Here is a 72089-nt window from a genome sequence, read left to right as displayed (position 1 = left end):
AGGCCTGGGAAGGGGACCTCCAGCTCCCTCTGATCACCGGCTCAGCCCCTGCCCAGTCCTGCCCAGACCGAAAGCCTCAATCAATCGCAGGGGGTCCGCTCCTGCCCAGGCTGAAAGCAGACCCCCAGCTCCCTGCTCAGGTGATCAATCGCAGGGGTTCCGCTGGTGTACCAGGCCAAAGCAATGTCCAGCTCCCTTGGATCGATTGCAGGGGGTCCGCTCATGCACCAGGCCGAAGAAAACCCCCAGCTCGCCGCCTCCAATGGCAGGGGGTCCGCTCGTGCACCAGGCCAAAACCCACCGCAGGCAGCTTTTGGCCTGGAGCTGGAGTGGACACCCAGCTCCCCGCCTCCGATGGCAGCGGTCAGCTCTGGGAGCCTATGTATGCAAATTAGCCGCCATCTTGGTCAGGTTTATTTGCATAGTCGCTCTGATTGGATGGTGGGTGTGGCTTGGATGGTGGGCAGGGCTGGTGGGCGGGGCTTAGGCGTAGCGAAGGTCCGGTCAATTTGCATATTACTGTGTGGTTTTTTTTAGGTAGGATTACTCCAGTGGGCTCAGAGAAAAAGTCTTTCAAATTCTAAGCAGAGCAACAAGCAGAATTTTTCTTTTTATTAAAGAGCCAGCCCTATGTGTGCTTAGTAGTTATCTCGCTGGAAGCTTGTGGCCTTGAAAACAACACAGTTCTATCCAATTAAAAATACATCTGGCATGAGAGCATGGGATTATCTAGTCTCTGGCCTACAAGGTCAGACAGCTAAGTTTATCTTCCTTATTATTCAAGCAGGCTAGAAAGCAGTTATTTTTTCAGAATAAGGGGCTGTCTAAAAATTGTAGAGTTGACTTTACAGAATAAGGGACTATCTAAATAGCAGAGAATTTCAAACAGTAGTTTTACAAAATAGGGGTTAGCCTTCTCAGGGCATGGGACTGTGGAACCTGAGACAAGAAGCTTTACCAGCAACCGACTTTGGGTCCCCTCCCTGCCTGCTGCAAGGAGTCCATCCATCTCTCAATGAACTTTGTTTCTGCTTATCGTCTTTATCATTGAACTCATTCTCCAAATTTTGGGAGACAACAAATTCGAACCGAACATAGCACTTTGGTTTCATAAGGATCAGTCAACAAATTTGTCCATAAGACTTGATAGTGGTCATTAAAGTGATTAACTACATTTTAAAAGCCTATTTTAGAATAACCCCTTTGAAAATAGGGGTTGCTGGCTTTGGAAAGACCTCCTCAGTTTCTTTATCTGCAATTGATGGGGAAGATCAACACCAAAATGAAGACTGAAAGACCAGGAGCACGTTCATGGTTATATAACTGCCTCCCGGCCTGGGGAGCAGATGTTCTGCACATTCCAGATAAATTGTAAAATTGTGGAAGGTTGTAGCTGGGGAGATCTTCAGTCTGAGTAATACCTGTCGTTTTGGTCAAGAATTTATAAATGTCTTCCACCCCCAGGCAAACTGTGTGTCTGTTGAAGGGAGGACCAACGTGGTGAATTTTGGGTCAGTGCCCCACCCCATAGCGAACGGGGTTGGAGAAGAGAAAAATGCCCTGGAAGCTGTGCTAGAACCAGTCTCTCATGAATCCTTCGGGATTAATCACTGACACATTCCATTTTCTGGATCTGCAAAGCTGAGGAGCAGATGCTGGGATGCTGTGACCCTGGAAATGACTGCTCCCTGCCAGGCCTGGCAGCTGCCTGATCAGATGACACACTTACCCATTCTCTGACTCCAAGAGTGTTGGCATACAACCACATCAGCACTGTGAGCAGATGTAAGAGCTGGAGTTTCCGATTCAGAAACATCCCTGAATCACTGTGGAGAAGAGCAACACAAGAGAGCCACTGGACCCACATCTGACTGTGCTGGGGTTGGCAACCCTGGGTTGTGAGTTGTTATAAACCTCTTCACAGAAAATTGTCCTAAGAATTGGGAGGCTTTTCTCAGAATTCCTTCCTTGGAAGAGCTTGGTTTCATAATTGTCGGTTCTGGTATAAAGCATGGAGAAGATGGATAACTCTGGTCCAAGTTGTCAATTACCCACGGTTTCTGCTGATCCTACTTCTCTGCCTGCCACTGATGAAGCTAAGCTTCCAGATGCCACAGTGCTGAGTGGAAATTCCCAGGGTCACACGTGGCTTTTGTACATTGTGGATTGTTTGGACCATTGCCTTTCCTCAGCAGTCACCGTCTCATGTTTAAGACAGCAGAGCTCAAAGATTTTGGCTTCCAGGATTTCAAATGTACCAGGTCCCAAACTGCCATTATATCCCAACTTAATGTCTTCTCTAATTAAAAGGTGTCATTGATGTATTTTTAAAAATAAAAAATAAAAGTCTATTTTAAATGTAAAAAATGTAAAATATTATGAATATTTGCCTAAATAAAAGAATATAATGCTCAAAATTAAAATGTTTATTCTTACATTATAATCTTCTATTTCAATTATAGTGTGTCCATTATTTGTGTGTGGAATTTCCATTTGATTAATCTTACACAATTTTCTCTTATTTTCAAATCAATATTTTCTTTCATGTGTAGTCACATTATCAAAGTGTTACATTTTCCTCTAAAGATTTTTTAACTTTGCATCTTGAATTTGTAAACATTTTTTATACACTACTAAGGTTTTTCTTATATTTATGGTATTATCCAATTTTTATATATTTTACCTTAAAATAATTCAGTAAATTCATGCTTAGACTTGCATACATATTTAAACAATACTCAGATTCTTCCTGTCACCTTTCAGTGTCAACACTTGAATATTTAATAGGTGGTTTTGAAATAATTATCAGATATGAGCATGTTCTATTTTATGGACAGGCATGTGGATATCTTAACCAGGAAAATGTACTATAATGTACTCTAACAATTAAATTAACACTACCAATAAAAATTAAAATTGCAAGCAATATTTTTCTCTTTAGTATGTATCTAATTTTTTGCATATTTTTCTTTACATTTATTTAGCATATTCATGTGCATTTCTACATATGAAAATTAATTTTAAGAGTCAACTTCATGAATTTGGGGGCAATGCCATATTTTTCATTTAAATTAATCTCTCCATTTATAAAAGCCAGAAATGCTTACAAATACATTATACGTGTTATATTCTAGATATAACTACAAATCATGTTTTAAATAAAGTATAACAAAATAAAAATTATTATTTAATTATAGTCTATAAATATAAAATTTACAAAAAGGTTTTTAAATTAGTAATTTACAAAATAAAAAAATCTTTGAGAATTGATGTCCTAAATGTTCTATATTAGAATTTCAGTGAAATAATGAGGGATAAACAATTAACATTTTATAAACCTTAGTTTATGGGTTTGTATTTTTGTTTCAGAAAAACACACTATTAATGTTGATAAATGCTGTTTGTTCAAAAATTAGCACATATTGTTTAAGAAATCATAAGAAAAATAATTTTATATGCTCTTTCAACATACAGAAACAATTTTGTAACCTCCCAAAGTTTTATTCAGAGAATAAATATGTTAAAAAGGATACATTGGATTAAAAATTTTACTCATTGATATTTTTGTGAATATATATATGTGTGTGTGTGTGTGTGTGTGTGTGTATATATATATATTTATATATATACATATATATAAAATCTATATAATAAAAGTCTAGGTGGCATCTAGACTTTTATTATATAGGATACATGAAATCACCACAAGATGGCTGCCACATGATGACCACGCCCACAGCAGAGGTGGGGCCCAGTGGCCGCTCCACGTGGTGAGGCCTGGGGGTCCCCCCGGCTCTGTGCAGTATGGAGGAGGCCAGTCTTGGTGTCTCCACTGCCTCCATAGAGGAGGCAGGTCCCAGTGGAAGGGGCAGGTTTTGGCAGGGGAGGGCAGTGGTGGGTGATCATGCCAGCAGGGGAGGGCAGTTGGGGATGATCAGGCCAACAGGGGAGGGCAGTTATTTCAGTTTATATTGAACCATCTGAAATTGCAAAGATTTTCCCTTTTAGATCCACAAAAATAGTGATTCATTGTAATTCAACCTAACACATAAAATATATATTATAAATATATATTCATTTAGAATAAATTATATCTAAAAAATATAGACTGTTCCCATCCAGTAATATAACATTTATTTTTTTCATTTATAAATTTTGGTTTCATTTTCACATAGGCTTTTAACCATTTTTCCTTAGGTACATTAATAAGGTTTCTGAAGTTTAATTTGTTGTTAATGAATGAGAATTATTTTGCATCACATTTTATATTTTTAGTAGAGGCCCAGTGCATGAAATTCATGCATGGATGAGGTCCCTAGGTCTGTCGGGCAATCAGGGCTGATCAGGGCCAGGCCGATCGGGGTCCAAAAGCCCCAGCAGGGTCAGGAGAGGAGGTGACGGTCACAGGAACAGGTGCAGAAGGAACAGATGCCAGATGCTGACGCTGCCCTCGGTGCCCCGCCACCCCACAGTTCCCCTCCCCCCATCCTCCTTCCCTCAGTGCTGTGCCACCACTGGAGGCCTGCGGGATGGGGGTAGGGGCCAGGAGAGGTTTCAATCCCCAGTTTGGAACGTGCAGGAGGCAGCCAATCAATGATTCTCTATCATTATTAATGTTTCTATCTCTATTTCCCTCTCCGAAATCAATCAAATATATATTTTTAAAATGCAAGCTTTTTAGAGGAAGAAAGGTAGGGCAAGAGAGCTATTGACAGGGGGGCATTAGAGATCGTGCTCACATTTCAGATAGGATAACATAAGGTGGTCCTCAGGGGGTGACCTGTGAGGAGTGGCAGTGGGTGGAGCAGGGCACTGCGGGCTGAGGAACGGGCTGTAATGACTGGGAAAGTCTGTGACAGTGACCCTGAGCGTGTGTTGGGGCCATCGCTGGGATCATTTATCCCCATGAGGTTTTGATTCCAGAGAGGAGGAGAAACATGGAGATCAGCGGGCCTTTCTTAGCCTAGAAGGTGACGTGGGCAGCAGGACAGGCTGCCCTGCTCTCTACAAAGGTAAACACACAGCATAACTGCACATGGACGTCAGTCAGAGGCCAAATCAACGCCCAGCCAGCCCTGGTGGCTGTGTCCTGCCACTCTCTGGCTGTGCTGTGGTGTTATTGGCCAGGGCGGCCAAAGCCATGCCCCCAAGCTCACTTAGTATACAAAAAGGTGGGCAGGAAGCCAGAAGTTGGAAGTCGGAGCTAAGACGGCCGGCAGCGCTGCGTCCGCCATGGAGCTGGACGGGGAGCAGCTGTTGGTGCAACCAGCTTTGGAGTTGGAGAGGCTGCACTTCCTGCACGTCACCGGTGAGGCCCTGTGAGCCCGTGGTGCGCCAGCCAGGCCGGTTGAGGCCTGGGGAGCCTTTCCCTCCTGGAGCCTTTCTTCCCAGGTGGCAGCATCGGCTGTTTTTTTTTCCCCCCAGTTTATTTTTTTAATTGAAAAGCAAGCTCTGGGCTTGTGGTTCCTGGGATCCCTGGGATCCCTGGGCAGTAGCGTGCACCTCCAGGTCTCACTGTGCCCCCCTCTCCCTCCTCCTGTGTTGAACATCTGGCCCCTGGTGGTCAGTGCACTTCAAAGTGACTGGCCAACCGGTCATTCTGCCAGTATGGATGCTGGGCTTTTATTACATAGGATTGCTGATTTATAGGAAAGATACTGCTTTTTCCAAGTTGATATTGAAAGGAGTTAAGCATAGTGGTTAATATCAAATCCTCTGAAGCCAGACTACTCTGATTCAAATACCAACTCCACCACTCATTTGATGAATGATTAGGGAGTTAGTAGTCCTCTTGGGCTGTGTCTTTCTTTACAAAAATAAAAATAACATCTGCCGTGAAGTTCAGTTTCCCAAATTTCCGTCTTTTGTTTTATTTTCCTCTTTAAAGATCATGTCCTCATATCAGCAGCATGTATATGTGTGTGTGTGTATGTGTGTATATGTGTGTCTATATGTATATGTGTGTATGTCTAAGGGGAGATTTCACATTGGAAAGGATGTGGGGAGCAAGCCTGCAAATGCAAACTTTAATTCTGTCTGTGAGATAATTTCATTTTCCTTGTTTCAGTAGGCCCCATTCTGCTAAATTATTGAGCAAAAGTCACTTAGCAGTATATGAAAGCCCCCTAAGGGTTACAATAGCATACAATCTTTATTTAAGGGAAAATGCACAAAGACAAAAATGTCAACCTATCATCCATCACCCACTTTATAAATGTGAGGTTCAAATATTATATTAACCAAGACAGTAAAGAATAAAGAGAATTAGTGAGCAAGAGTAACCTAAGTTAAATGGGTAGAATAAGGCAATGTTAATTGAGAAAATGTGGAGAAACTCAGAGAAAAAAAGACAGATAAATAGATAAGGTTGAACCTTACAAGTACACCTTTCTTGGGAAAATAGAAAAAACTAATGTCAGTATATATTTGTAAAGTAACTTTCTTATTATTATGTTTTAAAATGTATAATTTAATAGTTAATATTATACCCACAGTGTCAACTTCAATAAAAAGGAAAACTAAGGCAAGCTCAAATTACCAAAAATTGTGTTTATTTGGGAACAGCAGAGAAACTGTTATTTGAGGTAGGCAGATTGTAGCAAGCTAAAGGCTAGTCCATTGAGATCTTGGGGCAGGCATTATTTATGGGCAGGAAGTACAAAGAGGGGGTAGGGAGTTCAGCTTGAATCCAAGCAGTAAGATCATTGGCTGCAGAATGGGGAGAAATTCTTGGTAGATTTTTATTAGTTTTGTGGTAATTTTCGGTTTTCTGTCAATAAGGCATTTACCAGAAATCAGTCTTTCAGTTCTTAAGTTTCATTTTACTAAGGAATCATGCATGAGATTCTCCATTTTATATCCTCTTTCTTAGGTTCCATTTTAGGTTGAAATCTTGTTATAAAATATTAGAGGCCTGGTGCACGAATTCGTGCATGGGTGGGGTCCCTCGGCCTGGCTGGTGATTGGGGCCAATGGAGGGATGGGGGGAGGCCGGCTGGCCAGGGGGAGGGACTGCAGGAGGTTGGCTGTGGGAGTGCACTGACCACCAGGGGGCAGCTCCTGCATTGAGCGTCTGCCCCCTGGTGGTCAGTGCATGTCATAGCAACTGGTTGTTCATTCATTCGGTCCTTCGGTTGCTTAGGATTTTATATATATAGATAAGTGGCATCTTCACCACAGTCAATTTTATAATATTTATATAACTTCAAAAAGAAGTATCACATGTACCCTTTTGCTCTCACCCCACCATACTCCACTCCCTATGGACAAAGAAATCACTAACTTATTTTCTGACTTTACAGATTGATTGATTCTAGACATTGCATTTAATGGTTTAATGTAACATGTATCTTTCATAACTGGCTTCTTTCACTTAACATCATGTTTGTGTTTTTTTTTCATATATACTATGGTATGTATTAGTACTTCAGAATAATATTTCATTTTATGTATCTACCAGTTATTTTATCCATTCAGAGTTGATGGAGATTTGTGTTGTTTCCACTTTTTATTATAATGAATAATGCTGCTATAAATATTCATGTACAAATTTTTGTTAAGACATATGTTTTTATTTGTCTTGGTATACACTTAGGAGTGGAATTACAGGGTTACAGTAACTCTATATGTAATCATTTGAGGAGCTGCCACACTGTTTGCCAAAGTGGCTGCTCCATTTTCTATTCCCATCAGCAGTGCAAGAGTATTCTGATTTCTCCACATCCTCACCTGGTTATTATCGGTTTGTTTGTTTTTTGTTTTGTTTTTATTATAGTGGATGCAAAGTAGTATCTCATTGGTTTTATTTGCATTTTTCTTCAAGACAATTATATTGAGTATTTTTATGTGATTACTGGTCATTTGTATATTTTCATTGGAGAAAATTCTACCCAGATCCATTTCCCATTATTAAGTGGAGTTGTCTTTTATTTATTGACCTCCAATGATCTTTTATATATTCTAGATGAAAGTTATTTATCTGATGTATGCAAATATGTTCTTCCATTCTCTGGTTTGTCTTTTCATTTTCTTGATAGTGAGTGTTGAAGCACAAAACTGTTAAAGCAATCTTTCCTTTTCTTGGCGGTTATTCTCTTTATTGTCTATAAGTAACTTGTTTCATATAAGATGCTGCATTAGATTGCCAGGGCTGCCATAATAAAGTACTGAAAACTGGGTGTCTTTAAAAACAGAAAATTATTGTTTCATAGTTCTAGAGGCTAGAAGTTCAAAATGAACCTGCCGGAAGAATCTGTTTCATGCCTTTTGAGGCTTCTGGTGGGTGTGGGCTATATTTAGCATTTCTTGCCTTGGAAAAGCATCAGTCTGATCTCTGCCATTGTCTTCACATTGGCATTCACCCTGAGTGTCTGTGTCCAAATTTCCCCTTTTCATAAGGATACCAGTTATATTGAATTAGAGCCCACCCTACTCTAGTATGACCTCATCAGAACTTAACTAATTGCAAATGTAACAACTCTAATTCCAAGTAAGAATACATTCTGAAATACCTTGGGTTAGGACTTCACCATATAAATATTTCAGAGATACAATTCAACCCATCATAGCTGTATTGTCAAATAAATAAATGGTTATCCAAGACCTACTTAGACATTACTTAGTAAAAATTATTTTAAATTTATGTAACATAACCATTTGCAAGGTCTTTCCCATACCTTGTCACATTTGTTTTTCTCATAATCATCTGGTGCAATAATCAGTACTTATATTTTATCTCCGTTTCATAAATGAAGCAACAGCTGTTTAGAAAGATTATTGATTTGCCTCAGTTTATTGTTTCTATGTGACAAAAACACAGGGGTATGTTGTCTGACTCTACATCATCTCTGAGAATTTTACATTCCTAAAATAATGCTTATGACTGTATCTATCAATTGGAAGGAAAGGTGACACCAATAAAAGTCACAATGTTTTATACTTCCGTAAATTTATGAGAAACAAATGCTCCAGGAAAATGGCACAAAAGTTTATCAATAATCCTGTGGATTTTATCAGCTGGATAATCTAGGGAATGCCAAATTAATAAAAAGCATTATCCTTGCTTTTAATAATTATTAGAAAAGTTAAGAATAATATAGAAAGTACTGAATGAGAAAACAAGATCAGAGAAACTATTGTGTATTGTTCAATTGTATGCTTCAGACAGTGGTCAAAGGACAGTTAAATTTTGGTGGATTAGAATATTCTGGAATGCCTTTATTATGAAAACTAAACTTGAATTAGAGACTAATGTAAGGGGATGGACTTGGAGGTACAGAAAGGAGAGTACATTCCAGAGGAGGGCAAAAACATAAACCAAGGTAACAAATTGACATTGTGAATCCTCTCTCTCAGGGACAATTCAGATTACAGTAGCTGGACAAGAAAATAATTATGGACTTAATAAGAATTAAAAAATAAAATGTGCTGTTTGTCTTATTTCATTACTTATGTTTATTGATTAATGAGTGACTAACAGCTATAAAACGTTATGTTTATTTCAGAGCATTCATTGAGCAAGGAAAAAATCACTATCAAAAATCAGATCAAGTTTTTACTTCATGATATTAAGGAAAACCAGAGCATATTTAAAGTGGAGGTTTAAACTCCTTAGTAACTTTAGTCTATCTGTTCTATAGGTATGGAGTGTGGGCCAAGAAAGAGCAAAGTTCCTTTCCAAGGAAAGCCAACCCTAACCTGGTGGGTCAGTACTTTAACCTCACAGCCTACTCAATCCACCTGTATTTTTCTGGAACTACCAACAAGGTTGCCAAATGTGATCCATGCACTTGCCCACCCGAAACTGAATGGGAGCCTCAGCTCATTTCACATAGGTCAGCAAACAGTAATCAAAGGCTAACGGCTTTCTGTCACCACTAACCGAGGGTAGGTGCAAAGGCTGACCTGAAGGTTAGAGGCTCTACCTCCCATTACCTATCCCAGGAGCTATCTGGGCCCCTCTAAAAAATAATTTACTCAGTGAAAAACTGAAAGTACTGTCTGATTTGCTGTCTTCCCAGTACTGTTTTAGATTGTTAAAAGTTTCTGAAGTGGCAGAACTGATGGGCGGACCTCTTAGTTAAGTATTTGTCAAGTAGGAGGCAGCAGTGGTTAGGACTAATAAAGAGAAAAGTCAGGTTATGTTACACCAAGAGGTGAATCTGCATTCAACACATGATGAAGACTCTTGGGCTAAAAATCCTCATGCAACTGTTAAATGCAAAATATAGCCACATAAAAATGTTTTTAAGGAAAGCTTTTCTTTCACAAAGTAGACACCAATTAATATTAACTGTTAGAGATAAATTAGTTGAAAATAATTAATTTTCTGGCTATTTAATTTGAAAACTGGAATTATATGAAGAGTAGCCAACAACACATTTAGTATTAGTGTGCTATAATTCTAGAAATATTTATTTTCAGCAATAGTTTGCCCCAAACAATTCAGAAAACAAGTTCCATGTGTTTTGTCTTACATTTCAGGATAGCTTTGCCTTAAAAATAATTTTTAAAAGCTTTCAAAAATAAAAAATTGTGGGTAAATATACTCTGAAATTAATAAAGATTATGTTTCAGGCACCTTCAAATGCATAGGTCACATCCAAATCTCTAATAACTTTTGGTTGATTCATTCTATTATTTTTTTTTCAAGAAAGCTCTTCGCATCATATAATATTTAGTTCTAGAAAACATGGATGCACTCCTATCAAATTACTAATCATATTAAGGCTCTATAAAAGCCTATAAACACTATGTTTATCTGTGCTTCTCAGTCTACACAAAAATCACAGGAAATAATGTTTGAAAAGACTGTGCTCTATGGGCCTCTGGGGGGAGACACAGCCCCAAAAGTGGTTACAGTGTTTTCTCATGCTAGCTCACAGCATAACTACACACAGAGATGCACACTTTGAAAAAATACAAATGCAAATGCAAAGATGAGGTTGAAGTGAAGCAGATACTAAGATCTGAAAAATGCTCAGCAATTCTACTTAGGATGAACCTAAAATATCACATTCATTTAGATATCTAATTGCATTTTGCAAGACATGAAATTACATTTAGTGAACACAAACATTACATGACTTTCAATAAAAAAGTCCCAGCTTTTCAGTCATGCTTTGTAGGGTGAAATAATTCTCAGAATTCCCAAAGACCTTACAGACCTTATATTATTTTATTTTATACTTTAGTTCAAATAATAACATAATAACTTAACATTACCATTATATTCCCCATAAACTGTACATATATTTTTTTTCCAAAGTTAATTATGTACCACCAGGAACACAATAGTCATTTTTTTCAACATATCATAGAAATCTGTTCTTATAATTAACTTTAAAATACTGTTACATGAAAAATATCTTAGAGTCAAATCAAAATTTAGGACTTTCCTGATATGTTGTGTTAGCAAAGAGATACACTTTAAATTTTAAAATAACTTGCCTTGATGCCTGGCTAATGTAGCTCAGTGGTTGAGCACTGACCAATGGACCAAGAGGTCACCAGTTTGATTCCCAATCAGGATACATGCCCAGGTTGCATGCTCAATTCTCAGCAGGGGGAGTGCAAGAGGCAGCCAATCGATGAAGTTTCTCATTCATCAATTTTTTATCTCTCTATCCCTCTCCCTTCCTCTCTCTCTAAAAATCAATAAAACATATTGGAAAAATAACTTGTCTTGAAAGCTATGTTTTTTGCTAAAACCTGAAAAAATATTTTCTTTAGACTTAGAGAAAAGTTGAAAAAAAGTACAGAAGGTCCTTGCATACCCTTTACTTAGCTCCCATAAATGTTAACATCTTATATAATCACTAGAGGCCCCATGCACAAAATTCGTGCAAGGGGCTCAGCCCACGCAGCCCTGGCTTTGTCTGGAAGGACGTCTGGAAGGTCATTCGGCTGTCTGGTCTACTTAGCATATTATGCTTTTATTATTATAGATTATTATAGACTAGAGGCCCAGTGCACGAAATTCATGCACGGGGTGGGGGGTTGTCCCTCAGCCCAGCCTGTACCCTCTCCAATCTGGGACTCCTGGAGGGATGTCCGACTGCCCGTTTAGGCCCGATCCCACCAGCCTAAACGGGCAGTCGGACATCCCTCTCACAATCCAGGACTGCTGGCTCCCAACTGCTTGCCTGCCTGCCTTCCTGATTGCCCCTAACCGCTTCTGCCTGCCAGCCTGATCACCCCCTAACCACTCCGCTGCCAGCCTGTTTGCCCCCAACTTCCTTCCTCTGCCAGCCTGGTCACCCCTAACTGCCCTCTCCTGCAGGGTTGATCACCTCCAACTGCCCTCCCTTGCAAGCCTGGTCCCTCTCAACTGCCCTCCCTTGCAGGCCGGGTGCCTCCCAACTGCCCTCTCCTGCTGGCCATCTTGTAGTGGCCATCTTGTGTCCACATGGGGGCAGGATCTTTAACCACATGGGGGCAGCTATATTGTGTGTTGCAGTGATGATCGATCTGCATATTACTCTTTTCTTAGATAGGATAGAGGCCTGGTGCACGGGTGGGGACCAGCTGGTTTGCCCTGAAGGGTGTCCCGGATCAGGGTGGGGTTCCCTTGGGGTGTGGAGCGGCCTGAGAGAGGGGCCTGTGGTGGTTTGCAGGCTGGCCATGCCCCCTGGCAACCCAAGGGGAGGCCCTGGTATCTGGGATTTATTTTCCTTCTACAATTGAAACTTTGTAGCCTGAGCGGAGCCAAGCCTGCTGCTCCCTCTGGGGCGGCAGCCATCTCTGTGGCAGTTAATTCACCTTCTACAATTGAAACTTTGTAGCCTTAAGCGGGTGAGCCCGGCCAGGGTGTGCAGAAAGCTTTGCTTCCCCTGTTGCCCAACCCTGGCCTGCTCTCTCAAGCTCCATTCTGCCGCCATTTGTTTGAATTTGTTTACCTTCTATAATTGAAACTTTGTAGCTTGAGTGGAGGCTTAGGCCTGCAACGGCTATGGAAAGCTTGGCTTGCTCTGTAACCTGGGAAACCTTGCTCACTGTGGCTGTAGCCATCTTGGATTGGGGTTAATTTGCATACTCGCCCTGATTGGCTGGTGGGCGTGGCTTGGCTGGTGGGCGTGGCTTATGTAGCGGAGTGATGGTTAATTTGCATATTACCATTTTATTAGAGAGGATGTATATGTATATGTATATATATATTCATGCATGGGTGGGATTCAGCCAGCCTGGCCAGGGGAAGGGGACATGGGCAGTTGGTTGGCCTGCCTTCTGGTCGAACTCCTGGTCGAGGGGGCAATTTGCATATTAGCCTTTTATTATATAGGATAGTACATTTATCAAAATCAGGAAACTCACAGGGTCCAATACTATTAACTAAGCTACAGACCTCATTTGAACTTTCTCATTTTCCCATAGTGTCCTTTCAAGGATCCAATCCAGGACCCTTCATTGTATTTAGTTTTTATCTCTTTATTCTCCTCCAATATGAGACAGACTTTTCATTTGCTGCTTCTCTTTCAATAGAAAGTTCATTTGTTTTCTGAAGGAAAAAGATGGACATTTAATCCCCTGATTATCTGTTATCATAATGATTTTATTATCATGTCAACCACTAAGCAAAGATGAAATTATCAACAGTGCTACTAAAATACTTAAAACCACACATTTAGGGTCATCTACGGAAGAATAATTTAGACATGTATATTGTTCACATAAAATCATATGACATATTTTTGTTATCACAATATCTGTTAGAAATAATTGTTCAATACCATTTTCTATGTGATGAAATTGAAGCTCAGAAAAGCACTTGACCAAAATCACTTAACTGATTAGTAGCAGACCAGAATTTAAAAAAAAATATTAATTACAATTCATACATTTTACACAATCTCCAGTGCATGAGTTGTACTAACAGCTATAATGTGATTAGATTGTGATAGAATATAAAAAATAACTCTACACACTTACTCAAAGCCATAAAGTTTGACATATACAATAGCACTCCATCCTCAAATAGAAGTGGCATATACTTGACTGAGTGGTATATACAGGCCTGAGCAGGTCTTGAAAACACAAATAAGTTACATGAAGAAGTAGCCAAAATGTCCATGACACTCATTCCTGTCATACAACCTCTTCCTCTCAGCCTGCACCTAAGGTTTCATGATAAGTTCCCTGCCATCAATTGACAGGAAAAAAAAATAAAGAAAGAAATTACAAGAAAAAAGAAACAGGCCTGGTTTAGAAATCGTTCTACATGATATGTAGGCACTACCCCAAAGTGGACAGCAGGAACATCACAGCCCATTTCTGGGACATCCTCCTGGTGGGCAGAACATCAAGCAATGCACCTAGTTTGTCCCTTTTCTTGGAAGAAGAAATAGTCAGATGTGCAACTGTATACTAAGTTAAGGACCATGTTAAATTATTTTGCTGGGTGGTCATGGGTTTAGAAGGAACATAATTGAAAAATTGTTGACAAGGAAATTTGGAGAAGTGCGTGGATAGACCTCTCTGAATAGATGGACAATGTAAAGATATTTGTGTCCCATGGAATGCTTCCCAAAGGTAACTCAGCGGAGAATTTTTATTTATTTATTTTAATTAAATATGTTTTTATTGATTTCAGCGAGGAAGGGAAAGGGAGAAAGAGATAGCAACATCAATAATGGGAGAGAATCATTGATCGGCTGCCTCCTGCCTGCCCCATACTGGAGATCTAGCCTGCAACCTGGATATGTGCTCTGACTGGGAATCGAACCATGACCTCCTGGTTCATAGGTCAACGCTCAACCACTGATCCATGCCAGCGGGCAGAAGAGAAGTCTTTAAGTAATCAAGTGGATTGGACCTTTTCTGTAGATTCCAGGCAGCCTCAACCCTGTTGCCACCCAATAGTTTCATAACAAGGTGGCCATGATGGCAGGGATGGAGGTTATACAAAGGCTCAGCAAAATGGACTTACACTCATCAAGGTAGTTGTAGTCATGGTTACTGCTGAGTATACAATCTGCCAGCAACAGAGATAACACTGAGTCTAAGATACATCACTATTTCCTGGGGTGATCAGCCAGGTTGTTTACACTGGACAACTTCCATCATGGAAGGGGCACTTGGCCTTATAGGGATAGAGATTCTGGACGTGGGTCTGCCTTTCCTGCATGTGATGTTTCCACCAAAACTACCTTTCATGGACTTGAGAATGCCTTACCCACAATCATGCTTTTTCACAAAGCATTGCTTCTAATCAAGGAACTCACTTCACAGAAAATTTTCCAATATCCTGAAGCAGCTGGCTTGAAAGAACAGTGGAATGGCCTTTTGAAGATTAGCTACAGCTCCAACTAGGTGGAATACCTGTGCTGTGGCAAGGTGATCCAGAAAATTGTATATGCTCTGAATCAGTTCAATATATGGTGCTGTTTCTTTCTCCCATAGGCAGGATACATAGGTCAAGGAATCAAGGAGTGAGAATGAGAATGGTACCATTCACTATTATTCCCTAGTGATCCACTAGTAAAATTCTTTCTTTTTAATTTCTTTATTGATTAAGGTATTACATATGTGTCCTCATCCCCCGATAGCCCCCCAAGCCTCCCCCGCCCACTCATGCCCTCACCCCCCCGTTGTCTGTGTCCATTGGTTAGGCTTACATGCATGCATACAAGTCCTTTGGTTGATCTCTCCCCCTTACCTCCACCCTCCCCTACCTTCCCTCTGAGGTTTCATAGTCTGATTGATGCTTGCTTTCTATTTCCATGACCTGATACTCTGCTGGCCTAGAAGTGTTTGCTTCAAAGGGAAGAATTCTTCAATCAGGAGTTGTTGCAATAATTCTATTGAACTGTACGTTAAGGCTGCCACCTGGCTACTTTGGACTTCTCGTGTCTCTGAAACAATAGGTGAGGAAGGAAGATGTGTTTGGTGAGGTGACTGATCCTGGCTACCAAGGGGGAATTAGACTGTTATTCTATAGTGAAGGTAAGAAAGACTATGTTTAGAATACAGAAGAATTTAGGGTGTCTTTTAATATTACCATGTCCTGTGAGTAAGTTCAGGAAAACTACAACAACTGAATCCAAGCAAGACTATGATTGGCTCATACTCTTCAGAAATGAAGGTTTGGGTCACTAAACCAGGTAAAGAACTATGATCAGCTGGAATGCTTGCTGAAGGCAAACAGAATACAGAGTGGGTAGTACTGGAAGGTAGTTATACATACCAGCTATTTGTGTTAAAGCAGAATTTCTGTTAAAGCAGCTGTAGTAAACTAATACAGGTGTTCATAGTCATAGAAATATCAAATATCAATCAGGATTGAACACAAAATATTTGAAAGAATGCAGAGTGAATATTAAGTTATTACCCCAGTGCATGGTAGGTACCATATTCTCTTTTAGCTTTCTAATTAGTTATTCAGGCATTGTTGGACAGCTACTTAAATAAAGTGGACCCAGCATGCATTGACACATGAGACCTTATTTTCCCAAATTGACTAAATATATGTCCAGCACACCACAGTGAAGAGTATAAATGGCACAGTTCCAAATGCAGCTATTCCTGATTGCGCCATAAATCACACTTTCATCTCATGTTTGTTTTTATTGCCACGTAACAAATTGCTATGAACTTAATGGTATAAAACAATATGCATTTGTGATCTCAAAGTTTCTGCAGGTCAGAAGCCCAGGCACTGGTTACCTGTGTCCTTAGCTAAGGGTCTACCAATGCTGAAATAATGATACTGCTGAGGTTGCATTCTCATCTGGAGTGTTGAGTCTTCTTTCAGTCCAATCAGATTATTGGCAAAGTTCAGCTACTTGCAGTTGTAGGATTAAAGTCCTGTTTTGGTTTTGTTTTCTGGATGGCTAATGGCCAACGATCGCTTGAAGCAACTAGAGACTTTTCTCAGGAGCTGGCTTTAAGATTGACCCTTCCATCTTCAAAGCCAGCAATGGAGAATGTACCTCCTATAGAATCTGACTTTATAGGCAAAACTCATTCTTTCTTAAATGGTCACCTGTTTAAGTTAGTAACACAGCCAAAAAAAAAAAAAAAAAACCCTCTCTTTTGATGACTCAAAGTCAACTGATTAATAGTCTAATTAGAAGAGTGGTATTTCATCATATTTAAAAGGGAAGAGGATTTTACAAGTCATATACACCAGAGGGTGGAAATCTTTGGGGGCCATATTAGACTTCTCTCTACCATATATATAAAGTTGAGAGAAAATGTATCCTAGTGGATAAGAAAACAAATCTTCAAGTTAGACTTTCTGAATTCAAAATCCACATTTGTTACTTATTAGCTGTACAAACTTGTGCAAGCTGCTTAAATTTAATGTAATTTTATGCTCCTTGTATGTAATATACAAATTATAATAATATTTTGTGAGGATTAATATTTATATATAGAGAAAATGAGAAGAGAGCTTAGAAAATTGTGTGGTATACAGAAAGCACCATATGCACTTTAGCAATTTATTATTATTCAAAATATAAATATGTTAACACAAAATAAGATATAATGTTTTTTAAGCTTCCCTGTCCTTCTCTGGACCCCTGAATGCTTCCATAATTCCCTGTGACTGCTTTATCTAATTACAATTAATGTTTTTTAACATTTTCTAGTTAAATAATTATTTGTTTAGTTACATCAAGACCTATTTATATGTTTCTAGAGCAGATGGTGGCATTTAAAGACCAACAAAACTGCAATGATCTAAAAGAATAACTCTCTCATGTTCTAATCTGATGTCTCATAATTTATCTGGACAATATTTTGAAGAGTTTCTCACTTAAATATATAATATTGATTGAGTTCATATTATTCACATAAAAATTGGAATGCAATAATTACCTTTAATAGGCTATGGTTGCTTAATGTAATTTAGTATGTACTGTGAAAATATAACATTAGGAGTGGCAAACATGTTGTAGAAAAATAGAGAATTTGGAAATCAAAGCACCTAATTTCTAAAGTCAGTTCCCCATGTAACTTTCCCAGTGACTTGTGAAAATCTCTAAACCATTGTGGGATTCTTCACACTAACTCCACAACAACAACAAAACAACAATAAAATGGTGAACAAGGGTTGAAGACTCTTTGAGGTATAAATTATTTACTTTGTGAATAAAACCTAATATCAATGTTAGTTTCACCCGTTAAAATTTAAGAGACCAGTGTTTGTTTTCCAATTTGATCCATGAACCCAGATCATCCAGGGTGAATTCTTTTTAAATAGCTAATATTTTCTTTTGAGTCTATTACTTAAAATAGTTTTCATATTCATCATCTTATTTAAACTTTATACATATGCAGGCACAGAATGTAGATAGAGAGTAGGTTATTATTAGTCTTACTTTGTAAATGGAATAGGGTAATTCAGAAAGGTGAAGTAACTTGCAAAAAGGCACACACTTTATGAGTGCTAGAGCCAGGACTTAACTTTAGGTTTCTGTCTGCTTTTCATTTTTAGCACATCATGCTACCTTTTTCATGTAATTTGCACTGTAAAATAACATAGTCTAACACATATATTTTTAATCTTTAGGGCAAATAAGAAAAGAATCTTAAATAATTTGTTATCAGGTTTGAGAGGCACAATATTGTCCACTGTCCTGTCCACTTGAATGGTCTTTAGAATCACACATTTGGCAGCCAATATACAGACTTTTATTGAGTCTACTAGAGGCCCAGTGCACAAAATTTGTGCACTGGGGGGTGGTCCCTCAGCCCAGCCTGTCCCCTCTAACAGTCCAGGAGCCCTCAGGGGATGTCCTACTAATAGCTTAGGCCACTCCTCTGCGGGAGGTGACTGGGATGATCTGGAGAAGGTGTCACCCCTATTACCCTGCTGCTGCTGCCACTGCCAGCTGCCACAGCTGCCAAGGTGTTTTCATCAACATGGACTCCAGTCCCTTCACCAAGAAAAAATGAGAACTTTTTTTAGGCATTTTCAAGATGTCTCTTTCTTTCTTTTTTTTTATGCTCACTTGAGGATATTTTTCCATTGATTTTTAGAGAGTGTGGAAGAGAGAGGGAAAGACAGAGAGAAACATCAATGTGAGAGGGACACTTTGATTGGTTGCCTCCTGCATGAGCCCTGACCTGTGCCCCAGCCAGGGAAGAGCCTGCAACCTAGGTACATGCCCTTGATTAGAATCAAACCCAGACCCTGTGTTCCACAGGTAGAGGCTCTATCCACTGAGCCAAACTGGCTAGGGAAGGATATGACATTTCTTAGCCCCTCCAGCAGTGGACCTTCATTTTGCCCTCCAGGAGTGAGGTGGAAAAACCTTAGATCACCTTCATGGATTCTTATTACCCAAGTTACTAAGAACACTGCGAGTGGCATCCCAGGAGCTTAGCCAATGAGCAGTCAGAAAAGGTGTTTGCTCTGCAGCTCACGTGCAGAGGCGGGACTGCTGGGATGCCACGGCTGGCAGGCCTCCTGTCTCCAGGCCTGCACCATCTGTGGCTTGCCTCACCTTGCATGCAGCCTCCTCCTGAGCTGTTGTGATGTTATGGCATCCTGGACAATTTGCATATTACCTCTTTATATATATATACTAGCATTCCCATTGCAGGAAAAATCCTGCAATAGGGTTTCCTGCTGCACTCTACCCCACCCCGCCTGCTCTCCTCCCTTGTCCCCTGCCCCGCCTTCTCCGCCAGCCCCCCTGCTTTTCTCCCTTCCCTTCTCCCCCGCCCCGCCTTCTCTGCCAGCCTGCCCGCTCTCCTTCCTTCGCCCCCGGCCCCGCCTCCACTCCTCTCTTCTCCCCCGGCCCCGCCTGCTCTCCTTCCTTCTCCCCCAGCCCCGCCTCCACTCCTCCCTTCTCCTCCCCCCCGGCTTGCTTGCTTCTCCGCAGCTTTGCTCCTTTCTGCAGCTCTTGGCTTCTTTCTACGCTGTCTTGATATGCAAATTAGCCGCCATATTTGTTGGGGTAATTTGCATACTTGTCCTGATTGGTTGATGGGCATGGCTTGGCTGGTGGGCGTGGCTTGGTGTAGCAAAGGTGCGGTCAATTTGCATATTTGTCTATTATTATTAGGTAGGATAGATTGTTTCCTAGTCACTTGGCTAAACAATATAGAATTCTGAGATATCTAAAGCAAGGCAACATTGCTGCATTCCTATGTCAAATGTACCTAGAAGGGGATATCAGTGAGAAAGGGTATTGTTAATATTATTAAATTCATTTTTTCTAAATATTGTTTTATGTCTTGTGTTGTCACCTTATATAGGAGATCTCTTTTGAAAATTGGTGTGTAAAATCAAAAGATGTGTACAAAAGGATAATCTTCTTAGAAGTTAAATAAAGAATGACAGAGTGACCGGGTTCAACATTAGAACACAATGTGAAACGTTTTATAAAGTAGACAACCTAGAGTTCTTTACTCCAACTATTTTCTTATGTCTTCCTTGATGGAAGTTAATTTGGTTTGGGTTTCAGGGAAATTGATTGAATATATTTCAATCTTATACTTCTAAAAATGTATCACAAATAGAGATGATTTCAGAGAATATCTTTAAAGGATGGAATATATGATCTTCAGAGAAGAATTATGTTTATATTTCCACACAGACATGGTACATTTTTTTAATCTTTCTAGCCAATTCTAGTAAATATATCACCAAATATAAATTGGGTTTTCTTTTGGTATAAATGTTAGGTTTTCTATTATCAAAGATGAAGATAAAACAATAAAAATTTGGAACATAAAGAGTTACTGCCTAAAATTTTCAAGGCCTAAGTTAATATAGTTATTTGCTAAACACAAGAGATAAATCTTAGAGAGTGGTTTTGGAGCTATTAATGAGAATTCAATGGTTTCTTGACAATTTTGGTTTCACAACAACTTGCATTAACTCTAAGGATTCCAGCCCCATATTTTATTATTATTATTATTTTGGTTAATCCTCACCTGAAGATATTTTTTTCTGTTGCTTTTTCATAGAGCATGGAAGGGAGGGAAGGAGAGGAACATCGCGATGTGAGAGAGCCACATCAACTGATTGCCTCCCACATGGCACCAACTGGGGGTAGGAGTGAACCTGCAACCCAGATACTTGCCCTTGCCCTTTGGTGTGTGGGCCAACATTCCAACCACTAGGGCCCAGGCCCATATTTTAACTATCTTTATTTTTTCTTTGAGAAATACAAAATAGCCAGGTATAGGAGGTATCTCCATATTACCTTGAGACTAAAATAAATGCAATCTATAATAATAAAAATGTAATATGCTAATTAGACTGACTGTCCTTCAGGGCGTCCTTCTGTGCATCATTCTGGACATCCATCTGGACGAAGCCAGGGCCAGAGAGAAGCCTAGGTCCCAGGTGCCTGCCAGCAGCAGCCAGAGCAAAGCCCAGATCCCAGGTGCCAGAGGGAAGCTGGTGCCGGCAGCTGGGGAAGAAAGGCCTACTCTTACACGAATTTTCGTGCATCTGGCCTCTAGCAGCTTTATAAAAATGATTAGGTAATCAGTAAGGTACATAAGTAGTATATTTCTTCTTGTATCATCCTTAATTATCTCATAATTTATTTCTGAGTTATAATTTGCCACACTAGTGTGAGCTAAGGTTTACCATGATGATTGAACCTGAGCTATTTTCTTATTTTCCCACGACAAATATTGTTTTGCTTTCAGTGGGACATCATGTCTAAAATCTTATGATTCTATTGATGAGTTAAAAAACAGACAAATAAAAGATTTTGTAAAAATTACCACACTATAACTTTAGCCTTAACTATATGAATTAAGAGGAACATTTTTAAATACAAAAGGAAAAACAAACTGAGCATTAATCAAGCTTTTCCACTGATTACTTACGTGATTTGGGACAAATAATTTAACCTCTCTCTTATTTCTGCCCCATTTGTTAATTTGTATTCCATGAAACATTTTTGTGTTTTAGCATATTTGCAAGGTAAATTAATGTTAAAAAGAAAGAAAGTATCATTTAGAAAATGAGGATAATGATATAGTAATTGTCAGTTAAACAGTTTGATTTTTAAAAAAAGAAAAACATGAAGCAATTTGAAGCATTATTACTTAATGAAAACAGATATATCCATAACTCAGTTCATATGAGCATAACTGCATATATTATAAATGAATCATTTTGTTTTGGATAGAAAATGGGAGGTAAAAAATTGTCGTTCAACAACAACATGATGTGTGAAAAGTAAAGAAACTAGATTTATCTATTGATTTAATAAGTGAATGAACCTAAAGGTGAAATTTCTTTCAATAATAAGAAAAAGTTTTATTATACTGATAGTTTTTGCCTATATCTGTCTTTTCATTGTTAATGTAAATGTTAATGGAAAATACTTTATTCATATTTTGGTTGCTTCATGTCTTAAAATATCATTTTTTATACACTCAAACTGAAATACGCATTAAAATATCATTTTTTTACACACTCAAACTTAAATAGGGATTGTTTTTATCATAGATGTGAAAGCATTGTGTATTGAAAATCCTATTGGATATTTCCACTGATTGTATCCATTTTTCAATAGATAATAATTGGTCACTTATTAAATGCTTTGTACTAGGAGTTGTGAGGTTTTACAAAATTGGATTAAAGTTTGCTAACTATGATACAGGATAAAGGATTGCCTCTGATATTTAATGAAACAGCAGCAGGTGTAAGCTAACTCAATTGCAGGGGGTGGGGAGGGGAAAAGAAGGCTGCTCAATAAGGACAACAGGTATATGTCTCCAGCCCGTCTTCATCTACATGTTACAAACAGAATCCACAATTTCCTCTTTTCTCAACTGTCCTTTCTACCGTAACCATTTCTGTTAAGTCTGGATAGTCAAGAAGCATCACCCTTGTTTAAAGAGTCAATACTTCTCTCTGTCACCCTAGTAAGAAAACACATAAAGATTTGTTCTGCCACTTTAAGAAGGTGCATTCTTTCTCAGTTTACATTTTTGTAGACTCCTTTAGAGGTTGATAAAAATAAAACTCAATTTTGAATTTTTAGTTAATGAATAATTCACTCAAATTCTGACTCAATATCTTAGCATATTTTGTGGGGAAATGACTTAATATTTACTTACTTTTAAATAATTGACTTGAATAAGAATGATGTGAATTGGTTTTATTAAAACGGCTTAATTAATAACTTGGGAAGCCTTTTAATAACTATTTTGATAATGTCATTGTATATGCAGAGCTCTCTGTGAATATTACCATGGATTACCAAAAATAATGCGATTGGCTTGTACCCTCAAAAAGCTAATAGTCAACTGAGAGAATCTGACATGCACAGTGTGTTTCAATGATGCAAGGAAGTATATTTTAAATGCTTTTTACCTCTTCAAAATATAATGCCAGCACTCAGAGAGAAAATAACAATACTAATTCTACCTGAGGATCAGGAAAAACTTAATGAAGGAAAAGACATTGTATATGGGTAAGGTTTCTATTGGTGGATAAGTATTGGAATATATCTCTACAGTAAGAATACCACAAAAAGAATGATTGCAAGGGAGCAAAGTATGCTTGTTCAGACAGCAATTTGATATTTATCATTCGTACAACATGAGGATCAGAAGAGGGAAAATGCCTAAAATGTGGCCAAATCAAGACTAACCTTAAATAGATTCTAAAAAATGCAGAGCTAAAATAAAACATACGAAACCTATTAATGTTGATTCTTTAACAAATCATCGATACTAATAAAAGCCTAGGTGGCCCTTGTGCCCTCACGCCCTCACGTCATCACAAGATGGCTGCCCCACATCATCACAAGATGGCCACCCCCACGTAGTCACAAGATGGACGCCCCCATGTCGTCACAAGATGGCCACCACAAGATGGCTGACAGGGGAGGGCAGTTGGGGGCAAACAGGCCAGCAGGGGAGGGCAGTTGGGGGTGATTGGGCCAGCAGGGGAGGACAGTTGGGGGGGACCAGGCCTGCAGGGGAGGGCAGTTGTGGGTGATTGGGCCGGCAGGGGAGGGCAGTTGTGGGGGACCAGGCCTGCAGGGAGGGCAGTTGGGGGGGACCAGGCCAGCAGGGGAGGGCAGTTATGGTGACCAGGCCTGCAGGGGAGGGCAGTTAGGGGCAACCAGACTGGCAGGGGACACTCTCTATCCCCCACCAGCCTCTTCGAGGCCTTTACCACACTGTTGTCTGTGTCCATGGGTTATGCATATGTGCGCATAAGTTCCCAGGTTAATCACTCCCCCCCAATTCCTCCACCTTCCCTCTGAAATTCATCAGTCTATTCCATGCTTCTATGTCTCTGGATCTATTTTAGCTCATCAGTTTATTTTGTTCATTAGATTCCACAAATGAATGAGATCATGTGATAATTATCTTACTCTGACTGGCTTATTTCACTGAGCATAATACTCTCCAGATCCATCCATACAGTTGCATATGGTAAGAATTCTTCCTTTTATACAGTTGCATAGTATCCCATTGTATAAATGTACCACAGCTTTTTTATCCACTGATCTGCTGATGGGGAATTGTACTGTTTCTAATTCTTAGCTATTGTAAATTGTGGTCCTATGTACATAGGGGTACATATATTCTTTCTGATTGGTGTTTTGGGTGTCTTAGTTTATATTCCTAGAAGTGGGATCGCTGAATCAAATTGGAGTTCCATTTTTAATTTTTTGAGGAAACTCCATACTATTTTCCATAATGGCTGCACCAGTCTGCATTCCCACCAGAAGTGTACTAGGGTTCCCTTTTCTCCATATCCTTGCGAACATTTGTCTTTTGTTGATTTGTTGATGACAGCCATTCTGACAGGTATGAGGTAATACCTTATTGTCATTTTACTTTACACCTCTTGGCTGATTAGAGACTGAGCATTTTTTCACATGTCTCTTCTTCTGTATGTCCACTTTGGAGAAGTATCTATTTAGGACCTTTGCCCATTTTTTAATTGGATTGTTTGTCTTCCTTCTGTTAAGTTTTATGAGTTCCTTATATATTTTGGAAACTGACCCTATATTGGATGTATCATTGGCAAATATGTTCTCCCATGTAGTGGGCTCTCTTCTCATTTTGTTGAAAGAGATAGAGTAAGATATAAACAAGTGGAAGAATGTACCGTGTTCATGAATTGGTAGAATCAACATCATTAAAATGTCCATACTACTCAAAGCAATCTATAGATTCAATGCAATTCCTATTAAAATACCAATGGCATATTTCACAGATGTAGACATCTCTCATAGCAATATGCTTACAGAATACATCTCCTAGGACAAAGGAAACTAAGGATAAAATAAACAAACTGGACTTACTCTAATTTAATATAATATTGGAAAAGTAAATGTTAACAAGAAAGTGCCATAAAATATGACATCACTTTGTTTTTCATAGTGTATACTGATTCCTAATTATAAAATAATACAAGCACTTTGTAGAATAGTTAGGAAATAGAGTGAATGTATAAAAAATTTATACCTCATTTTAAAATTTATCAATAAAATAATAAAACTAATTAGTCATCTTTCCATTTTCTCTCTCTTGCCTATCCTAATATATAAAAACCTAACTTCCAGTAATGACCGAGGATTGACCAACCAGAAGTCAGTCCTGCAGTCAGCGCTGGGTTGCCAGGCTGCAGCAGTGCTGAAACATTCAAAGGGGACATCTATGGACAGAACTCAGTATGTGAAACTTTCCCTAGCAGAAAGAGAAAACTTGGTCTACTTGCTCCTCTCTTCATTGAATCCTGTCAACAGCCCTCCTCCTCTTGCCCAGAAGTCAAGCAAGGCATTTCGATTTCACCAGTAGAAAGGCCAGACCGGAAATACAACTAAATTGGAGAATATTCATCTGGAATTACCAATGTGGACGAAAGGGACCACATGCTGACCTGACAAGCTCAGGGGAGGCCTGCATGGCAGTCTTGCAAACTCAGAGACCTAAAGTAACCACAAAGGATGGTCTGAAATTAAACTTTAACTAAAGGCAGTTATGGTGGGCAGTTACATCCTAGGCCAGTATCTTCACTGACAAGGTCAACCTTTACCTTAACTGAGCCTATCTGTCTTGTAACTTCCTTTTTCTGGAGCCCCTGGGGCACAACCAAATGTGGTGGGCGCCAGGACAGAGACCACAGATTCCTTCATTATCATGTTAATTGTTCCTGCACCCACCTAAGTATGTGTCCATCATTTCACTTTTTATCCAATCCCAGGGGTTTTCCCAGCTTTGCTTTATCCCACCTCCTTAATCTATCACAAATAAATTTCATATAACCCACCTATGTCCCTCCTTTGATGGCAATGTATAAATACAAATATAACCCACCATTCTCCGGAGCATTATCTCAATTCCTTGAGGTTCTGCTTCCCGGCATATGTCGACAGTTTGGCTCAAATAAACTCACAAAAATTCTTTACAGGTTTCAATGGTTTTTTTACATTAACACCAACTAAGGTTCAGTTGAGGAGGAGACTTATATCAAGGAAGAAGAGAAAACACCTGGAAACCGATAGGAGGGGTGAGGTCGCAATAGCTGACCCAGCTCCCCGGGGCAACAGGCCTGCTGGCTGAGAGTGAGGAGGGAACTCCCGGATACAAGATGGTCTGTTTCCTCAGAAGATAGAGGCTGGAAACTCCACAGCCCACAGCACCAGAGCTGAGATCCGCAGCCCAAGTAACATCCAGCTGTGAAAGGCAGCAGGGCTGCTGGCTGCGGTGGGGTCTGGAGCCTGTAGACCAGAGCTGGTTGGAGAGAAAACTGCAGTTACATGTTCTTTTTTTTCTTTTTTTAACCCAGAGCACAGTTCCCATTTGCAGCTACTCACCTGAGGCTTTGGAGGGAGATTCAGACTGAAGGTGCCTAAGGAGAGGCTGGGGTGAGGAGCATTGCAGGGAGACGTGGAAAAGCCGCAGCCAGGACTATTTTTTCTAGAGAGGAGCTAGCCACTCCCAGTAGCCAATGGTCAGGAAAAGTAAAAACCCTGCCCTAGATGATAGAGCCTGTCCCTGCATGCCACACCCTGCATTTTGAGCTTTTTAGAGGAAACAAAAGCAGAGGCCAAGCCTAAGGGTTGGAACAGTCTCAGGGAGCATCATTGCGTGGATAGGGAGAGGGCTGTCTGCCCCACTCTCCTGGGAACATGTCTAGTTCTTTCCCCCCATGGGAGAGTTGAAAGAAACTCCAGGTTTTCAGCCAACCCCACTGTTCTCTGTACAAGGTTCTCAGTCCAGATGAAGGCAGAATAATATTTTGGGCCATTCGCAGAGGAGTAGCTCTGGGACAGGAAGCACACCCACCATGTTCCCCGAAAGTGAAACCGCACCTCTCCCCGCTGAGCCCTTTCAGAAACAGACTTTTCAGCGGTTACGATTGACAACTGGCTACCAGGCAGAGGCAGGCAGAGGCAGAGCTCAAGGAATGAGGGGAGGTTTGCTGGACCAGGACCCATGCGGATAACAAACCAACTAGTACTTTAGAGGGCAGATTGGCCCCTCCTGCTTACAGCCAAGGCCTGTGGAGACTGACAGACAGGCAGATAGGTGGATTGCTTGGAGCTTCAAGCAGGCTGCTGAAAAACAAAGGAGGACAGTTCTTGACAGTGGTCAACACCTAAGTACCTCACAGGAAGCCCAAAATCCGCAGTCAGAACATAAGAGTATGATCCAAAGGGAGCCCCATGGGGCATTAAACTCTGCTGAAATGAACACCACGTAACTTTAGTTTCTTTTCTTTTTTTTCTCTCTTTCCTTTTTCCCTTTTAAAATTTAACTTCTTTATCTGCTTTATTTATTTGTTATTTTTCTATTCTCTGTTGTTTTTTTCATATATCTATTTTTTTTCTATTTCCTATTCCTACTCAATTATTTTCTTTTTTTCACTAATCAATTTTTTTCTCTTTTCTTTTTCGTCAGCTATCTCATCTTTTTTTTTTCCTTTTCTTATTTTATATCTATCTGCTTTGTCCTCTATTTCCCTTTTCAACATTTTTTCTTCTCTACTCTTTTCTTTCCTTCCTCCTTTAAACTGTTTTCTTTACCCTACTCCCCTAATTCTTTATTCTGATTTTCTTATTTTTTAAATATTTTTTTATTGATTTCAGAGAGGAAGGGAGAGGGAGAGAGAGTTAGAAACATCAATGATGAGAAAGAATCATTGGTCGGCTGCCTCCTGAACGCTCCCTACTGGGGATCTAGCCCACAACTCAGGCATGTACCTTGACTGGGAATTGAACTGTGACCTCCTGGTTCATAGTTTGATCTCAAACACTGAGCCACACCAGCTGGGCTACTCTTATTTTATTTATTTCAGCTCTGTATCTACATATTCCTTCTCCACCTTTTTGTTGTTGTTGTTTTGTTTGTGTTTTTGTTTGTTTGTTTGCTTTGTTTTGTTTTCTCCTCCTATTTTTTCTTTCTACCTTTCTAACTATCATTCTTGCTGTTTTTTTCTCTTTCCTAATTCTCTCTTCTCTGGTGGTTGATTTTGTTGCTGCTGTAGGGGTCTTGTTTATGTTTTTTGTTTTGTTTCTTTTGTTTCATGTTTTGTTGTGTTGCATTTTATTCTGTTCAGTCAGCACCTCCACATAGCTTTCATGACATGGTTGGGGGTGAAGTCAGCCAGCATGAGAGGAGACTCCATCCATGAATGGGACAATAACGTTCAAGACCCTACTACTATAGGAGAGCCCAAATAACTCAAGTAAGGGGCTTCTCTAGAGCAGCGGTTGCCAACTGGTGGTCTGCAAGGACCAATGATGACCCGTGAGGTCCAAAAGGTTGGCAATTGCTGCCCTAGAGCACCCAGCTCAAGAGATCTAAGAGGCTGCACCACTAGGTCCCATAAAACACCTACTACATAAGAAAACCCCACAAAGCCTGGGAAGCATAGCAGTTCTATCTAATACATAGAAACAAAACTGAAGTGACAGCAAAAATGGGGAGACAAAGAAAACAACTCCCAATGAAAGAAAAAGAGGAATTGCCAGAAAAGGAACTAAATGAAATAGAGGCAAGCAATTTGTCAGATACAGAATTCAGAGTAATGATAATAAGGGTCCTCTAGAAATTTAAGAAAAATTACAAGGGACTTCATGAGAGCTACATCACCATGAAAAGAGAGATTGAAACAATAAATAAAAATCAATTGGAAATGAGGAATGACATAGCTGAAATAAATAACACCCTGGAAGGATTCAACAGTAGACTAGTAGAAGTTGAGGACCAAATCAACAAATTAGAAGATAGGATAGAGAAAAACATCCATCCAGAATATCAAATGGAAAAAAAAAAAAAGTAGGAAGGGAGTCTAAGGGAACTTTGGGACAACATGAAATGTAACATTTGCATATAGGGGTTCCAGAAGAAGCAGAATCAGAGAAAGGAATAGAGAACCTTTATGAAGAAAAAATTTCCCTAACCTGGCGAAGGAAAACATCATTGAAGTTCGGGAAACAGAGAGTCCAATCAAGATGAACCCCAAAAGCCCCATACCTAGCCACATATTAATTAAAATGGCAAACATTAAAGATAAAGAAAGAATCTTAAAGGTTGCAACAGAAGGACAGAAAGTTACAAGGGAGCTCCCAATAAACTGTCAGCTGACTTCTCAGTAGAAAAAATTCAACTCAGAAGAGAAAGGCATGAAGTATATAAAGTAATAGAAACTAAGGGACAGAACCCAAGACTACTCTATTCAGCATGACTATCATTCAAAATTGAAGGTGAAATAAAGAGTTTTGTGTACAAAAAAAAAAAAAGCTAACAGTATTCGTTATCACGAAGCCAGCACTGCAAGAAATGCTAAGGGGACTGCTACAGTGAGAAGAAGAAATAGAAAGAGAAGAACACAGGCATAAAGAATAAGGATGCCCATAAATAAGTACCTATCCTATCTAATAAAGAGGTAATAAGCAAATTGACCATCACTACAATACACAAGATGGCTGCCCCCATGTGGACACAAGATAGCTGCCACAAGATGGCCGGCAGGGGAAGGCACTTGTGGGTGATCAGGCCTGCAGGGGGGGTCAGTTGAGAGGGACCAGGCCTGAAAGGGAGGGCAGTTGGGGGCAATCAAGCCTACAGGGGAGGACAGTTGGGGGGAACCAAGCCTGCAGGGGAGGGCAGTTAGGGGTGATCAGGCCGGCAGGGGAGGGCAGTTAGGGGCAACCAGGATGGCAGGGGAGGGCAGTTAGGGGTGACCAGGCTGGCAAGGGAGGGCAGTTAGGTGTCGATCAGTCTGGCAGGGGAGTGGTTAGGGGGTGATCAGGCTGGCAGGCAGAAGCGGTTAGGGGCAATCAGACAGGCAGGCAGGGGAGGTTGGGGGCCAGCAGTCCTGGATTGTGAGAGGGATGTCCAACTGTCCATTTAGGCTCGATTCCTGGGATTGGGCCTAAACGGGCAGTTGGACATCCCTCAAAGGGTCCCAGATTGGAGAGGGTGCAGGCTGGGCTGAGGGACACCCCCCATGCACGAATTTTGTGCACCGGGCCTCTAGTCAATAATAATTTTAAATATAAATAGCTTAAATGCTCCAATAAAAAGACATGTAGCTGAATGGATCAGAAAACATGACCCATACATATGCTGTCTTCAGGAGACCCATCTCAGAACAAGGAACTCACACAGAATTAAAGTGAAGGGATGGAACAAAAATTCTTAAGGCAAATGGAAATGAAAAGAAAGCTGATGTAGCAATATTCATATCTGACAAAATAGACTTCAAAGTGAAGGTCATAAGAAGAGATAATGAAGAACACTTCATAATACTGAAAGGATCAATACAGCAAGAGAATATAACTCTGGTCAACATATATGCACCCAATACAGGAGTATCCAAATACATAAAAAATACTTCTGGAGAATTTTAAGGGAGAGATGGACAGCAATATAATCAGAGTAGGGAACTTTAATATCCCACTGACATCAATGGATAGATCTTCTAGACAAAAAATCAACAAATAAATAGCTATCTTAAATGACATACTAGATCAGATGGAATTAATGGACATTTTCAGAACATTTAATCCCACAGCTACAGAATATACATTCTTCTCAAGTGTACATGGGACATTTTCAAAGACAGACCACATGTTAGCACACAAACTAAGTCTCTACAAGCTCAAAAAATCTGAAATCATAACAAGCATCATCTCAGATCACAATGGCATGAAATTAGAAATAAACTACAATAAAAACATTCAAAAACATTGGAACACATGGAGGCTAAATAGCATGTTATTAAACAGTGAATGGGTTACCAAAGAGATCAAGAAAAAAAAAAACTCACTGGAAACATATAAAAATGAACACACAACAACTCAAAATCTATGGGACACAGTGAAAGCGAACGGCTATTATCAACATATCAACAAATGACAAGTGTTGGCAAGGATGTGGAGAAAAGGCAACCCTCGTTCACTGCTGGAGGGAATTCAGACTGGTGCAGCAATTGTGGAAAACAGTATGGAGTTTTTCCTCAAAAAATTAAAAATGGAACTCCCATTTGACCCAGTGATTCCACTTTTTGGAATATATTCTATGAAACAAACAAACAAACAAAAATCAGAAAGAATATATGCACCCCTCTGGTCATAGGAGCACAATTTATAATAGCTAAGCTTTGGAAATAGCCCAAGTGCCCATCAGCTGATGAGTGGATAAAAAGGATGTGGTACATTTACATAATGGAATATTATGCTGTTGTAAAAAAGAAAGAACTGCATTATGCATCAGCATGGATGGACCTGGAGAGTATTATGCTAAGCGAAATAAGCCATCAGAAAAAGATAAGTATCATATGATTTCACTCATTGGTGGCATCTAACGAACAAAATAGATCCAGAGGCATAGAAGCATGGAATAGACTGATGAATTTCAGAGGGAAGGTGGGGGTGGGTCTGGGTGGGCAGTGATTAAATGGGGAAGCTTATATGCACATATGCATAGCCCATGGACACAGATAATGGGGAAGGCCTGGGAAGGGCGGCTGTGGTGGGGAGGGGTCAATGGGAACAAACAAAGGTCACATCTGTAATATTTTCAACAATAAAGATACTTCTTTTAAATGTAGAAACATTGAAAAAAAGAAAAAAATTCGGCTAAATTTTATGAAGTTGCTATAGTTTAAGATAGTGTAATCTGAGACTACAGAAAACCTTAGAAGCCACAGACTTAAGGGAAGGTCATAGTACCCTTATGCTTTCCTCTACCAAACTCACTTGCTGTTCATGAGAAAAAAATGGAAACATGGTAAGCAATAAGAGAAAGACATTGGTGATGAAGAAGACTTAGAGAAAGTCTATGTACACACCATGGGAAATAAGAAAATAATAAAAAGTTAAAAAAAAATCTCCTAGACAATTCTACCATAAGCAGGTGGCAAAAGGGCATAGAAATGCACCGTGGCTTAGGAAAGGGCACAAGTCTATCCTGTGTCCAGGTCATAAAAGGGCTTCTGCTGGTGGGAGAGGACTAGGAAACTATTTCCCTAATAAGATCTACCCAAAATTCAAATCCCAGTTTAACCATGGATAGAATCACTGAAAAAATGATCTTAAGATGCAGAGTGAGCTAGACAGTCTAATACTGAAGGTGGATCAGTACAACAGAGAATATGCCCCCACTCCCAGTGTGCACACACACACTAATTAAGCAATAGCTTCAACTACTGAGGGAGGGGCAAGAATATTGGAGAGAGCACATCTGACTTGTAATCATACAGATAAAGTGGAAAGTTGAATCCCCCCGAGAGGGACTATTTGGCACACTAGCCCCACCATAAACATAACTGATTTTTATCAAAGCTGGAAGAGGAAGTTCATTAGGGAAAAAACAGGTTTTTTTAAACAAATGATGCTAGGACAATTAGATATCTGTATGTGAAAGAAGAAGAGAGAGAGAGAGAGAGAGAGAGAGAGAGAGAGAGAGAGAGAGAGAGAAAGAAAGAGAAAGAAAGAAGAAAGAAAGAAAGAAGAAAGAAAGAAAGAAAGAAAGAAAGAAAGAAAGAAAGAAAGAAAGAAAGAAAGAAAGAAAGAAAGAAAGAAAGAAAGAAAGGTAGTTTAGCTTTCAAAGACACATGTTAAAAAATTAAAAGACTAGCCATTGACCGGGAAAAAAAAACAAAAACATTTTCAAACATATATTGGATGAAGGAATTGTATATAGAATATGTGAATACCACTAAAAATCAATAAGAACACAATCTAATTAAAATGGGCAAAGTGATTCGAGACACTTTATCAGAGGTCTAAAGACAAAAGAGGCATCAATAAGGATGCTGTGCTCAATTAGTCATTAGGAAAGTACAAATGGAAACCAAAACAAAATGTCACTATACCTTTAAAGATGGTTAAACAAGAAAACAAACAAACAAAACCATAAAATTCTGAATGCAGGTAATAATGGGTAGTAACTAGAACTCTCATCAAATACCCGTAAAAATACAAATGAGTACACCCACTTCGGGCAACAGTTCATTACTAAAGTTAAATATCAATTTACCATAAGATCAAACAATTTGCACTTCGATATTTACCCAACAGAAATAAAAACTTATGTTCACACAAAAACATATAAATGTATATAACAGTTGTATTCATAATTGTCAAAATTACACAAGTGTCTTTCAACTGTATTTCATTATTCAACAATAATGAGGAATAAATTATTGATACAGGAATAATATGGATAATTCTCTAATGAATTATGATAAGTGAAAGAAGTTGAGTTTAAAGGCTATATTTAGAATGATTTGCTTTTTTATGCCATTCTAGTACATGCAAACAGATATATAGTAGGCCAAGGATTGGGGGTACAGGGAATGGTTGATATAAAGGGATGATATGGAATGTTATTCCAATAATAAAAGTGTTCTATGTAACTTGATCTCATAAATGTATATATTTGTCAAAAGTCATAGAATTGCATATTAAAAACAAAAATTTGGGTTGTTGCTGATACCTTAATAATCTAAATAAAAAACAAGTGTTAAAGGTAAGCACAATTGAATCTATGCAAGGGTTAAATGAAGGACAATATTTCAGGCATTCCTGTTAATACTAAGTGCAAACTATAGTTATAAAATATGATAAATTTCACAGTAATGGAATTTTAAATATGCCTTGTTGGAATGATCATCCTATAAAAAAATTTTTTTATGGTAGAAATCTAAGGTTTTTACATTCCACAGTAAAATCATACAGTTCTCATACTTGTAGAATGCAGGTCATAATCTATATATATAAAAGCCTAAGCGACCGATGACCAAATGACCAAATGACCGGTTGACTGGTCGCTATGACGTGCACTGACCACCAGGGGGCAGACGATCAACAAAGGAGCTGCCCCCTGGTGGTCAGTGCACTCCCACAGCCAACCTCCCTTGGTCCCTCCCCCCTTCCGGCCCCGATCGGCTCCGATCGGGTCTGGGCCAGATGGCCCTGATTGGCCCCAATCGCAGGCCAGGCTGAGGGACCTCGCCATGCACAAATTTGTGCACCGGGCCTCTAGTAACAAATAATGGTGTATTTAATAGATATGAACCATTCATAGTCTATTAATATTCAATGAAAAAAACATATATTCTAACTCTTCTATAATAAACTTTAACAATTACTCTTTCCAAAAATGACACTGATGATATAAAACATAAAACATTGGTTTAGACCCTTGGTTGGCAAATTGCGGCTTGCGAGCCACATGCGGCTCTTTGGCCCCTTGAGTGTGGCTTTTCCACAAAATACCACGGCCTAGGCGAGTATATTTTTGAAGAAGTGGCGTTAGAAGTTTAAGTTTAAAAAATTTGGCTCTCAAAAGAAATTTCAATCATTGTACTGTTGATATTTGGCGCTGTTGACTAATGAGTTTGCCGACTACTGGTTTAGACCATACCAGTTTCACTCTGAAATAAAGTACCATGATATAGATCATATTATATAATGATCAATGACTAAATACAAATCCCATGCAGAGCAAATGTACTGTCTTTTATTTGTAAATCATCTGTTAAAAGTTAACTTTAGTGAGACAATGAATGTTAAACATAAATGCAAATATGTTAACAAATGGACCTAGACCAAATACCTAACCTCAGCAATTTACTTGCTGCTTTTATTTAAATAGTCATTAAATGTATTTGTTAAATGTGAGTTAATTTTGTCATGAACTACACTAAGCTCCTAATAGCTCTACCAACATTAAGCATCTATCAAGAAGGCTGAATGCTTTGATATATGTCATATCTTTGGGCAAGAATCTAGGCTACCTTTGCATAGTAATAATAGTGTTTTTAAAAATCCTGTAGAATAATCATGCCATGAATCCCATTTTATTTTTCAATCATATTCAGTGAAAAATAATAAAACAAAACAAGATGCAAACCCAGTCATCTAGGCAATTGTTTCTTTGGAATATTTTGTTGTCTTATTTTACTTTTTCCTGAGGAAAGGAATAGTTTAAATACAGCTAAAAAATCTCCTAATTATATTCAAATTTCTTCATAGTATAGCAAAATAAAGCAGCTAAGGATAAAACAACTTTTCTAGGAGATAGTAGTTTATTGTGCTATTTCTTTAGACCACTATTTTCAGTGTTAAAAAGGAAGTTATATAAAAAAAAAAGGAAGCTATTTTTTTTCTAGTTTGACATATCCTATATAATAAAAGCCTAATATGCAAATTGTCCCCTTGAATGGGATTCAACTAGGAGTTCGACCAGGGGGCGGGGCCAGTGGTGGTGGTGGTGGCAGGCGGCCGGGAGAAGGGAGGCCCCCTGGCCAAAAGCAGCCCCCCACCCCCCAGCCAGCGGCAGCAGCAGGCAGCCAGGGGAAGGGAGGCGCCCCAGCCGGCAGCAGGCAGCCAGCAGCCGGCAGCTGCTAGGGACCCACCCTACCGGTGCACGAATTTCATGCACTGGGCCTCTAGTAATATATTAATACTTAATGTAAACCAATAGCATCTATTTATGTTTGTCTTAAACAATCAGTTTTGTATATTAACAGAACTTCTAACAAGGTGTTTAACGATATGACATGTGAGTTCAGTTTGCTTCACTACTATCTCTGCAACTTTAAATTTAACAAACCCACTCTAATGACTTTATATCATCACTGTGAAGTGAAGTTAACAGATTTGAAAATGTTAGCAGTCACGAATAATTTTAATAAATTTTTGATTCATCAAATATTATAAACCATTTTCTTGCAGCTTGACAAGAAACATTTTTATTTTTTCTATGCATTGAATTTAAATATAAAATATAAATGCATTATATGTTTTAAATATTACACACTATAAACAAGATCCCAGAAATGTCATTTTCTCACAATATTCTAGAAAACAGCTAATGCTATGGAACCTCCTAAATTATGCTTTCCTAGATGTATAGAGTTTTTGTTTAGTTCTTTTAAGCTTGTATTTTCTAACTGTGAGGTTCACCAATAACTATTTATTTTTCAAACAAGTGATTCTGATTATGTCATTTCAGTTCAATAGTCTGCATTTATGGTTCCAAGATTAACAACAAAGCTGTGATAGAATGTGGTTTTCCAATGCAGCACTTAGGTTTTAATTGATTTAAAAATTATCAAGTATTAATTATTGCTTTTTAAAAAACATTATCTGTAGATTTTCCAGGAATTTCTCCAAAGTGATTTGACATATCTTAGTTACATATGCTATTACAGTTCTGAGTTAAAATAATCATTAGAGAGTACATTTGAGGAAAGAAAATTACTTTGGAGAAAGCATGGGAATATCATCAAGGAGTAAAATTGAAGCTCCGTTTTTCCTTTCTGCCTGCTTTCATCTGAAAATCTAATACCTAATTCACTTCACTTGATATTCTAAGTGCAGAGTGGTATGATCAGTGAACCTTCTGCTAACATTGACCACTCTGGCATAAACTTATGGGTTTTAGATTTCATAAGGTAGGTAAAGCCTCATCAGTAATCAGTGAGGGTATATGTTATCATACATTTACAGAGCAGTGTGAAATTAAGTGTAAATTTAACTTTGCTGGGAGTGTTTGCATTTTGTGTCTTATGACTTTTTGAGGAATAAAAAGATTGGTGCTCAATTAAAACTACTGGACATGAGTGCTCAGAATGGGAAGGATTTAGTCAGATAAGAAAACATCTCAGAGACCCTAAATTCATATATGCAATCTGTTTGTGCTCTACCTATGCCAATCATATTCATTCAGCATTCATTGAACACAGGTAAAAACATTTTCTACAACTGCTTAAAACAACATTAGTCAGAATTTCATAGAAATCAGTCATCAATCACCTTTCTCCACCCGTCATCTAAGAAACACCCCTTTCTGAGTTTTGTGTAACATCTTTCAGTTGAAAGGACATTTACAGAAAAATATGTACTTTCCATAAATTTCAGTAAACATCAAGAAACAATCTGCCTTCATAATTTAGTGTACAAGCTAAGCAAAAGCAGAACCTGTGGTGAATTATTGTTCCCTGTAGTCATAATGTGCCTTGTTTCACTGCCCATAAAACAATAGGAAAAGTGGCACTGTGATAGATTCAGTAGTTATACCATATGCCAGAATATTTTCCTGACAACATCTTCCCTTAAATATCTAACAAAACAGGTAGCTTCTCATGAGCTGATGCATATGTTAGTCTAAGACATGTCCTGCCTACTTGAAAAGGACCTAAAAGAAAGTAAAAGGAGAATAAGTTGTTAGCATTATTTCAATAATTAAATGCTGAGGAAGTTAGAAGGTGGCATTGGTAGGTTCTTAGTGCCTGATGCACAGTCACAAAATCATATCCATTTGACATGTACCCACAACTTAATATCAGGAAGCTAACATGCAGTCTGTGCTAACAATTATAGTCTCAACTGCTTAGCATTTAGAAGATGCTCCTCCAAAATGACAATAATGTTTTCTAATCTAATACAATGTTTGAGAAAGACACCCTGATCCCACAACATCCTATATATTAAAATATGTGATTATAGGTCTTAATTATATGGCAGTTATTATAGTAACATTAGAAGCCCAGTGCATGAAATTCATGCACGGGTAGGGTCCCTAGGCCTGGCCAGCAATCAGGGCTGATCAAGGCCTTCTGGCTGCCGGCTGCTGGCCGGGGCCTTTCTTCATTCCGAGCCACCCACTGGTGGTCAGCACACATCATAGCAAGCGATCGAACTCCCAGTATACCAGTCGAACTCCCAAGGGGACACTTTACATATTAGCCTTTTATATACATAGATGATTTTTAGATCTTATGAAAGCCAACTGCTTCTCTTCAGAATCTACACTAATAAAAGAGAAAGATTGAAATCAACCATACCTCCGTGACACCCACCAGCCAATCAGGAGTGAGTATTCAAATTAACCCAACAAAGATGGTGGGTTAATTTGCATACACAGGCATGGAGTGAAGACTGAAGGTTCTGGCCCAAGCAAAGACTGAAGACTAAAGATTGAAGACTGAAGACTGAAGACTGAAGAGGCTTGGCTTCTCCACTGCGGCCGGAGAGAAGGCCTGGATCCCGGGTGCCAGAGGAAAACCAGTGTCAGCAGCCAGGGGAAGGAAGACCTATTGTACGAATCTTCGTGCAACGGGCCTCTAGTCTATATAATAAAAGCCTAAGCGACTGTTACGGCAGAATGATCAGAACAACCGGTCGCTATAATGTGAACTGACCACCAGGGGGCAGATGTTCAACACAAGAGCTGTCCACTGGTGGTCAGTGTGCTTCCACAGTGGGAGCGCCGCTCAGCCAGAAGCCAGGCTCACAGCTGGCGAGCACAGTGGCGGTAGCGGGAGCCTCTCCTGCCTCCGTGGCAGCACCAAGGAGCAGCGAGCAGGCGGGCAGTAAGGAGCGAGGACTTCTGGACTGCAAGAGGGCTCAGGCCATTCTGAGGGACGCCCCCCCCCCGCCCTCAGTGCATGAACTACTTGTACTGGGCCTCTAGTATTCATATAAGTTTATTGCTCAATTGAGATTGATCATAATAATAAGATTTAGGGTTATCAATAGCTGCAAATAATGTATCTGTTACTCATAAAAAGTCACTTTACTGTAAACTAATGGTCAATTAGTATAATAACTGAAATATTAGAAGGTAAATGCTTTACTGATACTGAAAAAGCCAAGCTGCTAATATGAGTAAGATGAATGAGATTTGTAACATTCATACTTTATTAAAGAATACATATAATATACCATCACAATGTATGTACTGATTGCTAATTAAAATAAATGTTTATGATAATTATTTCTGATGTTCTTTTGCATTTGGGTACTTTAGAGGTTGATTTGGAATGCTATGAAACAATTGTTTAATTTTACCTTCCCTTTTTCTTTACTTTGTTAACTTGTTGACATCAATAGTACTAATTCAGAAAGAAAATAACTAATTTAAAAATTATTTTTCCAAAATATATTGTTTATTACATAAAATTCTATTATTATTTAAGTTCTTAACATTCTGAGGTTTTATTTTGTTTATAGAATAAAAAAGCTTTCAAGAAATTTGTCCATAAATGCATTTAATTTAAACCAAATTATATTTAAAGCTGTATCATCAGAAGAGAATGATGGTTTACTTTTGTTTGATTCCTGGAAACTCCATTAATAGTTCAAAGAATTGTGAGTTAATAAAATAAGTACTGGATTGGTTTCTTATCTCTTTTGCTAGTAACATTTTGGGCATTTAGCAAGTCACCAATGATCTCTTAGGTATTTTTATTTATATGTGGACTGAAATAAATTTAAGTGTTCTAATTTTTATTGAGAAAACTGTATATTTTTTTTCCCCTCAGAGTTTTCCTATGTTGTTGGTAGGAACAAAAGGAGCATAAGAGATTGCTAGATTTTAAAATGTATGGGTGGGAACAGACTGGCCCTCTCTCCTGAAATAACTATAAACTAAATAAATTTAAGAAACAATAGTATGCAGACTTGGGACACTAGGCAGTAAAGGACAGTAACCTGACAGAAGGGAAACAATCAAGGTGAGCACTAAGATTGCCCCTGTTCCCTGGTGTTAAGAGTCTTCAACTGGCACAGAGGGTTGCGGGAAGCTGGGAGGAGCCTGGCAATGACCTGAGTTGAGGATCTGGAGCAGGCTGCCTGGGAAGGCCCAGATGGCTGGAGTATGCATGGGATAATAACAAAGAGGGGGAGATTCACAGAGACCTTCAGTCCTCATCTCAATAGTCACTTGTGTAAGCATATGCGGAAATCACATAAGATTGGGGAAAGAACTGCATGATAAAAAAGGAGAAATACCCCAGTTTTCACAGAGCCAAAAACAGTTTGTGATCCCACCAGTAATAGGGATAAGGCCTTTATACTGCACAGGGCATTAAGTGTTACAGAAAGTTATTGCCTTCATAGTTGGAAAAAAATAGCTTTTAACTAAAGGTGCTCTTGGGCCTTGCTTAATAAAGTTTACATGCAAGCTTTTGAGGAGCACATTATTTCAATACAAAGTAAAATTTTAAAATATTTATAAGAATACAAAATCATGCAGCACCCAACAAGGTAAAGTCCACAATATATACTATCTAACAAAAAGTCACAAGGCATTAAAAAAGTTATGAACTATAATAGGGAGAGAAAAAAAATATCAGTGTAAACAGATAGAGAAAGGAATTAGATGGAATTAATATTTAACAACATTGAAAGTTATTAATTCCATATGTTCAAAAATGTCCAGGAACACATGAGCATGATAAATAGAAACAGTATGTAAATGATTTAAATCATGCTTCTGGTGATAAAAATTACCAACTCTGAGATTAAACAAATACACCAGTTGGGATTTAGAGATTAGACACTGTAGAATAAAATTTTAACAAATTTAGAGACATAGTAATAGAAAATCAAATATATAGAGAAAACGTTTGCAAAAAATAATATCAGAAATTCATTCTCTTAACAATGTATTATCTGGACACCAAAGCCAGAAAACTAAATCATAAGAAAATTAAAATATGCACTAGTATCTGTCATGAATACAGATACAGAAATAATCAATAAAATATTAGCCAACAAGATCCAGCTGTGTATAAACAGGAATATACATAAAGTTCAATTGACTAGAATTAATAAGCAAGTTAATCATGATCAGTGGATTTAATGTCAACATTAATATTGTATTTCTATAAATAGTAGAAAACAATAGAAAATAAAATCAATATAACAATTTCATTAACATAAATATATCAAAAGATAAAATAACGAGTAAATTTAAGAAAAAAATGAAATTATATCCAATAGAAACTACAAAATTTTGCTAAAATATATTTTCTTAAAAATATCTAAATTGGAGTCACATTGGATTTCCATGCTTTGGAAAATTCACTTCACTAAATATGTACTAAGTGTACCGGTTAATAATGCGGATTTTGTAATCAAAGAAAACACGATAATTTCAAGAAAAACATCAAAAGTGCTTTACTCAAAGTAATGTCCATCACTAGCTACACATTCCCCCATCTTTCAGGTAATTTGTGGATACTGTCCCAATAGAACTTTTCTTATTTTGAGGCAAACCATTCAGAGACCCAATTTTCCACTTCTTACATTTTGAAGTGCTGCTCAGAAAGTGTGTGTGCCATCGATCGGAACAAGTGGTGATCTGAAGGAGCAAGGTCTGGTGAATATGGTGGGTGGGTTAATACTTCCCAGGCAAGATCTTTAAACGTGTGAAGTGTGTGATGGTGCGTCATCATGAAGCAAAATTACTTTGCCATGACTTCAGGCACATTCTGGTCGTTTCATGATCAAAGCATGGATCAAATTGACTATTTGTTGTCAGTAGCGATCAGTATTAACTGTTTCACCTGGTTTTACAAGCTCATAATACACCACACCTTCCTGATCCCACCAAATGCAGAGCATTGTCTTCTTTCTGAAGCGATTTGTCCTTGCAGTTGATGTTGATGGTTGGCCTGGATCAACCCATGATTTTGTGCATTTGGGATTCTCAAAATAAATCCACTTTTCATTGCCAGTCACAATTCGATGCAAAATAGACTTTCTTTCATGTGGTTGAAGTAACATTTTACTGATGACTTTTTGGATTTCAATTTGTCTTTCATTCAGTTGATGTGGCACCCATTTTCCTTCCTTTAAAATATTCCCTGTTGCTTGTAAATGATCAAAATTGTTTTCTGAGCAACGTTTAATCTTTCTGCAAGTTGTTTTTGAGTTTAACACGCATCTTCATCCAATAATGCTTATAATTGTTGGTCTTCAAACTTTTTCGGTTGACCTGGATGTTCTTTGTCTTTCACATGGAAATCATCACTTTTAAAGTGTTTAAACCAGCGTTCACAAGTATCTTGAGATGGAGCATGTTCACCATAAGCTTCCTGAAGTATTTGGCAGCACTTTTCTTCAAAATAAAGTAATGAATTAACACTTCCTGCAAATGCTCTTTTTTTGGCACAAAATTCAACATTTTTAAGTGTTAAAATATCTATGATGTTAACACCTTCAGCAAATTTGACATATGAAGTTTTGAAGCTTGTTGTCAATACAACAAAATAGCATATATATCAAATCGCATATATATCAACACATGTGTAACTCTATCTACTGAAAAAATCTGCATTATTAACCGGTACACCTAGTATATATAGTCCAGCCTGGGTGGCGCAGTGATTGAGCATCCACCCATGAATCAAGAGGACACCAGTTTGATTTCTTGTCAGGGCACATGCCCTGGTTGCCAGCTCAATCCCCTGAGTGCAGGAGGCAGACGATCAATGATTCTTCACATCAATGTTTCTATCTCTCTCCCTCTCCCTTTCTCTCTAAAATCAATAAAAATTTATTTCAAAAAAGAAAAAAAAACTAAAACTGCTCCAAATTTGATGGAAATTAATAAACCACTCTTTGAAGAAGCCAAATGGATCCCTCGGATAAGACACATGAAGATAGCTACATGATAATCAAATTGCTTAAAACCGGTGGTAAAGAGGAAATTTTAATAACAGCTACAGTTAAAATAAACACTACATGAAAATAACAACATGATTCTGAACAGAAGCAAAACAACAAACAACTACAAGATCATAGAGCAACATATTTAAAGTATTTTTAAAATAATTGAAAAAATATCTACTCATAAATCTCTAACCAGCAAAAATATTTTTTAAAAATAAGGGAAAAATAAAACTTTTTACAGATGAATAAAAGTTGAAATAATTCATCACCAGCAGTCCAACAGTACGGATAACTTTAAAGGAAGTCATTCAGGAAAAGAAAAATAATAACAGAAGTAAATCTGATCTACTCAAAGAAATAAAGTTCAATGATAATGGTAATTGGGTGACCAAAAATAAAATAATTATATTTTTATTTTAATATCTCTTTGAATTTGAAATTTATAGACAAAATGATTACAATGTAACAGGTTTATAAGCTATGTAGAAATAAAATATATGATAAGAGTGACACAAAGAACAGATTGGAAAAAATAAAAATATACTATTATAAGATTATAAAATGTATGAAGTAAGATCATATTACTTGAAGTTAGGCTGTGATAATACATAAATGTATACTATAAACTTTAACCATTAAAAGAAGACAATGAAAAAAGAATTAATGATAATAAACAAGTCAACAAAAGGAAAAATGAAATAAAATCTATCATTAAGCCAAAAAATGATTTAAAAAAAGTGAGGGGAAAGAAAAACAAAGAACAAATAGAACAAATAGAATACAGCTAGCAAGATGGGCAATGTAAACCTAATCAGCAATAATCATCCTCTCTAATAAAATAGTAATATGCAAATTAACCATCACTCCGCTACATAAGCCACGCCCACTAGCCAAGCCACACCCACCAGCCAATCAGGACGAGTATGCAAATTAACCCCAATCCAATATGGCTACAGCCACAGAGAGCAAGGTTTCCCAGGTAACAGAGCAAGCCAAGCTTTCCATAGCAGTTGCAGGCCTAAGCCTCCACTCAAGCTACAAAGTTTCAATTATAGAAGGTAAACAAATTCAAACAAATGGCAGCAGAATGGAGCTTGAGAGAGCAGGCCAGGGTTGCCGGCGGCAACAGGGGAAGCAAAGCTTTCCGCACACCCTGGCCGGGCTCACCCGCTTAAGGCTACAAAGTTTCAATTGTAGAAGGTGAATTAACTGCCACAGAAATGGCTGCCAGAGCCCCAGGCTTGGCTCCGCTCCAGGCTACAAAGTTTCAATTGTAGAAGAAAAATAAATTCCAGATACCAGGGCCTCTGCTTGGGTTGCCAGGGGGCGTGGCCGGCCTGCAAACCACCACAGGCCCCTCGCTCAGGCCGCCCCACACCCCAAGGGAACCCCCACCCTTATCTGTAACACCCTTCAGGGCAAACCAGCTGGCCCCCACCCGTGCACCAGGCCTCTATCCTATTTAATAAAAGAGTAATATACAGATTGATCATCACTGCAACACACAATATAGCTGCCCCCATGTGGTCAAAGATCCTGCCCCCATGTGGACACAAGATGGCAACTACAAGATGGCCAGCAGGAGAGGGCAGTTGGGAGGCACCCAGCCTGCAAGGGAGGGCAGTTGAGAGGGACCAGGCTTGCAAGGGAGGGCAGTTGGAGGTGATCAACCCTGCAGGAGAGGGCAGTTAGGGGTGACCAGGCTGGCAGAGGAGGGAAGTTGGGGGCAAACAGGCTGGCAGGGGAGCAGTTAAGCATCAACCAGGCTGGCAGCGGAGTGGTTAGGGGTGATCAGGCTGGCAGGCAGAAGCGGTTAGGGGCAATCAGGAAGGCAGGCAGGCAAGCAGTTGGGAGCCAGCAGTCCTGGATTGTGAGAGGGATGTCCGACTGCCCGTTTAGGCCTGATCCCACCAGGATCGGGCCTAAACGGGCAGTCGGACATCCCTCCAGGAGTCCCAGATTGGAGAGGGTACAGGCTGGGCTGAAGGACAACCCCCCGCCATGCACGAATTTCGTGCACCGGGCTTCTAGTATTAAATATAAGTAGTATAACAAGCCAATTATAAGGTAGGGACTCTTAAATTAGATTTAAATAAACTAAGCCTCTACAACATGCTATCTATAAGAAACCCATTATAAATTAAAATGCACTAATAGATTAGAATGAAATGGATGGAAAATTCTGTGTCTGGCTATCCATGATGAAAAGAAAGTTTAATTTATTATATTAAGATCAGACAAAGTAGTTTTTAGAGTAAAAGATGCTCCCTGAAATAAATTAAGTTTGAGGCTAAGATCTTCTCCACAAAGGAAACTCCAGACCCAGATAGTTTTACTGATGAGTTCTACCAAACACTTAAGAAAGAAATAACAATTCTTTACAAAGTATACTATAAAAATTTAAGTACATGAGTCTAAAATCCTGAAATACAATCCAGAAAGAAACAAGAAAGAAATATTAAGTACCAATATCCCACATAGACAGATATAAATATAATTCAGTTTTGGTGGTAGAAAAAATGGAATATTCTCAGTGAGATACCTAAGCATGATTAGAGAAAGTACAGCCCTGTCAGCTGCTGTGTCAGAATTTATAGAAACTTCAGAAATCTTCAGAAAACAGTGAGATTAATAATTTAGTAAGGAAGTGGAAAACTTTTAAAATCAGCAAAGGGATATTTGCAGATATTCTACTTCCTGATCTTGAGTCAATGTGATCAAAAGAAGAGGAAAACTTTAGCGTGTACTTAACAGCTGCTAATAATAATACCGTATTTTCTGGCGTATAAGACGACCTTTTAACCCAGGAAAATCTTCTCAAAAGTCGAGGGTCTTATACGCCGGAAAATACAGTAACCCACCCATCATTTGGCAATAACTCACTTTAATTCTAAATTGTAAATACCGTATTTTCTGGCGTATAAGACCCCCGACTTTTGAGAAGATTTTCCTGGGTTAAAAGGTCGTCTTATATGCCAGAAAGTACGGTGATTACTGTGTTAGAACCGATCTCTGAGTAGTGGATGTCATGACCCAATTAATGATTGAACATATATGGCTTTTATTGTGGGACATACATGTGAAAGAAATGTGGAGGGAATAGGATAAGATTGGCAGAGCTGTGCATATAGCTATCCAAACCTAATCTGGGTGAATGCTGACTGAATGTTTGTATTCCCCCAAATCCATATGAGGAAATCCTACCACCACTGTGATAATATTAGGAGATGAAGCCTTGAATGGTGATTAGGCCATGAGGTTAGAGCCCTCATGAATAGGATAGTGCACCACGGATAAAAGGTACACCAGAGAGCTCCCTGGCCCTTCCTAGCATGTGAGGACACAGTAACGAAGCAGCTGTCTATGAATGAGGAAGAGGCTCTCACTGGACACTGAATCTGCCAGCACCCTGATTTCAGCCAGTCTCCAGAACTGTGAGAAGTAAATGTCTGTGTTTAAGGCACTCAGTCTGTGGTAGTTTTATTATAGCAGCCCCAAAGGACTTTGACAATGAAGTACAGAGGGAAAGGGATTGGGTGGAAGCAAGCTAGACAGTCATTTCATCCAAGAAAAGTTTAACAAGATCATCAGGGAGTTCTCAACCCAAAGTCACTCAACAGACATATCCTGTCTCTAGAGATCTGGACATGCAACCAAATTCAGTCAGAGCTTAGAGATGATGAAGGAGAAGTATGGCCCCAGTGAAAATACAATCATGGATTTCAGACTACAGGAACTGGGCCCCTGGCAAATTACTCTCCTTATAGTTGAAGATCTGTGAGTTGCATTCTCATGGCTGCCATAGTCCACCCTTCCCGTTATCCTATCTAATAAAACAGTAATATGCAAATTGACCGCACCTTCGCTACACCCATAAGCCACGCCCACCAGCCACGCCCACCAGCCAATCAGGAGCAAATGTACACGTTAAATCAGCAAAGATGGCGGGGGAAAGGGCAGCACCCATGCCAGTGAGATCCAAGCCATGATGGTGGACTGGGGCAGACGGTTACTGCCGGCAGCCGGCTGACCAGGTCCGCCATCACCGATCGCGGAGCAGGGCAGGCGGCGTGGGTTAAGGCCCACAGCTGCCTGCCCGGGTCCGCCATCACCGATCTCGGAGCAGGGCAGGCGGCGTGGGTTAACGCCCGCAGCCAGCTGCCCAGGTCCACGATCACCGATCTCGGAGCAGGGCAGGCGGCGTGGGTTAACGCCCGCAGCCGGCTGCCCAGGTCCACGATCACAGATCACGGAGCAGGGCAGGCGGCATGGGTTAACGCCCGCAGCCGGCTGCCCAGGTCCACGATCACAGATCACGGACCAGGGCAGCTGCCTGCCCAGGTCCATCACCGATCGCGGACCAGGGCAGGCGGTGTGGGTTAACGCCCGCAGCCGGCTGCCCAGGTCCGCCATCACCGATCATGGACCAGGGCAGGCGGTGTGGGTTAAGGCCTGCAGCCGCCTGCCCAGGTCCACGATCAGGGATCACGGACCAGGGAAGGCGGCATGGGTTAGCGCCCGTAGCTGCCTGCCCAGGTCCGCCATCACCGATCTCGGACGAGGGCAGGCAGCATGGGTTAGCGCCCACAGCCGCCTGACCAGGTCCCGGATAAGGGCTTCGAGTCAGCCATCGCCAGTGGCAGCTGACTCAAAGCCCCTATCAGGGATCATGGACCAGGGCAGGCAGCGTGGGTTAATGCCTGCAGCAGGCTGCCCAGGTCCACGATCATGGATCACGGACCATGGCAGGCGGCATGGGTTAGCACCCACAGCCGCCTGCCCAGGTCCCGGATCACGGATCCAGGTGGCGTGGGTTAGCACCCACAGCCGCCTGACCAAGTCCCCGATAGGGACTTGGAGTCTAGCATAACGAAAAGAATAGTCAGCAAAAGCAGGAGACAAGGTTTCATAAGTTCTCCCCCAGGTCACCACTGTTCTCTTATACATTTTAATTATCCCAGACTTTGCATGATGGGATTTGATTTGAATTATGCCTGATAGAGATTACATGACATGAATTGTAGGCTCATTCTTTCTTTTTGTGGTTGCCTGACTGAGAAAGGCCTTGGAATGAGAGAAGGCACTTTTATTTTCCCTTTTCATTCTTTAGAGGCTGAGGAATTACAGTTATATGAAGAACTTAGTGAGAGAATGAAAGTCTCATGCTGTATTATTCTGTAAGTTTTATCATGTGGACTATCAAAAACTTGGTGGGATCCTTTTCAAGAGGTGTTACAAAAATTATGTTGAAATTAACATTCAAGAGTAAAAGGAGAGAAGTGAGTGGTGGGTAAAGGAAAGAACTTTGTCCTAGAAACCAAATAGAAGCCACATAAACCTTCAGATTCTTATTCATTGTGCTTTGGAGGTATTAAAGGATAATTTTTTAAAAAGTTAAAATCATGACTTATAATCTGTATAGATAAAAGGCTAAGTGACCGACATTTGTCCATCCGTCCGACCAACCGGTACATATGACGCACTGGAAATATAAAAATAAACTTTGACTCGCACACGTGCCATACATATAAAGCTCTCGCTGGCGCTAATTTGAATGTTGCATTTGGTGGGAAAGTTCTTTTCAGAGGGGATTTTTGTGTTGCCATGCTATACGATTGGCCATAGTACAAATAAGTTTTAAAGTACTGTAGTGTTTGGGGATGTTTCAGACAGTTGTCTCTTAAAACAAATATGAGATCAGAGGATTCTGCTTATAGTGAATGGTTAGTAAAACTTGGAGATGGCAAACTTGATAGCCGTTTTCATTTAGGAATGGATATTATTGAAATTCCCCATGAAATGATTTTTAATGGATCTATTATTAAAGCCACCTTTGGAAATAGTATATCTATAGATAATATTAAAATATATATAAACATGCAATTCTTTGTTCAAAAAATGAGCACGTTCAAAAATTAAATGAAGAAATTTTGGATATACTTGATGGAGATTTTCACGCCTATCTGAGTGATGATTCCATTGACTCAACAGATGATGCTGAAAAGGAAAATTTTCCCATCAAATTTCTTAATAGTATTACTCCTTCTGGAATGCCATGTCATAAATTAAAATTGAAAGTGGGTGCAATCATCATGCTATTGAGAAATCTTAATAGTAAATGGGGTCTTTGTAATGGTACCAGATTTATTATCAAAAGATTGCGACCTAACATTATCAAAGCTGAAATATTAACAGGATCTGCAGAGGGAGAGATTGTTCTGATTCCAAGAATTGATTTGTCCCCATCTGACACTGGCCACCCATTTAAATTAATTCGAAGATATTTTCCTGTTATGCCAGCATTTGTGATGACTATTAATAAATCACAAGGACAAACTCTAGACAGAGTAGGAATATTCCTACCTGAATCCATTTTTGGCATTGGTCAGTTATATGTTGCTTTCTCTCTCTCTTTTTTTAAAAGTATTTTAAAAAAATATTTTATTGATTTTTTTTACAGAGAAGAAGGGAGAGGGATAGATAGTTAGGAACATCGATGAGAGAGAAATATCGATCAGCTGCCTCCTGCACACCTCCTACGGGGGATGTGCCTGCAATCAAGGTACATGCCCTTGACCGGAATCGAATCTGGAATCTTTCAGTCCACAGGGCGACGCTCTATCCACTGAGCCAAACCAGTTACGGCTGTTGCTTTCTCTTGAGTTCAAAGAGCATGTTACGTTAAAGTTAAAGTTGTAAATACTTTATCTCAAGGGAAATTAGTCAAGCACTCTGAAAGTGTTTTTACTCTTAATGTGGTATACAGGGAGATATTAGAATAAGTTTAATCACTTTATCAATCATTATTTGCATCAATGTTGTTTTTATATTACGAGTTTGTTATTGTTATATCAGTTTGTTATTGTTATATCATTTTGTTATTGTTTACTTATTAATAAATTTATGTATTATTTTCATATACATTGTACTCATTTCCTTTTATCTCTCACACTTTTATTATAGAGAAAGGGCAAATAGCAATATTAAAATATTTCATCTAATTAATTCCCTTTCAGTGTGCACGAATTTCGTGCACCGGGCTCCTAGTCCTATATAATAAAAGCCCAGTGACCATTACGGGGTTACGACCAGAATGACCGTGGCCCCTTGCCCCTGCCAGTGCCACCTCCCAGTAGGCCCCCCCACCCTGATCAGGGGTGAGGGCAGCGGGAAAACCACCCATGGTCCCACTCCCCAGCCGGCCCACCATCCAGTAGGGATCCCTGCCCCGATAGGGACCCTCATAAGGGCAGACCGGCTGGACCCCACCCACGCACCAGGCCTCTATCCTATCTAATAAAAGAGTAATATGCAAATTGACCATCACTCCAATACACAAGATGGCTGCCCCTATGTGGTCAAAGATGGCTGCCCCCGTGTGGACACAAGATGGCCACCACAAGATGGCCAGCAGGGGAGGGCAGTTGGGAGGGACCAGGTCTGCAAGGGAAGGCAGTTGTGGATGATCAGGCCTGCAGGGAAGGGCAGTTAAGGGTGACCAGGCCTGCAGGGGAGTGGTTAGGGGGTGATCAGGCTGGCAGGCAGAAGCAGTTAGGGGCAATCAAGAAGGCAGGCAGGTGAGCAGTTGGGAGCCAGCAGTCCTGGATTGTGAGAGGGATGTCCGACTGCCCGTTTAGGCCCGATCCTCCAGTAGGATCGGGCCTAAACGGGCAGTCGGACATCCTTCAAGGGGTCCCAGATTGGAGAGGGTGCAGACTGGGCTGAGGGACAACGCCCATGCACAAATTTCGTGCACCAGGCCTCTAGTAGAAATATAAAACCCTACCCTGCCACCACTCCAACCCAACCTTCCAAAGCCTCCTGAAACCACAAAATTAGATCACTGATTCAGGCTAGCAGGCCAAAGTGTAAAGCCTCATTCACACGTGAGGAATTCACATCTCTGTCCTTCCCCTTGGACTTCGTGTCTCAGAGGAGGCATTCACGGTATGGACAAACAAATAAAAGCTCAGAAAAATCACTTTTTTGGGGTCCTGTGATGCATCCAGGCAGACAAACTGATCGCCAAAAGACAAGCACCAGACTCTGTCCCTTCCTCATCCAGTGGCCTCAGCTCCAGACCGGCACTCCCCATGGCAGGATACAAGGAGAGCCACGACTGGATTCTTTGCAGAGACAGGAATGCTCAGGAGGACAAGATAATAGAAACCTAAGGACCCAGATGCTGGGGCCCATGCTGCCAGGGCCTGCTCAGCACAGGGCCAAGGGGAGCTCAGACCAAGTTCTGGTCCAAATCCTAACCCGGTCACAACCTGCCATCCCGGCCGCAGCACGCGCTGGAGTGTGTAATCGTGGGAGGTGCTCTGAGGCGGAGGGCTCACCCCAACCCCTGGGCCCCAGGGGCTCTCCACCTGTGTGCCCCCCCCCCAGGTGCTCAGCCCCAGCTGTGCCAGCCAAGCCCCTTTGCTGGAGCAGGATTGCAGGGGGAAGTCTAGGGGAGGGGTGACCGGCCGTGGCCTCCGCTGTGGCTGTTTGCACACATGTAATTAGCTCTAATTATCCCAGACTTTCAGTTCATGGACTCTGGGCCTGGGAGCTGCACCTGGGGTGAACGTGCCCACGGAGCCACTGCTCCGCCAATGAGCCCTCTCACCAGGCCAGGAAGCTCTGTCCCCGTCCACAGCACCCTGTCATGTGTCTGTGTTTGCCCAATTGTCTACACAGCCACCACGTGCTGGCTTGGGGATATCTTTGTGTATCCTCTGTCGTGTGTCTACACTGGCCCCTGGGAAGGTTTGTGAGTACCAGGCACCAAGGAGGAGAGAAAGGGTGGCGGGGTGGGGGGAGGGGGAGGATGAACTGGTTCTCATCTTCGAAGGAAAGAAGTGATAGCGCCTGGCTCTCCCGTCTGTGCAAGTCCTATATAAGCGTGAGCCCAGGGCAAAGGCCAAGGCCAAAAATCCCTGGGATTTTTGATGTAACCACCAAAGCGAGGTGTCCTAGACCTGTGGTCGGAAAACCGCGGCTCGCGAGCCACATGTGGCTCTTTGGCCCCTTGAGTGTGGCTCTTCCACAAAATACCACGGCCTGGGCAAGTCTATTTTGAAGAAGTGGCGTTAGAAGAAGCTTAAGTTTAAAAAATTTGTCTCTCCAAAGAAATTTCAATCGTTGTACTGTTGATATTTGGCTCTGTTAACTAATGAGTTTGGCGACCACTGTCCTAGACTAAGCTCTGTCTCCTCACCCCCCAAGCCATTTCGAACCTCCGCCACCAGCGCTCCTCTCCTGCAGGTGGCATAGCCAGGGCTCAGAGAGGTTAGGGCACTCACCCTAGGCGTCACAGCAGGCCAAGGCCACCACTCTCCAGAGCCGCAGCACAGGATTCAGGATTCGGGCTTTGTTCAAAAACAGAAGGTGTGGAGGGAATGCCTCCAGTTCTTCCTCTCTCTGTCTGGTCTCGGATCCCTAGCCCTCAGTGATCCTGGTCCTGCGTGCTCAGTCCATTGCTCTCCACATCCTTCCAGCCCTTTCCCTGAGGCCAGTTCAGCCATGTCTACGCTGAAGGGAACCAGAGCGCAGAGGAGAGCAAGCTCAGCCCCAGCGGCCCTAGTTGGAGGTGGAGGGATCCTCTGCACTGAAGCAGGACTTCTCAGCACACTCGCTCTGCCCTTAGGGCTGAGTCCCTCCCTTAGCCTTCCGGGTTCTCTGTGTCTGTCTGTCTCGCCCTGTGCCATCTCTCTTCCTGTTCCTTGCTCTCTGATCCTGTTTACTCATTCCCCATGTCTCACAGGGGCTTTTGTCTCTGTCTCTCATTGGATCTCTGCCCATGGAAAACACCCCTGCCACCCCCGTAAACGTACACACACCAGCAGAATCCGCCTTTTCAATAAAAAATGACAAGTAGAAAATAGAGTGGATTAAAAAGCATTAACTTAAAAACAATCCACGTGTCTGCAAATTCATTCCAAATGGCAGCACTTCGGCGGGGGTGGCAGGGGTGGAGTGTGGGCCACATGTTCTGGAGCCTCAGACACAAAGTGTAGGGGCCTCAGCGCCTCACTATGGACCCCTCCCACTAGCCACCTGGGATGGCAGGGTCTGGGGAGGGGACTTAGTCTATACTTACCCTCCCAGACCCCCACCTGATTCCGTAGACCCTTTCCCCTGTTCTGCCATCTGCTGCTCCCTCTTACTCCCCAGGTACCTCCAACCTTCCTATGCTGACCTCAACTCTCCTTCTGCACCAGCCCTCCCTCATGCAACACATACAGATTTCATCCTCTCCCTCCCCCTCCTCCCAGTCTTCTACCCCATACTTCTTCCTGCTCTGCCCTGCCCTGCCCCACCTCCATTCTGCCCTGATGCCCCACACCACCCAGCAGCCGTGTTTCCAGGATAAATGGTTAAAACAAAGCTTTCCTTGGCTGGAAGAGACTCTCCAGGGAGCTGCATGCGGAAAGACGCTCCCAGTCCTGCAACTGCTCTGTGCTGCCAGATGCCAATCAGAAATTGTCTCTGGAGACAGAGGGTAGCAGAAGTAGGCTGCTATTCTTTGAAGCCCCTCATCAGGAGGAAACTCTCCCCTCCCCCCCAAAAAAAAGTTCACCCTGATGCCTCCCTTATCACTTTCAGCATCTCTCCTTTGCCCCTTTCCCTGGAAGTGGAAGGATTGGAGCACATCTGTATATATGAAAAAGTAAGATGCAATCGACCAAATGGCAGAACAACCAGAACGACCTCTTGACCAGTCGCTACGAGGTGCACTTTACCACCTCGAGGTTCCTCCCCGCAGCTGGTAGGCTTCGATCTCCCGATGGCGGGAGACAGGAACTTAGTCTACAGCCCTGATCACAGGTCAGGCCTAGGGGCCGTACTCACACACAAATTTTGTGTGCCAGCCCTCTAGTGTAAATATAAATTTCTTCACAGGTTTGGGAGCAACTTCATGTTCTCTTTGGGTCTTTTCTCACATCCAGTCTTGAGGCTGCAAATAATACAAATACTCTTCTTCCTTTATTCAAAAATTTCCTATTGAAGTTACTCTCATGCACATTTGATTAGGTCTTGGTGCTAACCTGTTTTGTGAGCCAAATTCCTGAATTATCTGAACCCTTGAAAATCATTTTTCTCAATATAAAGTTGCTACACATATTTGTTCACAATTATAATCAATCATGCAAGCGTCCTTTGCCAAACATGTTATTACATGTTTTTTTAATTATAACCATCTGAGTGAGTGTGAAATAATATTGTGGGTGGGGTGCACAATTGGGGCCAGGGAGGGATGCGGAGGTTGGCCAGCTGGGGAGGGACCGTGGGAGGCCTCCAGGGCATGTCCTGCCTGTCTCACTCAGTCCTGATTAGCCTGACCCCAACAGCAAGCTAACCTACTGGTTGGAGCATCAGCCTCCTGTGGTCAGTACATATCATAGCGACTGGTCAACCAATTGACTGTCTGCCCCCTGGTGGTCAGTGAATGTCATAGCGAGCAGTTGAGCAGCCTTAGCATATCATTAACATATTACACTTTGATTGGTTGTTCAGTTGTTCTGCCGTTCAGTCTTTTGCATATTACCCTTTTATTATATAGGACAACTGACTTCTTTATTGACCTTGTATCCTTCAACCTTTCTGAACTTATTTGTATGCTGAAATAATTTGGTGATTCATTAGGGTTTTCTATATATAAGATTATACCATATGCTAAAATAAATATATTTACTTCCCCCTTTCCAATCCAGATGCTTTTTATTTATTTTTATTGTATAACTCACCGCCTAGAACCTCCAATAGAATGTTAAATAGAAGTGGTAGCAGAAATCCTTGTTGTTGTTGTTGTTGATTTATCTGAGAGGAAAACATTCTTTTCTTTCAACATTAAATATGATGTTAGTTTTGGGCCATTTGTTGTGACTTTTATCAGTTTGAGGTAGTTCTCTTCTACACCTAATTTATTTAATATTTCTATCACAAGTATCAGATTCTTTTTCAGTGTCTATAAGATGATCATGTCATTTTGCCTTTTCTTCTATAGATTAATTATTAAATTAATTGATTTTGGATGTTTAACCATGATTGCATTATTTATTGGGTAAGAACTGTTACTTAAATTATATATTAGTCTCTGCTGTGTCTGGCAGGCTCGCACTTGTGCTTCTTTCACTGGAACTGACTATAATCTCCATACTGAATATTTTTCCATCACAGGCACATCCAACACCATAGCGTCTGCTAGACCTAGTGTCATTTTCTGCTCTGGATTCCACTCAGGGCTGACTGACTTCACCCAGGACATGGATTAAAGCAATATTCCTGAGTTTAGAAATATGTTTGCTCCAGAATTTTAACAGGCCTTCCAAATACAGTGTGTGTGTGCGTGTGTGTATGTGTGTGTGTGTGTGTGTGTGTGTGTGTGTGTGTGTGTGGTGTGTTAGATGCAAAATGTAAGAATTTTTATTTTGGAGAGAATGTTTCAGCAACCCTCCTCCCAGCTACTGGAACCCTAAAACTATCATGGCCAGTCTCTGAAGCTACATAAGATTTATGTCTCAGTCTCAGGAGCACATGCATCCTAAGAAAGCCTCCAGTGTACCAGCTACTTCATATATGTATATAATTGATTTCAGATAATTAATACATATCAATTATATATGTATATAATTGATTTCAAAACTATAAGTTAATATTATTGTCCATCCTAGCTGAACAGATCTATATCTGATTCCCTGTTTTAACTGGAAGGGAAAAGAATACATTTTCCAATCAATATCAAACCAAGAAATAAACAATGGTCTCAAATAATCTGCTCTAGCAAAAAGATCACATTGGGCACAGCAGTTGTAATTGGGATAGCAGCATGCATAAGTTTATGGTAAGCTACCGTAATTCTCTAGAATCTCTGGTTTCTATAAATGGCATTAAATTCTCTAACTCCACTGAGTATACAATAGTGTTATTTATTTATTAACTGATAATGGTAGGTGATATTTTCAGACATTTGCTATTGTCTTTCTTCACAATGATAACTCTTACAATGCAGACCAGTATGGAGGTTACTCCAAATGCCAAGTGTTTGCACTCACAGACAGCAGATGATTTTTGGATAAACCTGCGGAAGCTGTGATCCATGTGAGCCATATGTTAGCCAGGACTCTATTTATTATTTGGTCTCTGTTGGCCCCTATTCTAACAGTGGACCAAGATTCTTTGGATATCAATGCTGGCTAAGTAGTGCTAGAAAACTGTGGGACCTAGAAATTTCTCTTTACCAGTGGACACAAACCTTGGGAAATAGTTATAGGTCTTTTGGAAAAGGACTCTGGGAATCATTTTGGTATATGCTTTGCATAGTGCTGTAGGGAATTCTCCTAGGGACTTGGCCAGCAGCTCAATTGGGTTCTGAATCCAACAATTGGCCCATATTTTGGAACTAATTAAGGGATAATTGAAGAACAATTTTCCTTGGCACTCACATTTTTTACACAATTTTGTGAAGAAAAGTACTGATTGACCTTATTTTTGGACTATCTTTACAAGGGTATTTTGAATAGCAAACAGCCTTTAAAGAAAGTTTCCCCCTCCATAGCAGAGGGTAGATTTGCTTAGTATCCATAATTTAAAAAAAAAGTTACATTTCCTAAGCTCAGGGTTTCTCTCCTGTAATGCATCGTGTATGCAGATAGCACCTGGATTTCTTGCTGTTCCCCTATGCAAATTGGGACATAAGTAACTGCACCCAAAGGGCTGATACTCTGGCTACCATTATCGCTATGAGTAATAAAGTTTCTTGCATCCATGGCCCAGACATCGTGTGTTTTCTACGAGCTTTTATAGAACTGTGACAGACTAACTTGTTAGCTTGCAAGTAAAGCAAAATATCTCACTCTTCATAGTTGTGTTTTTTTTCTTATTACTCTTATTCTTCCATTCATCCTCTTTATTTATTTATTTATTTTGCTTGTCTGTTTGTTTGTTAGAGTGGTTAAGTAGGACCTTTATTGACTGCCTTTTCAAAACACAAGTTACATCTCTAAGATGGGGATTTTGTCCTGGTTCAATAATTTCTTCACTTGTAAATTAGAAAAAAAAATATTAGTTTCCTTCTCATAAAGGTTTTATGTGTATTAAGCAATATACTACATATAAGATATTGAGACCAGTGTGTAGTATTTATGAGGACTCAATGTATTATCATCACCCGTTTACTAATAGTAGTAACTTATTAAAAATCTAAAAGTAGTAACTTACCTGAGAAAACATTTTAAGGCCAATCGTAGGTCTGACCAGCTGCCAAACTGTGAGATAATTAAAAGAACAAAATATTTCATATTATGTATAAACTAGAGGCCTGGTGCACAAAATTTGTGCACTCAGGCGGGGGTTGTCCCTCAACCCAGCTTATGCCCTCTCACAGTCACAGAGACCTTGGGAGATATCTGACTGCCATGGAGGTGGGAGAGGCTCCGGCCACTGCTGCTGCGCTAGCCAGCTGTGAGCCCAGCTTCTGGCTGAGCGGTGCTGCCCCTGTGGGAGCACATTGACCACCAGAGGGCAGCTCCTGTGTTGAGCGTCTGCCCCCTGGTGGTCAGTGCACATCCTAGTGACTGGTAGTTCCGCCGTTTGGTCTATTTGCATATTAGTCTTTTATTATATAGGATTACCTGGCACATTAAGGTTGTAAGTAAATATTGATGCTGCCTTTCTTATATATGTAAACATTAAACTTTTAAAGAAGAATGTGAGAACTTTAGGACAAAAACAAGATGATCTTCTCAATCTGAATTTCCAAAATTACATAAGCAGTAACAATTGTTATTCTTATTATTTTGAGTAAGTATCATCAGAAAAAAAAATGAAAATTTTCATTAAAATCCAATTGATGTATGATTTTATGGGCAATATATAACAGAACTATAATTAGGAGATTAAACATTATTTAATGTAGTTAAATATCTTGTCAACTTTAATTCACCAGTACAAGTATGACTAGATATTTGAGTGACTTGATGATAAATTGCCTTTAATTTATTTCTGTCATCATTTAAAGATAAACTGTATTCTTCATATATTAATACTTAAGTTCCTCAAGAATAATGTGCTGGATTTACAAAAATAAGTAAAAGAAAAGCAGATAGACATACTAACTAGTAAGACATTCAGCGCATTCTTCTACCTAAATGTGTTGTTTTTTTTTTCTCCTAACATTATTGATTTTGGCCCACAGATAAACCCAGTCACTGTGAGTGATAAACTATCACCAAATCCCATTGACTTTTTTCTCTTTTTCCTGTAGTTTTTGTCAGGTCAATGAATTATCCTTGGCTTATACTTTGTTCTCTAAGGCATTAATCAAGATTTTAAAAAAATGTTGGATTCTCACAAGTTTAGATGGATAAAGCCAAATATAGCCTAAAAAGAATATCTAAGTTATTGTTTACTTACAATGCCTTGCTCTGATTCATAGAATATCAGTGTCGTTGCTATTTATTAATGATCAGAAATGGTTTATTTTCATTAATTTTTAATTTTTTAATGAAAAAAAATAAAGGATTTGCTTTTGTTTTCTTTATGCTCTTTAACATCAACAGCCACACTTCTGTAAATGCAATTAGTAAAGATCAAACCATATAGTCACATGGTATTATTAATGATGACAAATATTTATTACATGTTTAGCTTTTGGCAGATGCCATATTAAATAACATCTGTCTATCTATCTACTATCTATCATCTCTCGATCCATATACCTATTGATCTAAACTAATTTACATCTAAATCTAGGAGATAGACACTCTTCTCTATTTCATAAAGTTGAAAACTGAGGCATGATGTGGCTATGCAATTTTCTCCAGTTAACAAATCTAGTATGTAATGAAACAAAAATTTGAATCCAGGTCTTCTTATTTAGAGCCTATAGGCTTTTAAGATTAAATTATACTGTATATACTGGTTCTTTAATGTAACAGCAGAGTCATTCTATATAATAAAAGGTTAATATGCAAATAGACCAAACAGTGGAACAACCGAACAACCGGCCACTATGATGTGCGCTGACCACCAGGGGACACATGTGGAACATGGCAGGCATCAGCAGTAGGTGGCAGAGTGCATAACATGGCAGGCATCGGCCACGGCAGGATAGTGGAGCAGGTGAGCGGGGGAGCCAGACCAAGGCGGGCGCCGTTCGCTGTCATCAGGGAGAGCCTCTCTCTGGTGGTTGCTGAAAATTCTTTGCTCCCGTGTGCCAAGGTTTTGCCCAGCAGCGCCCGGCACTGGCCTTGATCACTTGGTGCTGTCAATGGGTGTGAGAAGCCTTATGTGAAAATTAAGTCTTATATTAGCTCTCTGATGTCTGTCATGTCACTCACCCAATAATTGTCTCCCCTCTAGTACATTCAAACTTTTCATTGTCACAGTAATGTTGCAATTTCTGATTAAAAACTATATTTTACATTGTATAATTTTTAGCCAATAAACATAACTCATTGAGTCAGATAATAATATACAGTTAACCTATTTTGAACTAAAACTGATATTAAATAGGATATTTGGACTTTTTGCAAACATATTTCTTCCCTCTTTATAATTTCTATTAATGGGATCAAGATTTTCCCAAGTACTTCCAATACCCTAGAGAAAGTTTACTAAATACCAATTTTCTAATGACCTTCAATGATGTTTTTTCACAACCAGTGTAACACAGACATTGGAGTGCTAATAAAAAGCAAAATAATTCATTATAATTATAACATAAAGTCTTATTGTAAGTCCATATGCTATTTTGATGTTATTTAATATTTTGAAAATAGCTCATGAATTTTTATTTATACTTTGTCAAACCTTATATTTGAGGGATAACAGGCAAAGGAAATCTAACAAAGGTGTAATATGGAGTATCAAAGAAAAGAGACGAAAATCAAAGGACAATAAAACAGGGAAAATATCTTTTAAAGGGTATATAAAACTTGAAACAGTATATTAAAATGCCATGGGTTCACTAGCAATATGATAAATGATCTTCTGAAAATATGTAATTCATGCCTCTTTCTTACCTAAGAACCATTATATTTCTTTCCACTGTACTTCAAATTAAACTCTAATTCTTTATTTTAGGAGGCAAAGCTACATATTATCTAGTTTCAGGAGTGAACTCAGCTTCGCCATATTGTTTTCTACACTGTGGCCTCAGTGGCCTATTTTCTCTCAGCAAGCTCATTCCTGCCTTCACGTCCTTATTCAGGTATTCTTTCTGAAAACAACAAGCTAATATTTCCATGAGCTTCTTGCATGACTGATATTTGCATCATTTCATATTTTCTATTAAATGTCAAGTCTTTAGAAAGGCTTTCTCTGAATACACAACCTAAATAACCCCATCTGCCACTATCATATGATTCTGCCTATTGTCTTTGTTGAACTTCCTAAGTTATCATCCATTTCTTTCCTTTTTACTGACTGTATTCTCATCTCTAACATGTAAGTGTTATGAGAGTATAGATATTGCATAACATATTCACTGTTATATCCTTAGCATGACAACTGAAACATATCTAAGTGCTCAGTATATATTTGTAAAATCAGGAATAGTCATTTTAAGAAAGGGGGGGGAGAATCTATGCAATACTTTCAACAATAAAGATAAATTTTTTAAAAATAGGCCATGTTTTAATCTATCATCATTTAAACAAAACATACTCCTATATCCACTTTTCTGTAACATGGTTTTTAAGCGCATGAAGACTGAGATTTGGAATAATAAATCTTAAACAAAAATCTTAAGGTCTGAAAATATTAAGGTAGTGTGAGTTGATGTGATAAGCAATATGAATTATAAATTGTTGGCTTTTTTTTTTACATGTTGTGGGATTCACATTTAAAAGGAATGTTTCCTTTTTAAATTAAATAGCACATTTGATCTTTTCTTTTAAAAAGGGAATATTGTATTTTATTGCTGTGAGACAAATTATCACAAACTCAATGACAAATAATGCCCATGCTTTTGCTCAAAATTCTTTAGCACAGAAATCTAGACATGGTATGGCCCTCATGAGAGCAAAATCAAGATGTTAGCACAACAGTTTTAACATCTAGAGCTCAGTATTTGTTTCTAAGCTCACATGGCTGTGGAAGAATTAAATTCCTTATGGTTATGGGACTGAGCTTGTTTTCTTGCTGTCTATCAAATGAAAGCCATTCTTAGGCCTCATATGCCAGTCTCCTTCCTTACCACATCTACTCCTTTATCTTTGAAGCCAACTATAAAGAATCTCTGTCATTCTTCCTCATGTCAAACTCCTCTCACACTTCTAATGTCTTTAAGGGTCCATCTGATTAAGCCACTCTCACTAAAAATTCTCTCTCTCTCCCAGAATTAACTGTTCCTGTAACATAAACCTAATCACAGGATCTATCCACATGTGTGGGTTCCAAACTGTAGGTTAAAAATACTATTTTTGATCATGGTTAGTTGAATCCACAGATGAAAAACCCAGGGCTATGTATAAAGTCTATGTAAAAGGAACCTGCACAGTTCAGTTCTGTGTTGTTCAAGGGTCAACTGTATAAAGAACTCACAATTAAATAACAAGAAAACAACTCTTAAAATGGGGAAAAATCAATAGACACATACATGAATGGCTAGTAAACACATTAAAAGGTAATAATACCATCAATCATCAGATGAATTTAAAATAAAATCACAGTATAATACTACCACACACCCACTAGATAGCTAAATATTTAAAAATAAAATTAAATTAATAAGATCCAATGTTGAAAAGTCTATAGCTAAATCTGAACTCTCATATATGCCTTCAGGGAATGCATAATGGTTCCACATTGGAAAACCTCATGGCTGTTTCTTAGAAAGTTAAATGTATAATTTACCAAATAATCCAGACATTCCACTCTTGAGTATATTTGAAAGTATATTTGCATTCATAAATATCATTCTATAAGAATGTTCATAGCACATTTTCTATAGTAGACAATATTATAAAACAACCTACATATTCATCAACTAGAGGATAAATAAATAAATTGAAGCATTAAATTAACTATATCAGGAGACTATTAGACTGAGGTAGCTCTAATGCTGTAGTAGCCTACATAAGCAAACCAAAATCTCAGCTTGTAAATGCCTTAAGGTTACAAAACCAAAATGCTAAGAACAACCAATCACAGTCATATAGGCTTTAAGCTATAGCCAATAAAATAAATTTTTTTCATTGCTACCACATTTTCTCTATATGGATATACCCTGATTTCTGAAAGTCTACCTTAAGCCACTTTGCTTTATAAAAGGCCTGCATTAGTACAGTAATAGATTTTTCTTAAAAGCAAAAATGCTCATCACACTTCTTTTGGTTAGCAAAAACATGTACCAGCACTAGTACAATAACAGTGTTTCATAAAAGCAAAAATCTTCTTTAGATTTCTTCTTGTTAGCAAAAACAGATACCAATGTAGGTCTTTCATAAAAACTTTTTGTAAAAGCTTATGGAATGCTGGGATTCTCTTTACCCCAGTTAGGCTTATGAAAGCTTTCAAAGCTAACCTCTCCTTTTGGTTAGTGGAGAAACCTGTAAAAATATTTCTCCAGGCTTCTCTCTGGGGAGCACTACTAACCAGACTGGTTTGGTGCTGCCCAATGTGAAACAATTTTTGTTCAAATAAATTTTTAAAATTTACTATTCCTCAGCTTACCTTTTATCCAGACTATGTGATATATCTAAGCAATAAAAATAAGCAAACTATACATGTAATGACATAGATGAATCTTCAAAACATTTTGCATGGCATGGCTGGTGTGGCTCAGTGCTTGGGCATCAACCTATGAACCAGGGGGTCATGGTTCAATTCCCAGTCAGGGAACATGCCTGAGTGGCAGCTCAATCCCTGGTGTGGGGCCTCCAGGAGGCAGCTGATCGATGATTCTCTCTAATAATTGATGTTTCTGTCTCTCTCTCCCTCTCCCTTCCTCTCTGAAATCAATAAAAATATTTAAAAAAACACATTTTGCTGAACAAATGAAATCAGATTTAAAAGAGAAATGTTTGAGTCTAAGTGAAATTCAATAACAGATAAAGCTTTTTTAAATGACAAAAATGTTCATGTTGTCTTTTTCTAGGGGATGAGGTGGCAACTGGGAGTTTAGATATTGATCACGCTACCGCTTGCATGAGTGTAAATATTTGTCAAAATACACTGCTAAGATCTTTGCACTTCACCCATCGAAAAGTAAACCTCCATTAGAAGTCTGAAATCAATAATAGGTTCTTCTTTACTTAAAAATATATAAAAACATTTCATGTAATACTGGTTTGGTGGTGATGAACTTCTTCAGCTTTTTCTTGTCTGTGAAGCTCTTTATATGACATTCAATGGTAAAATGTAGCTTTGCTGGGTAGAGTAATCCTGGTTGTAGGTCCTTGCTATTCATCACTTTGAATATTTCTTGCCACTCTCTTCTGGCCTGCAAAGTTTCTGTTGAAAAATCAGCTGACAGTCATATGGGCACTCCCTTGTAGGTAACTAACTGCTTTTCTCTTGCTGTTTTAATATTCTCTCTTTGTCTTTAACTTTTGGCATTTTAATTATGATATGTCTTGGTGTATGCTTCTTTGGGTTCACCTTGTTTGGGACTCTCTGAACTTCCTGGATTTGTATGTCTATTTCTTTCACCAAGTAGGGGACATTTTCTATCATTATTTCTTCAAATAGGTTTTCAATTTATTGCTCCCTCTCTTCCCCTTTAGTTACCCTCATGATGTGAATGTTGGTACACCTGAAGGTGTCCCAGAGGCTCCTTACACTATCTTCATATTTTTGTATTCTTTTTTTCTTTTTGCTCTTCTGATGGGTATTCTTTACTTTCTCACATTCCAAATCACTGACTTGATTCTCGGTGTCTTCTACTCTATTTTTGATTCCCTGTAAATTATTCTTCATTTCAGTTAGTATTTCCTTAATATCTGACTGGTCATTTTTCATGTCTGATGTTCTCACTAATTTTCTTGAAAATCTCACTAAGTTCCTTGAAGCTCTCATTAAGTTTCTTAAGCAATCTTATAACCATTGTTTTGAACTCTGTATCTAGTATGTAGTTTGATTGCTTCCATTTCATTTAGTTATTTTTAATAAATACCTATCTATCAACAATTGAATATAAAAATAAAAATAAACAAACAAGGAATCTAATGAACAAAATAAACTGATGAATAAAATAGAACTAGAGGCATGGAAACATGGAACAAACTAATGAATGTCAGAAGGAAGGGGGGTGAAAAGAGAATAACCAAAGAACTTATATACATATATACATTACACATGCACACAGACAATAGGTTGGTGAAGGGCTGGGGTAGGGTGGGATCTGGGTAATGGAGAAAAAAAGGGTGGAGATATCTGTAATTCTATCAACACTAACAATATTTAAAATGAATAAATAAATAAATAAACAGTAAGAAAGAAACATATCATCATGCATATATATCTACAAAACTTGAAAACTATGGAAAATAACAGACCTAACAATCATCCTCAGTGACAGCCAACATTACAGAAAGAGGTTCAACTTCATAACATGTTCTCTATGACCAAGGTCCATAAGTTTAATACCTATGTTTTTTTTAAAAAATCTTTATTGTTGATAGTATTACATATGTCCACTTTTTTCCCCCATTGACCTCTTCTAGCTTACCCCGTCCCACTACCCCAGGCTTACTTCATTCGATACAAAGGATCATACTAGAATATTATGAAAAACTATATGTCACCAAAATCAATAACCTAGAAGAAATAGATAACTGCCCTCCCCTGCTGACCTGTTCGCCCACAACTGCCCTCCCTTGCAGGCCTGGTCCCTCCCAACTGCCCTCCCCTGCTAGCTGTCTTGTGGCAGCCATCTTGTATCTACATGGGGGCAGCCATCTTGTGTGTTGGAGTGATGGTCAATTTGCATATTACTCTTTTATTAGATAGGATAGAGGCCTGGTGCACTGGTGGGGGCTGGCTGGTTTGCCCTGAAGGGTGGCCCGGATCAGGGTGGGGGTTCCCTTGGGGCATGGGGTGGCCTGGGCGAGAGGCCTGTGGTGGTTTGCAGGCTGGCCATGCCCCACAGCGACCCAAGTGGAGGCCCTAGTATCTGGGATTTATTTATCTTCTATAATTAAAACTTTGTAGCCTTGAGTGGAGGCCAAGGCAGGCAAGGGCTGGCGGAAAGCTTGGCTTCCTCCATTGCCGGGGAAACCCAAGCCTTCTGCTTGGTCTGTGGCAGCAGCCATTTTTGTTGGGATTTATTTATCTTCTATAATTGAAACTTTGTAGCCTTGAGTGGAGTCCAGGGCCAGCCAGGGTGTGCAGGAAGCTTGGCTTCCTCCATTGCCAGGGAAACCCAAGCTTCCTGTTTGCTCCATGATTGCAGCCATCTTGGTTAGGTTAATTTGCATACTCGCTCCTGATTGGGCATGGCTTGTGGGTGTATTGGAGGTACGGTCAATTTGCATATTGCTCTTTTATTAGATAGGATTTCCTTTCTTCTGCTGACTTTGAGCTATGGATTATGTATTTGACCTCAAAGGCAAGGGAAGTAAGGGCAAAAATAAATGAGTGGGACTATATCGAACTAAAAAGCTTCCGCACAGCAAAAGAAACTGACAGCAAAACAAAGAGGCAACCAACCTGATAGGAGATTATATTTGCAAACAGTAGCTCCTACAAAGGTTTAATTTCCAAAATATATAAAAAACTCATAAAACTCAACACCTAACAAACCATCAAACCAATAAAAAAATGGGCAGAGGACCTGAACATATGCCTCTCCCAAGAAGACATGAGAACAGCTAAGAAATGAGAACAGATATATGAAAAGGTGTTCAATCAGCAATTAGGGAAATTCAAATCAAAACTACAATGAGATATCACCTCACACCTGTAGAGTAGCTTTTATCAACAAGATAAGTAATAGGAAGTATTGGAGAGGTTGTGGAGAAAAGAAAACCCTCCGGGCGAGCCCTGGGCCCCGGGTCCGGGCGAGGCCGCGGGCCCCTGGAGCCGGGCGAGCCCTGGGCCCCGGGTCCGGGCGAGGCCGCGGGCCCCTGGAGCCGGGCGAGCCCTGGGCCCCGGGTCCGGGCGAGGCCGCGGGCCCCTGGAGCCGGGCGAGCCCTGGGCCCCGGGTCCGGGCGAGGCCGCGGGCCCCTGGAGCCGGGCGAGCCCTGGGCCCCGGGTCCGGGCGAGGCCGCGGGCCCCTGGAGCCGGGCGAGCCCTGGGCCCCGGGTCCGGGCGAGGCCGCGGGCCCCTGGATCCGGGCGAGCCCTGGGCCCCGGGTCCGGGCGAGGCCGCGGGCCCCTGGATCCGGGCGAGCCCTGGGCCCCGGGTCCGGGCGAGGCCGCGGGCCCCTGGATTCGCTCATCTAGGGGAAATGATGAACAACATAGACTGATGAACAAGAACAGAACCAGAAACAAGGAGGCATCGATCGGACTATCGGGCCTCAGAGGGAGGATAGGGGAGGGTGGGGGGAGGGGGGAGAGATCAACCAAAGGTCTTGTGTGCATGCATATGAGCCTAACCAATGCTTAAGTTCAACAGAGGGTTGGGGCATCCAAGGGGAGGGGTGTGGGATGGGAATGGGGGGATGAGGACAAATATGTGACACCTTAATCAATAAAGAAATTTAAAAAAAAAAAAAAAAAAAAAAAAAGAAAACCCTCATTCACTGCTGATGGGACTGTAGACTGGTACAATCACTATAGAAAACAGTCTTGTGATTTTTCAAAAAAGTTAAAAATAGAGCTTCCATACAACCCAGCAATTCCTCTCCTGGGTATGTACCCGAAAAACTCAAAAACATATATTCACAAAGATATATGCACCCTTAGTTCATTGCAGCATTATTCTGGCCAAGACATGGCAACAACCAGAGTGTCCTGTGATAGAAGACTGGATAAAGAAGATGTGGTACATATACACAATGGAATACTACTCAGCCATAAGAATGGATGAAATACTACCATTTGCAACAACATAGATGGACCTTGAGAATATTATGGTAAGCAAAATAAGTCAGTCAGATAAAGGTAAGAACCATATGATTTCACTTATATCTGGCATATAAAACTGGAACTCATGGACACAAATAGTAGTTTGCTGGTTGCCAGAGGGAAGGGGGTATGAAGTGAAGGGGGCCTTAATATATGATGATGGGAAAAGATTTGACTTGCAGTGGTGGGCACACAGTGCAATATAAAGATCTTGTAGCATAGAAACCCACACTTTAAATCAGTATGAACATATCAACCAATACACTTAATTAAAATAACACACACACACACCCAAGGCTCAATTGTATATTAAGAGCCTCTTGTTGAAAACAAACAAACAAACAAACAAACAAACAAACAAAAAACAAAGCACCATTAATCAGGTTATTTTGTAAAAACAAGAAAATTTTATATGATCTAGTTTCTAGATCTAGCTAGCAGACAGAAGATACACTATTTAGAAAATTATGTTAAACCACAATCCTAGCCGAAACCGGTTTGGCTCAGTGGATAGAGTGTTGGTCTGTGGACTGAAGGGTCCCAGGTTTGATTCCGGTCAAGGGCATGTACATTGGTTGTGGGCACATCCCCGGTAGGGGGTGTGCAGAAGGCAGCTGGTCGATGTTTCTCTCTCATCGATGTTTCTAGCTCTCTATCCCTCTCCCTTCCTCTCTGTAAAAAATCAATAAAATATATTTAAAAAAATAAAATAAACCACAATCCTATCTAATAAAAGAGTAATATGCAAGTTGACTGTCACTCCAAGACACAAGATGGCTGCCTCCAAGTGGTCAAAGATGGCTGCCCCATGTGGACACAAGATGGCTGCCACAAGATGGCCGGCAGGAGAGGGCTATTGTGGGCAATCAGGCCAGCAGGGGAGGGCAGTTAGGGGTGACTGGGCTGGCAGAGGAGGGCAGTTGGGAAGGACCAGGCCTGCAGGAGAGGGCAGTTGTGGGGGACCCAGGCTTGCAGGGGAGGACAGTTGGGGGACCTAGGCTTGCAGGGCAGGACAGTTGGGGGGGACCCAGGCCTGCAGGGGAGGGCAGTTGGTGGGGACCAGGTCAGCAGGGGAGGAAAATTTTGGGGGACCCAGCCCTGTAGGGGAGGGCAGTTGGAAGTGATCAGGCCAGCAGGGGAGGGCAGTTGAGAGGGACCAGGCCTGCAGGGGAGGGCAGTTGGGGGGGGGGGCGAACCAGGCCTGCAGGAGAGGGAAGTTGGGGGGACCAGGCCTGCAGGGGAGGGCAGTTGGGAGGTACCAGGCCTACAGGGGAGGGCAGTTGGGGGGGACCAGGCAAGCAGGGGAGGAAGTTAGGGGTGACCAGGCCTGAAGGGGAGGGCAGTTGGGGGGGACCCAGGCTTGCAGGAGAGGGCAGTTGGGGGGACCAGACCTGCAGGGGAGAGCAGTTGGGGGTGATCAGGCCAGCAGGGGAGGGCAGTTGGGAGGGACCATGCCTGCAGGGGAGGGTAGGTGGGGGGACCCGGCTTTTAGGGGAGTGCAGTTGGGGGGAACTCAGGCCTGCAGGGGAGGGCAGTTGGGAGGGACCAGGCCTGAAAGGAAGGGCAGTTAGGGGTGATAAGGCCTCCAGGGGAGGGCAGTTAGGGGTGACTGGGTCAACAGAGGAGGGCAGTTGGGAGAGACCAGGCTGTCAAGGGAGGGCAGTTAGGGGTTACCGGGCCAGCAGGGGAGGGCACTTGGGGGCAATCAGACCTGCAGGGGAGGGCAGTTAGGGGCAATCGGGCCAGCAGCAGAGCAGTTAGCCATCTATCTGGCTGGCAGGGGAGTGGTTAGGGGGTGATCAGGATGGCAGGCAGAAGCGGTTAGGGGCAATCAGGCAGGCAGGCAAGTGAGCGGTTGGGAGCCAGCAGTCCTGGATTGTGAGAGGGATGTCCTACTGCCCGTTTAGGCCCGATTCCACCGGGATCTGGCATATGGGCAGTCGGACATTCCTCAAGAGGTCCCAGATTGGAGAGGGTGCAGGCTGGGCTGAGGGACACACCCCCCCCTGTGCACGAATTTCATGCACCGGTCCTCTAGTAATGCATTAAAGCATTATTCACAATATGAAAAACTGGTTCCAGGATCCCCATGACTATCAGTAGTGAGGTCATCAATCTGTTTATTTCACAAATAAACTTCAAAGGGATAAAGAAATTTTGTGGAATCTGTTGATTGAAAGATATTTAGGAGAGTTTAAACACAACTTCAATATATAAACATGTTTAAATCCAGGAAAGCTTTGGGATACTACATGGAATCTATGTATTTTATAAATAGGTGATGTATAGATACATTATAGATAGATGATAGATAGACAGAATTATATATTTATGTGCATTTATAAGTATTAATATTGATATTGCATATTTGATCTATAACAAGCATGTCAAACTCACAGCTCTTGGACATGCAGCCCACAATGAATATTTTTGCAGCCCAGCCAATATAATGGTATGCAAAAAATGTTTTAATAAAAATTTCGTAACTTAATTATTACAATATCCTGTTATACATAATTATTAATAACGAATTACAACATTCACTAATGACTGATTACTATAATCATGTTGCATTCATTTCCCTTATGCGCAGGCACACCATTTCTCCCCACTAATACTAGCAGCGAATATTTTAGCAGCCGATTGCCACATCATTAGTCTTGCACTGACTTGTTTGGTGTGCGCAAGTGGAAATATTTCGCTTTTGATGAAAAAGGAGAATAGGTTTATTTGTGTTATGCTTATTAATTTGTGCATTTATTCAGTGTCTGGTAAGTTAATGTTCAAGGAAAAATATTATTTTTTATTAAAATGTTCTGTTGTTTTATGTTAATGATTACTCATTCATTTCAGTCCTTTGTATTCAGCATGTCTCTATTGAAATAAACCTACATTTCTATGAAAATTGAAGCTTTTGAATTTTTGCAGCTCACATAAACTTAAACCTTGTTTATTTGGCCCATGTTAAGCTTTGAGTTTGACATGTTTAACCTATAACCTATATAATCTATATTAAACATATGATATAATGAGACAATAAAAATTTCACCATTAGATATTTTAAGAAATAATTTTCATTATTGTATAATAATGAAATTTTGGCTATATTAGGAAATATGTACTTAATTTTAGGGATACATACATATATATTTATGGATGTAATTATTATGATGCCTAAGAATTTTTAAAAATAATTCATTAGGGAAAAGAGAGGGAAAAAGTTCTAAATGAAATGGGACTTACCATAAGTTAAATTGAATGAAAGTCAATGATACATATTTAAGGATTCCTAATACAGGTCTCTCTACTTTTTAATATTTAAAACTTCCAAAATAAGTAGTTAAAATGTCATCACAATAGAACAAACTATGACACCTGTTCAGTAATTACATCTAGGCATGTAATTGCATCTAAGCATGTAAACTTATCAATAGGGTCCTTTTGAAACTTTTTTCATATGACAACAGTCCTTAGTTCAAATGAGTAAAAGCAGTTTTATGGTGGCAAAATATTCTATCCCATATTCAATGTCTCAAATGATCTACAATAAATTTTTTTTTAATTTTGACAGTTTTACAGATGTTCCCCAAATTCCCCCCACCTTGACCCCCCTCCTCCTAGACCCTGCCCCACCACTCCAGGCCTTCACCACACTATTGTCTGTGTCCATTGGTTATGTATATATGTATATAAGTCCTTTGGTTAATCACTTCTCTTCTCTTCCTGCCACCCTTCCCTCTGAGATATGTCAGTCATTCTATGCCTCCATGCCTCTGGACATATTTTGTTTGTCATCTTATTATGTTCATTAGATTCTACTTATAAGTGTGATCATGTGATATTTGTCTTTCTCTGACTGGCTTTTTTCACTCAGTATAATATTTTCTGGGTCCATCCATGCTATCTCAAAAGGTAAGAGATATTCCTTTTTTACATCTGCATAGTATTCCATTGTATAAATGTACCACAGCTTTTTTTATCCATTCATCTACTGATGGGCATTTGGGCTGTTTCCAGATCTTTGCTATTGTAAATAACAACATTGCTGTGAGTATAGGGTTGCATATATTCTTTCTTATTGGTGTTTTGGGCTTCTTAGGATATATTTCTATAAGTGGGATCACTGGGTCAAAAGTAGTTCTATAATAATTTTTTAAAATACATTTTTATTGATTTCAGAGAGGAAGGGAGAGATAGAAACATCAATGATGAGAGAGAATCATTGATTGGCTGCCTCTTGCACTCCCCATACTGGGGATCAAGCCCGCAACTGAGGCATGTGCCCTTGACCGGAATCGAACCTGGGACCCTTCAGTCTGCAGGGCAACGCTCTATCCACTGAACCAAACCAGCTAGGGTTATTTTTAATTTCTTAGTAAATTCCATACTGTTTTCCATTGTGGCTGCACCAATCTGCATTTACACCAGTAGTGAACTAGGGTTCCCTTTTTTCCACAATAGCACTTGTTTATTGTTTGTTGATTTATTAATGATAAGCATTCTGGCAGTTGTGAAGTGATATATCACTGTAGTTTTAATTTGCATCTCTCTGATGATTAGTGACTTGAACATTCTTTCATATGTCTGTTGGATATCTGATGTCCTCCTTGAAGAAGTGCCTATTCAGGCCCTGTGCCCATTTTTCAAATTGGGTTATTTGTCTTCCTTTTATTGAGCTGCATGAGTACTTTATATAAATACTCCACCAAAAAAAACTACTAGGTTTAATAAATGAATTCAGCAAAGTAGCAGGATACAAAATTAACCCTCAGAAATTGATGGCACTTTTATACACCAATAATGAACTCTCAGAAAGAGAAACAGCCGAAACCGTTTTGGCTGTGGATAGAGCTTCGGCCTGCGGACTCAAGGGTCCCAGGTTCAATTCCGGTCAAGGGCATGTACCTTGGTTGTGGGCACATCCCCAGTAGGGGGTGTGCAAGAGGCAGCTGATCGATGTTTCTCTCTCATCGATGTTTCTAACTCTCTATCCCTCTCTCTTCCTCTCTGTAAAAAATCAATAAAATATATTTTTTTAAAAAAAAGAAAGAGAAACAAACAAAAAAAATCCCATTTAACCACTTCAACAACAACTAAAAAATAAGATATCTTGGAATAAACTTAACCAAGGAGGTTAAAGACCTGTATTCAGAAAACTATAGGACATTGAATAAAGAAATAGATGAAGATGCAAACAAGTTGAAGGCTATATTGTATTCAT

This window comes from Cnephaeus nilssonii (genome assembly GCF_951640355.1).
Source record: "Cnephaeus nilssonii genome assembly, chromosome: 3".
Taxonomy (NCBI): domain Eukaryota; kingdom Metazoa; phylum Chordata; class Mammalia; order Chiroptera; family Vespertilionidae; genus Cnephaeus; species Cnephaeus nilssonii.
Note: the sequence above shows the minus strand (reverse complement) of the source record.